General features: G+C 37.3%; 3 protein-coding genes and 1 pseudogene across 5 annotated transcripts; 2 read left to right on the top strand and 2 right to left on the bottom strand.

The window, feature by feature from the left end:
- Nucleotides 1–15763: 15763 nt before the first annotated feature.
- Nucleotides 15764–22215, bottom strand: LOC127643796 (tumor susceptibility gene 101 protein-like). Its single transcript, XM_052126690.1, has 10 exons — nt 22037–22215; nt 21866–21953; nt 20458–20523; nt 19783–19946; nt 19482–19608; nt 19287–19347; nt 18914–19011; nt 18502–18704; nt 17765–17989; nt 15764–17674 (listed from the first exon to the last, which is right to left on the bottom strand). Exons 1-10 carry the CDS (start codon nt 22079–22081, stop codon nt 17585–17587), a joined length of 1167 nt encoding a protein of 388 aa, XP_051982650.1. The 5' UTR covers nt 22082–22215; the 3' UTR covers nt 15764–17584.
- A 1389-nt stretch (nt 22216–23604) lies between these two features.
- Nucleotides 23605–30647, bottom strand: LOC127643805 (GTPase HRas-like). The gene is made up of 6 exons (XM_052126702.1): nt 30400–30647; nt 28487–28620; nt 27961–28139; nt 26204–26363; nt 25863–25986; nt 23605–25639 (listed from the first exon to the last, which is right to left on the bottom strand). Exons 2-5 carry the CDS (start codon nt 28595–28597, stop codon nt 25867–25869), a joined length of 570 nt encoding a protein of 189 aa, XP_051982662.1. The 5' UTR covers nt 28598–28620; nt 30400–30647; the 3' UTR covers nt 23605–25639; nt 25863–25866.
- Nucleotides 30648–31353: 706 nt separating this feature from the next.
- On the top strand, nt 31354–57306 carry LOC127643781 (ras association domain-containing protein 7-like). Of its 3 annotated transcripts, none has more exons than XM_052126678.1 (6): nt 31354–31439; nt 50335–50488; nt 50575–51458; nt 53654–53810; nt 54868–54975; nt 55901–57306. In XM_052126678.1, exons 2-6 carry the CDS (start codon nt 50386–50388, stop codon nt 55930–55932), a joined length of 1284 nt encoding a protein of 427 aa, XP_051982638.1. In that variant the 5' UTR covers nt 31354–31439; nt 50335–50385; the 3' UTR covers nt 55933–57306. The 3 variants fall into 3 exon arrangements, with proteins under 3 accessions (XP_051982638.1, XP_051982622.1, XP_051982630.1); XM_052126662.1 differs by lacking the exon at nt 31354–31439 and adding an exon at nt 33167–33363 and having other exon boundaries at nt 50332–50488; XM_052126670.1 differs by lacking the exon at nt 31354–31439 and adding an exon at nt 33167–33363.
- Nucleotides 57307–64447: 7141 nt separating this feature from the next.
- Nucleotides 64448–68064, top strand: LOC127645470 (malignant fibrous histiocytoma-amplified sequence 1 homolog; annotated as a pseudogene).
- Nucleotides 68065–72089: the final 4025 nt, after the last annotated feature.

Here is a 72089-nt window from a genome sequence, read left to right on the forward strand (position 1 = left end):
GCGCGCGTGTGTGTGTGTGTGATGCTCTGCCTGCGCCTGCGTGCGCATAACACAAATCTCATAAAAGACGCCGAAGAGCGCTGACTGATGTTGTGTTTGAATAAGAAATGTCTTAACGTTTATATGCTAGGCTTTATGAGAAAGTCGGAAATATAAACTCTTGTATTCTGATGGCTGCACTGTAATAATTATTATTATTTTCAAATGTCTGAAGATGGTTAATCGTTCTTGGAATTATAGGCCATATATTTTACTTTTTACTTTTAAAATTCTCCCATCATTTGCTCGCCCTCATGCCATCCCAGATGTGTATGACTTTCTTTATCCTGCAGAACACAAATTATGATTTTTTTTTGAAGAATATCTTAGCTCTGTTGGTCCATACAAGTGAATGATGACCAGAACTCAGAAGGTCCATAAATTATATTAAGGCAACTTAAAAGTAATCCATATGACTTCTGTCTTATATACAGCCACAAGGCTGTATATTATTATCTCACCCTCTCTTCTCCCTTTTCTTTATCATTTCCCTTTCAACTCTCTAGTTGAGACTGGGTCTGAGTAAACAAGTGTCAGATACTCCATTAAAATGAATAAGCAAGACCTATGCAGAGCAGTGGATAATTTTTTTTTTTTTATCTGTTCAACCACACCATTTCACTTGAAGCTGATTTCATGATTGTTTTAGTGATTACCCTTATACAACAATAAATCTCAGTCCTAGTAGTCTCTGTCAGTCTGAGAACACTCTGATGTGATTAAACCAGAGGTCAGCTGTGGTTGTGACCATCTGCTTTTATTTTTATCACAGAAGCTAGAGATATAGTGAAAAGGCTGATGAGACTGACCTTTGAATATCTCTCTCAAATAGGCAGACACTTACCACAATGACTGACACAGAGAGAGACTGACATGTCATTGGACTTTGCAGGTTAACCTCAACAACAACAGGGGTTTTACAAGCTGATATTCCAATTCATTAATTGCACCTCCTTCCCCCATTTTATTTAAGCCATTGGCTAAGCTGTAAAAGCTATAACCTGACAGTTAAATCAATCAGCACTCTCTTTTGTCATTCAGCAATGGCTCACACAATATAAAATCTGCTTATATGGTAAAACATTATTTAAACCACTTTTCTTCTGTTGAATCAGAATTATCCAGTCCAATTGTTTGGAAAATATTCTGAAGTTAAAGTTTGATTTAAAGGGAGAGGTGGGAAGATTTATTTAGTCAGCCTAAAACAATGACTGTTCATGCACGGTGCACAAAGAAAATCAAATATATTACAGGAAGAGATGTGTACACTAAATCTCCTCCTCTGTGAATACTGAGTGCCTGATGGAAGTTTGAATAGTTTGGCACTTCTTTCCAAAATAATTAAAAGTATAAAAAATAGGAGCTATTATGAACAATGTTTCAAACAATTTTATGAACTATTATGAATTGTCTTAAGTGATTATGAATTTCAATATTCAGTCAAATATAAAACCTATTAACATCATATTTAAGTCTTAATTCAAAATTAATAATAAGAACATGCCCATCTGCAAAATATAATATTCAGTCAATAGAAGTGAAAGCAATTGCTGCATTGTAGTGGACTCAGGGACTGATGAAACATTCTAAGAAACATATAGCAATTCTTTAACACAGTTTGTGGTTGTTGAAGTGTCACGAGGCATTACGTGGGTTCATTCAAGTAAATAAAAGTCAATACAATTTTTCCCTAATCAGAATCAAAATGTATTTATATAGCTTTATTCAGGGACGTGCACAGACATTTTGAGGGGCAGGGGCTAAAGTGGAAAAAAAGGCAATTCTCATAATTATTTATTAAATAAAAATGTTTTAAATTTTTTTTTAATAATGTCATGGCAAAGGCTGTGAATACTTACGTACATTCGATTTTAAAAAAAGATTTTAAACAAACTTATTTCACGTTGTCATTATGGGGTATTGTTTGTAGAATGTTTAGGAAAATAATGAATTTAATAAATTTTGAAAAAAGGGCACTGTCTCTCGAGGAAGCCGCTTTTGATGTCTATGTGTGCACGTGCCTGGCTTTATTGCCAAGTAAGCTTAAATATACAAGGAATTTGTCTTGCTGACAGAAGCTTCCAGTGTGCAAATACAAAGACAGAGATAATAATAATAATAAAAAAAATTATAGAAATAAAAAGGGAAAAGAATACACCACACACAAATTTGAAGTTAGAAGTTTACATACACTTAGGCTGAATTCATTCAAACTAATTTAACTACTCCACAGATTTCATATTAGCAAACTATAGTTTTGGAAAGTCCGTTAGGACATCTACTTTGTGCATGACATGAGTAATTGTTCCAACAATTGTTTACAGACAGATTGTTTCACTTTTAGTTTACAATTCCAGTGGGTCAGAGGTTTACATACACCACGTTAACTGTGCATTTAAGCAGCTTGGAAAATTCCAGAACATGATGTCAAACCTTTAGAAAATTAGATCTGATTGGCTAATTGGAATCAATTGGAGATGTACCTCTGGAGGTATTTTAAGGCCTACCTTCAAACTCAGTGCCTCTTTGCTTGACATCATGGGAAATCAAAATAAATCAGCCAAAATTCCTCCGAAAATAAAAATGTGGACTACCACAAGTCTGGTTCATCCTTGGGAGCAATTTCCAAATGCCTGAAGGTACCACGTTCAACTGTAAAACAATAGTATGCAAGTATAAACACCATTGGACCCCGCAGCATCATACCGCTCAGGAAGGAGACGCATTCGGTCTTCTAAAGATGAACATAGTTTGGTGTAAAAAAAGTGCAAATCAATCCCAGAACAACAGCAAAGGACCTTGTGAAGATGCTGGTGGAAACAGGTAGACAAGTATCTATATCCACAGAAAAATGAGTCCTATGTCGACATAACCTGAAAGGCTGCTCAGCAAGGAAGAAGCCACTGCTCCAAAACCGGGGGGGCAAATATCTTATTTTTTTGGAGAAATGTCCTCTGGTCTGATGAAACAAAAATTGAACAGTTTAAACAATCATGACCATCATTATGTTTGGAGGAAAAAGGGTGAGGCTTGCAAGCCAAAGAACACCATCCCAAACATGAAGCATGGGGGGTGGCAGCATCATGTTGTGGGGTGCTTTGCTGCAGCAGGGACTGGTGCACTTAACAAAATAGATGTCATCATGAGGAAGGAAAATTATGTGGATGTATTGAAGCAACATCTCAAGACATCAGCCAGGAAGTTGAAGCTTGCTCGCCAATGGGTCTTCCAAATGGACAAATGACCCAAAGCATACCTCCAAAGTTGTAGAAATATGGCTGAAGGACAACAAAGTCAAGGTATTGGAGTGGCCATCACAAAGCCCCGACCTCAATCCGATAGAAAATTTGTGGGCAGAACTGAAGTATACATCAGTTCCGTCTGGAGGAATGGTCAAAATTCCAGCAACTTGTGAGAAGCATGTGGAAGGCTACCAAAAACATTTGACCCAAGTTATACAATTTAAAGACAATGCTAACAAATACTTAAAGTGTTATGTAAACTTCTGACCCACTGGGAATGTGATGAAAGAAATAAAAGCTGACATAAATTATTCACTGTACTATTATTCTGACATTTCACATTCTTAAAATAGCGATCCTAACTGACCTTACACAAGGAATGTTTTATACGATTAAATGTCAGGAATTATGAGTTTTAATGTATTTGGCTAAGGTGTATGTAAACTTCTGACTTCAACTGTGTGTGTGTCTGTTATATACAGAGGCAAGGAAATGTATGGCAGAAGAGGTAGGGCATGTTGGATAAATATATATAGACTAAGCTATGTGTATTGCACATAATTACTACTCAATTGGGCAGTTTTAACGATTCATGAGATGAATAGCCTGAGGAAGAAAAAAAAACAAAAAAAAACACCCGTTCCTGTGCCTGACGGTTCTGGTGCTCAGTGCACTGTAACGCCTGCCAGAAGGCAACAGTTCAAAAAGGTATTGGGCTGGGTGAGTAATCCTCTCAGCAGTCCACACTCTCTTTTGTATACTTCTGATGTCCAATTTCATAGCTGAACCAAACAAGACAGATATTGATCATAGGACAGTGCATAGGACAGACTCAATGACTGCGGAGTAGAACTGTAACAGCAGCACCTGTGGTAGGTTGAACTTCATCAGGTGGTGAAGGAAGTACAACATCTTCTGAGCCTTTTTCCACAATGGAATCATTGTTGGTATCCCACTTCAGGTCCTGAGAGATGGTAGTGCCCAGGAACTTGAATGACTCCACTGCTGCTACAGTGCCGTTTAGAATGGTGAGCACTGTCAATGTTGGGGTGTTCAGATGGTGTAATTTTGTCTGGAAAATAGCTGGGATGATGCTGGGTGTTGAAAGCTGAACTGATGTCCACAAAAAGGATCCTTGTATATGTCCCTGGTCTGTCCAGATGTTACATTATATGATGCAATCCCATGTTGACTGCATCATTCACAGACCTGTTTGCTCAATTAGCAAACTGAAGGGGATCTAGAAAGGGACCAGTGATGTCCTTCAGGTGGGCCAACACCAGCCTCTCAAATGACTTAATGACCATTCAGCTTCAAAAACACTCCAATCAGTGCAGTCAAAGCAGGCTTATAGTTCCAGCTCTGCTTCATTAGTCCATCCTTCTACAGTCTTTACTACAGGTTTAGCAGATTTTATTTTCTGCCTGTAGGTTGGAAGATGATGAACCAGACGGTGATCAGAGAGTCCCAAAGCTGCTCTAGGGACAGAGTGTTATGCATCCTTTAATGTTGTGTAGCAATGATTCAGTGTATTTCTGTCTCTGGTTGGGCATGTAATGTGCTGTTTGTATATGGGCAGTTCACGTGTGAGATTTGCCTTATTATTATTTTTATTCATGGAGATTTTAACAAGTGAGTCTGGGTATTGTTGTTCCCTGTCTGATCTGCTCAGCCAGCTGTTGCAGAGCTGCATTCATGCACGCATGTGGAGGAATATAAATACTCACCAGAATAAAAGAGAAAAACTCCTGTGGTTTGATAAAGAGCACTTCCAAATTAGGACAGCATATCTTCTTTAACATAGTGTTATGTTCTGTAAGGAATTCCCTGGGCTGCAATACTATTCCAATCCACTAAGGAACACTGTGTAGGATAAATATAGCCTGTCTGCAAGAAAGCGAGAGTTGAAGAGCTCGAAGTAGTGTGATGGAGTGAATAAATGTGCAGATGATGTTAACTGGTAGTCTTCTACTTTTATTCATTTGAATGAAGTAAAACTCTGCTTCCGTGCCCATGCTTACATCCTTTCTTCTAATGGTAAGAGAGCCTGCCATACAATTCACTACATGGAAGCAAATCTTCCAAAATGACTTGCTAGTCACAGAAGCATGTGGCGACACATGGCCTGATAACTACAGGCAGTTATTTTACATTGCCTTGGAACGGAGGGCCAGATACTTTTCTATACTCTGCCAAATGGAGGTACGGCTCTTGAAGCTCACTTTATGCCCAAAGTTAATGCTGTTGTGACTCTACATAAATTCAGACAGCGAGCATAGTGCTCTGAAGAAACCATAAACCAGTACTTAACGGAGTCATTTCAACTAGCTGTTGATTGTCAGTTCGGAGGAATGGAGGACGAAATGCTGCAGAACCAATTAATTGAACAAGCAACCTTTATAATTTATCTTTTTACTGAGCTTAGAGGTGCTACAATGTAGCAGCTACATTGTTCTCTCAAACTGATTTGCAAAGTACAAATCACCAACTTCCCTTACACGAGGGGAGTCAAAACCTGACCGAATTCATCACTCATGATGGGTTATTCAGATTTACGAGGTTCAACTTTTCAAAAAAATTATGAAAACTGTATTTGTGGGCTTACCAGGAGTACACAATTATTTGGATGACTCATTGTGTATGGACAGGATAAAACTGATACCAATTTACATGCAGTTCTGAGCCGACTCACTAACATTGGCAGAATTTGCTATTCTACATGTTCAGTTTCAGACCAGAGTAGGATTCGTTATCTAGGCCATGACATTTCAAAAGACGTACAGCACCCTAACCCTGATTCAGTTGAAGCCATTTCAAATGCTCCTGCCCCAACTGAAATGCCTGCACTATGGTCTTTCTTAGGCCTTGAATCTTGTTTTAGCAAGTTTATTCCAAATAATGCAATGGCTGTAGGACCGGACCCCACTGCCAGCTACTGTGAAGATTAATGTGTCACAGAATGTGTCATTCACATGGACTGAAGCAGCTAATGCAAGTTTTCAAATGTTGAAACCGCTATTAGTCCACAGCCCAGTCTTGGCTCTGTTTGACCCTTCCTTACCTATGTACATGCTCACTGATGCTTCGGATTATGGCATTGGAGACCAGACAGAACGTCCAATAGCATTTGCCTCTCGTAAATTGAAACCAACCGAAAGAAAATACATTACAGTTAAGAAAGCAGCATTAGGTTGTGTCTGGACAGTAACTTACATCTCCATAAGAAGGTTTAGCTTAAGAACTGACCATCAAGTGCTGCCTACAATACTGTCCACTAGATGAATGAACAGAGCAGGAATGAGAATAGCTTGTTGGTCAGCCAGACTTCTTTGTTTCAAATACAATCTGGAGCACAAACCAGGAAAATCAAACTTTGTTGCGGATTGTTTACCACATTTGCCACAGCCCATTTCTGGTGCTGACCATGAAGATGAACCAGGGATTATTACAGAGATCTCAACGGACCTTTCAAGATCCATTCCTGTTAAGGAACTCTTCGAGACCAGTGAATCTTACCCAGAAGGGTCCAAGCTACATGCTCAAATCAGGCAGGGATGGCCTAAAATATATTAAAAAAATTATTAGTGCATTATGGGCTTACATTCAGGCGAGACTTGAGTTAGCTGTAGATAACATGTATATCATGAGAGGTCAGAGACTAGTCATGCCAGTTGCTTTGTGCCCCAAGTTTGTTCACCTGTACATGAAGGGCACCAGGGAATGGCAAGGACCAAACAATGGTTAAGAGAACTTTACTGGTGGCCATGTATGGACTCTGATGTGCATTTGACTATTTCATTTTGTACTGCCTGCCAGTCCTGTGATAAAACTGCCCGAATTCGCCCTGCTGCATTACAGCCAGTGGATTTGCCAGATGGTCCATTTCAGAAAATCGTAACAGACACTGTGGGACCTTTTGAGGAAGCCACATATGATTGCTGCTTTGCCATCACAATGGTGGATTATTATAGCAAGTGGCCTGAGGTTGCATTCACCTCAAATGTTACAGCAGACACGGTAACAAAGTTCCTAGCATCTGTGTTTGTGAGAGAAGGAAACCCACTTCCTTTAGTCAGAGATAATGGTCCTCAGATGACTTCTACATCGTTTGCTGATTTCCTTGCTGAAAGAGGAATAAAACTCATTCGTTCAAGTGTTTAATGGCCCCAAGCGAATGGTGCTGTGGAACAAAACAATGGAATCATGTTTTGAAGAACTGTATCCAAGTAGCTGAAACACAGCAAAATCCTTAAAAAAAAAAAAAAAGAAAGAGTCACGTATTTCCTCCAGAGATACAGAGCTACGCATTTACCTACCTTTAGCTACCCAGGAGTTTGACCATGCCGTTGAAAGGGAGGAAAATGTGTTCAACGTTGAACAACACACGTGCCTTGTGAGAATGTGAAAAATATGTTTATAAAAAAACTCAGACCAAGCATTATGTGTTGAGTGATGGTAAGAGGTGGAATGCAGCCCACTTGTCTCTTGTTCCAGAGAACACCCAAATTGCATTGGAGGAGGTTCAGGTAAGCTCAGGAACTGAGAGTCTTTAGGAGTACACAGGCTAGACAGCCTCCTGTGTGGAAAAGACTGTTACAAAGTGAAAAACTTTCAGGCATTAGTATTATAACAAACATGGTTGAAGTATGCTTGTTTAAAATGTTATTGTGTTAAATTCTTGTTATTGAGTGTACTGCATAGGACTGGTTATGTTGATATACACCTGAAAGTACATGCTGTGAAAGTACATATATAATGATGTCATTGAAGTTATACTTCATCATTAGGTTGACGCAGAGTTAAACTGAATGATTCTTTCACTATGAGTTGAACTCTTTAAAGTAAGAGGGGAATGTTATGTTCAGTAAGGTATTCCCTGGGCTGCAATACTATTCCAATCCGCTGGGGAACACTGTGCCTGTCTGCAAGAGAATGAGAGCTGAAGTGATCAATGGAGTGAATAAACCTGCAGATGATGTTTAACCGAGAGCCATCTATATTTTTTCATTTTAATGGGGTTAAACATTACTGTACACCAACTTTCATTGATGTAAAAGCATGTTGTTTTCCCGTTAACTCTGCAATGTGATCCGCTCTGAACCGCTGAAAACCCTGCAGATGTAACGCACTGTCCGGAATGACTTCACTAAGCCAGGTTTCTGTGAGGCACAAGGCAGCAGAGTTTAAAAAAATCCTTGCTTGTGCGGGTGAGGAGATGTAGTTCGTCCATTTTGTTAGGAAGAGAGTGGAGATTCGCTAGATGAATACTTGGCAACGCTGTTCGAAATCGTCTGAGCTTGACCAGCTTCCCTTGCCTGCATCTCATAGCGTGCTTCAACAACACCGCTGCGCCTCCTACTAAAATGTAAAGCAAAATGTCTGAATAGTACAAAACTGGGAAAAGATTGTCTGGTATGTGCTGCCGAATGTTCAGCAGTTCGTCCCTGGTAAAAACTGATTGGAATAAAATTGTTAAACACTGGACAAACAAAAACAAAGAATGAGAACTCCACACCGAGGCTGCCATGAGGCGACATCTTGTAGAATGAAAAACATTTAAAAAATGTTGTCATATTTGAATGAACTTATTGAACTCTCAACCAATTGGGTGTTCTTACAATGAATTGTTGATGTATATTTGTAAGTGTTGGCTGTGTATATATTTCCATGTAAAACATTATCATACAGCCCAAGAACAAGGGTGACTAATGATAAATTAGCTCTGCTCTGAAAAGGGAACAGATTTTGTAGTTCTTCAAATTCATCACCGTGCCAATTTGAAAAATATTATAGAGGAATGGGCAACATACATTAGAAACCATACAGAGAGCAAAAAAAAAAAGCAATTTTCTCTCTCTCTTTCACCTTCATCTTTCTTTCATTCACCTTCCCCTTGGTGGGCTTGGATGAAGCCATGGATGATGATTAACCTTTAGCTCAGTAAAAGTGCCGTTCACCATAAGTCCTGTTGTTTTTGAAAAACAAAGTTCTTATGTAGAGAAATGTGATTGTATAAGACTAAAATACTTTTCTTTCTCTCTTAAAAAGTGTTAGTCACCTAAAAATTCTGGTTTTATTTGCTCACCTTCATGTTGTCCCAAATTTTCTTTTTCTTTATACTGCATTTCTTTTTGTGTTCTGTATAAACACAAAAGAACATTTTAAGCAGTATGTTAGGGAATGACACTTTCATTGTATGGAAAAAAAATTTGTGATTCAAAATTAAATGGTGACTGAAGTAACATTCTGCCAAACATTGCCTTTTGTGCTCCAGAGAAGAAAGCCAAGTTTGGAACAACATAGAGGTGAGTAAATAATTACAGAAAAAGGCAGAACATTTTTGGATTAACAGTCTCTTCAAGGGGGAGAAAGAGATTTGTTAATATTAGGATTTGTATTCAATGGGTGCTTCTCAATCGGAAGGCTGCAGACTAGTTAGGCTGGATATCTCGGCTGCCACTTCATCAAGCCTAGCTTCAGCCTCAGAAGGACTGGTCTAGGAAGGACACAGCCTAACTAGGCTGCAGCCGTCTGATTGAAAAGCACCCAATGCATCTCTGGACCTTTGCAGTTGCAGCGGAGTGTGATGATCCAATGCTGTGCTCCTGAGTTAGGGAGCAGAGGTAATGGCAACAACGACGCTGTTATTCGATTCTTGTTTAATTTAGCCACACAAAAAAATAGCATGTTGAGGAAATATTTGATTTTCAAATACTATGTCAAAGCAATGTTCCAATTAATAGAAACACATTGTTGTTTGTATTTGCCAGAGGATTTATGACTCACCACTGTTGACAATTCCGATAGGGGGAAAGGTAGCAAACAATACTGTTTCCCTGCTTAAAAAAAAAAAAAAAAAAAACACTTCCATGCTGGTCTAGGCTGGATGATGCTGGATAGTGCTGGTTTGGTGCTGGCCTAGCTGGTCGTTTTATCAGCAAAACTTAGCTGCTGGTTAAGCTGACCAGCATGGTCTTTCTGAAGAAGCTGGTTAAAATTGTTGGTAGCAACTTTAGAATAAGGTTCTATTTGTTAACATTAACAGCATTAGTTAATGAGTAAGGAACAATAGTTTTACAGCATTTATTAATATTAGTTCATGTTAAAACATACAAATTATTTTTAAAATGTAGAACAATTATTAACATTAGTTAATTAGTTCTATATGAACTAACATGAACAATTGTATTTGTATTAACTAACATCAAACAAACATAAACAAATGCTTTAAAATATATGTTGTTAATTGTTTATTTATGATACCTAATGCATTGGCATACATTAACGAATGGAACCTTTTTGTAAAGTGTTTCCAAATAATTTAAAAGACTGGTGCCGAGACCAGCACACCAGTATCACATATTGGGGCTCCAGCACCCAAAACACAACATAATATAAAGGTGACCAGCAATGCTGGTATGTGCAATATTCAGAAATTGCTTTTGGGTGGGCCTTAATAAAATTGGATGGGCCGTTTTCACCCCATTGTTTTTTCCAAAGTTTTCCTTAAAAACGAATTGTCCGAAAAGATGCATTCATACAGTTCTTTTCACGCTTTCAGAAATCAGAGTATATGCTTTAAGTATTTATAAGTATACATTTTAGGTCAAAGAATCCTCTCCAATATTCTGGGTGGTCTGGGCCAACCACGGCCCACCCTTGGCTACGCCACCTGGCAATATCCAAAGCTCTAGTGACTAGTTTATCACTGAACATTTGCAAACCCTGTTCAAAGCTAAGTCTTTTCCATTTCACCAGCATATTCAGGCTTAATGCCTAGTTAAGTTAATCATCATCTAAATATAAACTTTTTTTTTTTTTTTTTACCATTTTACCAGCCTTTTCTATATGTGTTGTTTAGACTATTTCAATTTGTGGGTAGAAATGTGCTAAACTTACATTGATTAAAAGCTATCATACTTACAGGTATCACATGGTTGCCAGGCAGCAGCACATGAATCTATGCCAAGATACATCTCTCCAATTCAAAATCAAAGAACATGAGAATCTTTTCAGCAGCTCATTAAGTTACCACCATGTTATGTAGGCTTAGGAGAGAATAAATATATACAGCTCATCCTTAATTATAATGAGAGAGAGATGTTTCTTGGGTAAATAATTACTACATAAGGCACAAATTGTTAGCAATTAGGAGGAGACTCTGGTGCAAGCAGAGATAATTTAGTCTGCACTGCCTTAATAATTGCACCATGGCTAACACATAATGCTGTGTTGCAATTGTAGTCCCTTCGAATCAATGCAGTTACATTAACCCAAGCTCTCTAGTTAACCCCTGACTTAAAGGAACCACTCGGGTGTGATCTAATGATGCCCCCCCCCCCAAAAGCATGGACATTGGTTTGATGTTTATTTGTAGACTTACTTTGTTTGCAGCAATTATTGGATAAAGTGTTGCTCAAGATCCTTTTCAAATGAAACTTCCAAAAGAAAATCCTATTTGATGTACATCTCATTTTAAGTGCATCACATTCCGCTATTAGACTGCAATAAAATTCAAACTGAATACCAAACACCTTCTGGCCACCAGTTTGGGCAGATTTCACTGGTTCTCCAAGCTAACTATCTAAATTGGATTCTGTTATTACACCCAGTCTTGAGTTTGGAAGCTGGATTTCAAATCCTGAAACCCTCTCTCTGCACCAAATGGCAGAATATCTAGAATATTATGCAACTTGAACTGGCCAAGAGAGGAAGTCTTACTGACATGTAAAGTGAGCATTCACAGATGGTTTTGTCATTACGCGCTCACAGTCTACTAAGAAGGACTTCAAAGGATGAATCGATGCCACCTCCAACTTTAAGACATGGGATACTTCATGTGCCACTGCCTGCTTGGATTTAGGATGGACCTCACCAAAATGGCCTGCCAGTTGAACTGCGATGCACTTCACTGATCTCTGCTTGTATTATCTTTGTCTATTGATTGACTACACTAAGAAATAAATAGACTATCAATTAATTGTCAACAAAAGCCTACATTAGCCAAATAGCAAACCAAATGCATCTACGTGAAATTCTTCAGTTAATCCAGGATGGACTTTAAAGACATTATCATTAATCTTAGTTCTTATAAAATCTTGTTTAAACTTTGACCCTTCATACTTAAGTTTTCTTGGTTTAAACCTTGACTTGCACAACACATAAAAAACTAATACTGCCATTATATTCATGCTGTTTAGCTAGAGGGGAACTGGATGTCTGCACCATGCTTTTGCTCTCTGTTCCCATATATCACAAATATGGGATCTTCTGGGAATCCATATTGGTCATTTCAGTCAAACCCTTGTTCCCTGGGTTTTGCCTAGAGAGCTTTCTTAAATTGGGGTCAGCCGGCTGTCAGAGAGCAGGAAACCTATAACATTCACATACACAACATCACCGTGCAGCTGGGTCCAACTACAGTTGCGCCTTCCAAAACGGTCAGAAATCTAGGGGTAACCATTGATGATGGGCTAAATTTCACAGACCACATTTCAAAAACTGCAAGATCATGTAGATTTACACTCTACAATATCAGGAAGATAAGATCCTTCCTCTCTGTACATGCCACACAACTGCTCGTTCAGTCCCTTGTCATAACTAGACTGGACTACTGTAACGCTCTCATTGCAGGCCTTCCTGCATGTGCTATTAGACCCCTGCAAATGATCCAGAATGCAGCAGCACGTCTGGTCTTTAATGAGCCTAAGAGAGCACATGTTACACCACTCTTTGTCTCTCTCCACTGGCTGCCGGTTCATGCACGTATTCAATTCAAGGCCCTGATGCTGGCATATAAAACAGTCACTGGGTCTGCTCCAGCATACCTAAAAACATTTATGCAGAGCTACGTTCCCACCAGAAGCCTGCGGTCGGCTAAGGAACGTCGCCTTGTCGTACCAAAACAAAGAGGCACCAAAACACTTTCCCGGACTTTCAGTTTCATCATACCACGGTGGTGGAATGACCTTCCCAACTCAATCCGGGAAGCTAACTCACTCTCTACCTTCAAAAAACTGCTAAAAACACATCTTTTCCAAAAGCACTTAACCGGTCACTAAAAAAAAAAATATTTTTTTAAAATATTATTTACATTTCTTGTTGCACTTAAATCTGTTTGGTGTACTATTCTGATGATAGTGAAACTTTGTAATATGGCACTTTTTGTACCACTGTCTCCCTAAGATGATTCGCTGATGTTCTTCCTCTTTTGTAAGTCGCTTTGGATAAAAGCGTCTGCCAAATGAATAAATGTAAATAAATGTAGAGCAACTTTCAGCAGACAGACCATCAATGTTTCAGTTTGGTCTTGTCAGAGCTTTGTCAATGACCTGACACCTTCACCAGGGTCCTCTGCCTCACAAGGAAGCCATTGAGGCAATGCCAAGGTGACACATTAAGCCCCTTAAAGGGGTCATGACATGAGAAACCAAATTTGCCTTGATCTTTTGGTATATAAGAGGTCTTTGTATCATTAAAACGTCCTGCAAGTTTAATATTTTAAGACGTCCTCCCCATTCTAAACGAATCATTTATTTAATCAAGCTCAAAATACAGCTCGTTCTGGATTCATGGTTAGAAGTGACGTGTCGGTTAGAAGTGACGTAACAGCGTTTGCATATGACCGCCTCCAGCACAAGATAACTACGCTTTAAGCGCAAGACTACGCTCATTTCAGTATCGCCGTGCGCCTCACAAGTGTTCAGTCGATGGACAGCGAGCTCTGACAGAGACTACTTGTGCACAGGAAAATTACGATGCCACACAGATGTGCTGTTCCTGGCTGTGGTCAAACAAAACCTCTGAATAAGCTGCCGAAAGATCCAGACGTCAGGGAAAAATGGATGCAGTTTATTTTTTGCGGACGACCCAGTCACGGCAGTGTTAACTTAAGCGTTTGTTCTGTACATTTTAAGGATGACTGTTTTGAGAACAAATCTCAATATGATGCTGGCTTTGCCAGAAAACTGTTGCTCAAAGATAAGTCCGTGCCGACTATTCTGGGAACAACGACGACGCAAACTGTAAGTAATCTATTTTAAACTTTAAACTACTTTTTAAAGCGCAATTTCATTCATTATGAATAATCACAGTGTTTTTACTTAGTTTACTTGCATATTGTTCTGGCTGGGGGCGTCAATAATTGATACATAGGCACTGACGTTAGCCAATCATAACAGTGGGCGTTAACACTGAAGTCTTAAATGGAAAACGCCCCCAAAACAGACTGTTTGAATCAGAGGATGAGAAACAGGGTGGGAAAAGGTCATAAATCACTAGATTTTAAAAGTTTTTCTTAAAAAAAAATATATTAATACTATAATTGCACCTAAGGGAACATAATAATGCAATAAAAAAAACCATGTCATGACCCCTTTAAAAGGTATTTATGTGCTTTTTTTTTTAATTAGCTTTTTATCGAGGGTTTATAGGCCTGATCTGAGATACTACATTAAATACATATTACGGTAAATCAAACAAGACTTTTTGGCACCTTTGAGATTAAAGACATTCAGAGTAAATGTAATCTTTTCACTGGACATGAGAAGGTTATCAGTCAGTGCAGTGGCACTACGAGCAATTGAAAAAAAAATTATATGACAAAAATGTGAAATTTAAGCAAGATTTTACCAAGAAATACAATAGAGTGTAAGGTAAGGCAGAGAGGGTTGGGTTTAAAGGCACACAGGTTGTTATGAGGTTACACAGAAGGTTAGTGATTGAGGTTAGCAACTATGACAGGCCCATTAGCTCTAACATCTCTACCTGCAGACACATCACTGAATAGAAGCAATGAGTGAATTAGATTTAATATCACATCCAACCTCCACAAATCTTCTGTCCCCCCAACCCAAATCCAAATAGCACAGGTTCTAGTTACGGTGTGCCGTTTCTTTCTCCCGTGTGCAATAAAACTGATTAGAGTTGAAACAGTTGGCTGGTCCTACCCTCCTTCACATCTGCTGGATTAGAGGCTGAAGCCCATCATCTGTGAAATGACATTTCAGATCGCCAAACAGGGACAGTGCAAGGTGGAAAGTGTATATGTATGTAGTGTAAGAGGGCAAAAGGTAGAAGGGGGCAGAAGATACAATATGCAAGGTCGCACATCACCGGTAAATGGTTCACAAAGTATGTGATAAGCATTTATCAGTCAAGTTGTAACCAGACTTACTGCAATGAAAGATATGAAACAAATGCACTTGTAATGATAGATATGGAAAAAGTAATAAACAATATGCATTAATAAAAATGTGGCAAAAAGTTTTTAAAGTAACTGCAACAACATTTGCGCTCAACGAGACTAAAAATCAATACTAACGGCATTAGGGTAATGCACATATATAAATCTTGAGCCTACATAAAGGCTATTACATTTGTTTCATTTCACATGTTATTATTCAGAATAACAAGTGGTCAAAGTTGGTGTTCAGAGATTTAATGTGCATATGCTTTTGACTTTGACCACTTCGCCTTTTATTTCCACCATAAAAGCAGATGATTGTCCGTTGGCAAGCAAGAATCCAACAAGAACTGAATGCCAATTAAGAATCAAAATATTACAAGTATTGCCACACTTGACTTGACACTTGGCCAAAGACTGCATCATAATTCCTTCTCTCAACAACACACATCCTCAGTGGGATGTGGAATTTAGTGATTTAGAGATTCAGAGGTCAAGTAAAGTATTATTCAGTGTTGCTCACTGCAGTCAAAGGAAAAATCAATTTGCAATATTTGAGTAGTGTTTTTAATAGTCAACTAGCTGGTGCAGAACAATTACTCGATTACTTGTTTACATTCCAAATATAATATATAAACCCAAATATAAATGTGCATATGCATATACTGTATGCTACATATGTTAAAACTTGGTTGTTACAAGAAAGAAGCAATGGCCTTTGGCATAAGTGACATAAAACCTGGCGCAACCCATATTGATGCACCGTATATAAATATATGAGAACACAAAAGAGATTTGAGTGTGTGTGAAGGAGGTTGACTCTTTAACAATTACGAATCTTACATTTTAAAACAATCCTATAGCAAAGGACAAAGATCTACTAATGTAGTCTTACATATTTAGATAATTGAAAAACAAACCAGTCTCAATGTTAATTATCTTGTTTTCATTTCAGATATTTACTTCATAAATACCCACATACCTTTAAGACATACTACGCAATAAATCAGTTATTGCTTGGTTTCACATCATTCATGATTCTAATGAAGTTACAATTCATTTTAAACTATTTTTAACACATTTAGTGATTAAACAATACTTTACATGTTTTGCAATAAAGAGTTTCTTTTCATATTCTGTGGTTTTATATATCATATATTGAACAGATATATAATAGTTCAAGCTAAAGATATCTGCTTAATATTCTCAGCGTTATACATGATTTTTTAACCTGCTGTTTTAATGTTCCTCTGCACACAATTACAAAGTACATTCAAGCAAACTGAATGCTTATCAACCGTAAATAAGAATAATTATGTCAGGCAACACATTTATAAATTACTAGAAGAACTGCAAAAGTGTGTTATGTAATGTAGGGTGACTACAATTTGAACACTATTTAATTTTGAGTTAAAAGATTGATTTACTACCTAAAAATAAAAGTGCTGATTTTAAGACAATTAATCCATACGTATTTGGAGATTAAACAATATAAAAAAGACTAGCATTAAGGCAACACACATTAAATTCCCAAACCTCTTTCCCTTTACCCTATATATGAAAAAGACTATTGGAAGAATACGAGGCACAATTTACAAAAAGTGCAATGATTCCTTTTAGAAGGCTATGCTAATCTCCTTAACTGAGCAAAAATGCCTATTGCAACTGTCTGTCTTGCAACTTTCCTTCCTTTTCCCTCCCTACAAAATGTAAGAATATTAAAAGGTCACTTCATATAGGTTTTTAAGCACATAAAAAAGGTATACTCCATTCACTGGTTGTCAATCACAGTAATGTTATGAATGTACACTGGCGGCCAAAAGTTTTTAATAATGTGCAGATTTTGCTGTTTTGGGAGGAAATTGGTACTTTAATTCACCAAAGAACAAAATCTGTACATTATTCCAAACTTTAGGCCACCATTGTAAATTTCCATCTCACTGTTTCACAGACATGTAAAATTTTGGTCCTGGTAATATTACATTTATAAACACTGTGATTTACTGTAGGTCACTGTCTGGAAAAGGAGGGTTCAAAGCCTACAGTTCTTGGATGAATAAAATGCAGGGTCCTCACCATAAAGTACAAGTGATATCACTGAAAAAGTTATTTGAACAGGTCAGTACAGGTCACAAAGACCTGCTATTTTTCGGGCCTTCTCCATCAAGGCTCGTAACTGGAACTGTTTTCTGGAGAGAAGCCTCACATGCTGCAAACAACCACAAACACACAACAGAATCTTCACTCGTCATGTTCTGGTTTGTGTTTTACAGCTCGGCCAAGATGGCTGTGGACTCACCTTGAGAAAGATGTCCAAGTCAATTACACCTTTGTGTAATGCTTCTCCAAGGTAGAAGATAGTGTCTTCTATGGCATTTTCCTCAGCGTAGAGGTTCATAATCTGCTTATAAAGTGGTGCAGTGGGCACAATCACATCATCAATGTCATTGTCCTCGGACTGGTTCTCCATTTTCTCCAAGGCAACAGTCAGCTCAATGAGCTCAATGTTTCTTTCCACATCAGCCTGCAATACAACAAAATTCGATTTAGTGCAAGTTTTCAGGCAGATACCTTCTTATCAAAGAGCCATTACTAGATTGTAAACAGTAGGATACAAAAGTCTGAGACCACATTGAAAATATGGTATTACTTTTACCATTTAAAAATGCAAAGTCTTGAGCTTGTAGTAAAAAAGTTGATGAAGAAGAAATATTTAGGCTTTTCCACTATTTCCAGGACCCTTATCAAATGCAAGAATATAGAACATTGACAATCCTTGCTTCCATTGAGACACACAAGATGCTCTTTGGAACATTCTCAAATCATGCTTGGATCATCATGTTTTGCACAAACTTGAGAAGAATGCAAATTAGAATAATTTCACTAGCGATCTCAAACTCTTGAACCCTACTGCAAACGAGTTAAAAGCATCAAGTCACTATTAGCAGAGTTATCACCAATATAATGCATGAGAATGTTTCACCCATTTCAATTGTTATAGTACAACTTTAGTAAAATGCATTTTTACTCTTGTACCATCTCAAGGTCTAGTTTGGTCACCATCTTCTCCAGCTTCTGGTGACCTTTCGTCAGGTCCTCCTCTGTCCGTTTCAGTGCATCCAGCTCTGCCTGAGCTCGATCCATCTCTTCTTTCATCCTCCAGCGCAACTTATCACTGACCGCAGACACCAAAGATGCACGGATTGTGTCCTCTCCAATGGTACCGTAAGCGGTGGGACCTGAAACACAGAGATTAATTAAAGTCTCATTGAATGCATGGTCAAAGCAAAATGGTTTTAAAGTATTAAAGCACAGTGCCTTTCTGAAATAAGTTTATGTGCTTATTTTTGTAACTGCTACAAAATGTGGGATCGATTAGTCTCTTTTGACTCTTGATTTCTCAGATTTCATTGTGGACTTAAGTAGCTCATGTAACATGCTTGCTTACACACTGTATTGATAGAAGACACTGGAGCATAAACAGAGGTAGCTGTGGTAGTGGGGTATCCAGAACCTGCTGAAGGATAAGGGTAGCCCTGAAATCCACTGACAAAAAGAGGTAAATACATGATAAAATCAAGTGCATAATGGAGATAAAGTAAACCACTAAATGGGTGTTTGGTTACTCAGTGGTTAGACAAGTGGGAAGGAGGTAACCACAAACAAGTCACTTTCTTTAACCAAAGTCTAGACCAGGGTTGGAGAACAGAGTTGGGAAACACTGCTCTAGACTTCCATTTTGTTTTCCCTCAATTAACTTGCATACTTCTGAAGGAAGGATTGATATTTTACATGCTGACTGGTAAACTGAAAGCACTTACCCTGGATTCGTAGAGTGACTTTGGCTAAATGGCAAGCCTGGTGTATTTGGCATACAAGCAGCTGGAAAAACATTGCACTATATAATTACTGATCATTTCAATAAGTAGTCTAAATAACCATACAAATTGGATGTAAATCAAAACATTTCTTATCTAGCAGATCAATTAAATGGTCTGATACAGTTTTAAACGCACTGTTGGGTGGGCCAGCTGCTGGAAATGCTGGGTAAGATGTCTGAGTGGCGGGCCGTGAGAAGACGGGTGGTTCCTCTCCAAATAACAAAATCATCACCTGGATCAGTACAAGCAAAGCTGACTGGGGCTAAAAAAGAGGAAGACAGCAAACAACATAAAAAAAGAGAGTTTGAATTGACCTGCACATAAACGCATGCATATAAAAACAATCTATTGGAAGTTCAAGCCATATTAAATTAAAAAGACAAATTTTGTGACATGATGAATGAGGACACAAAGAAAAATAACACAAGACACTCACAGGTTTCCATTCATGCAGGTAAGGGAGGTAGACCTTTCCATTAGCATCAACATGTTTCCCTGTTTTGATCATCATGGCACTTGTGGGTTTGACAAAACAGATGGGAGGATTGTAGGGATAGGTGTCGAGAAGCCACAGGCATATGGGAATGTTATACACATTTCCTGCAGATAAGGAAAATATTATATTGGGAAAAGTATCCAACCTGAGGAAACTACTGATCTGGATTCTCTTAGACATGTCTTGGTTGGCTATTTCATGTTAATAGAGCAAATGTAGATAAAATACATAAAACCATAATAGAAACAAAATATTCTCTATAAGATTCTTTAACAGTATTTGTGTATAAAAATTCTAAACGTTTTCCTGTTGACATCGTACAAAACAAGTCCTTCAGAATATTGTCTGTAATAAAACAATGTCTAATTATATTAAAAGCAGAACAGTCCAAAATAATATGTTTCACAGTAAAATTGATGGTACAATTGACTGTAATAGTCACTGTGTTGTATGGGTTTTGAGTTTTAGCAACTCTACTACAGAAATACAACTGAGATTTTGCAAAGGTTATGAAGAGTATATCTGAACAATGAGACATCTGAACAATGAGACAATCAGTTGCAATGGGAGTCTGAGGAGTGGGTAATAATTATTTGGAAGCTTTGCTCTTTATACCTCTGTAGTTTACTGGCACTGTTCCTGCAAGGCTCAGCAGCTCTTTGGTGGAGCCATCATTGAACACTGAAATAAAGAAAGCTAAATTAGTATATATACAGTTGAAGTCAGAAGTTTACATACACCTTAACCAAATACATTTAAACTCAGTTTTTCACAATTCCTGACATTTAATTGTAGAAAACATTCCCGGTCAGTTAGAATCACTAATATATTCAAAAAATATGAAATATTTTACTATAGTAGTACAGAGAATTATTTATTTCAGCTTTAAGATATTTCATCACATTCCCAGTGGGCCAGAAGTTTACATACACTTTGTTAGTATTTGGTAGCATTGCCTTTACATTATTTAACTTGGGACAAAATTTTTGGGTAGCCTTCCACAAGCTTCTCACAAAAAGTTGCTGGAATTTTGGCTCATTCCTCCACAAAGAACTGTTGTAACAGAGTCATGTTTGTAGGCCTCCTTGCTCGCACACACTTTTTCAGTTCTGCCCACAAATTTTCTATCTGATTGAGGTCAGGGTTTTGTGATGCCACTCCAATACCTTGACTTTGTTGTCCTTAAGCCATTTTGCTACAACTTTGGAGGTGTGCTGGGGGTCATTGTCCATTTGGAAGACCTATTTGCGACCAAGCTTTAACTTCCTAGCTGATGTCTTGAGTTGCAGCTTCAACATATCCACATAATGTTCCTTCCTCATGATGCCATCTATTTGTAGAGTGCACCAGTCCCTCCAGCAAAAAGCACCCCCACAGCATGATGCTGCCACCCCCATGCTTCATGGTTGGGATGGTGTTCTTCAGCTTGCAAGATTTTCCTCCAAACATAACAATGGTCATTATGGCCAAACAGTTACAGTTTTGTTACATTAGACCAGAGGACATTTGTCCAAAATATGTGTCCCCATGTGCACTTACAAACTGTAGTCTGGCTTTTTTATGGTGGTTTGGGAGCAGTGGCTGCCAGTGTAGATACTTGTCTGCTGGTTTCCTCCAGCATCTTCACAAGGTCCTTTGCTGTTGTTCTGGGATTGATTTTGACTTTTCACACCAAACTACATTCATCTCTAGAGACAGAATGCGTCTTGTGGTGAGAAGAATAGCATCTCAGAATACTATTCTCACATGCAGGTTGGCACTGTTTTGGCAGCAAGTGGAGGACCCACACAATATTAGGCATGTGGTTTTAATTGGCACGTTAGGGGGACCATCATGTCAAACTTAATACAAACAAACGTTTTCTGGAAAACCAAAAACGTACCTTAAAGCTCTGTTCTGGGAACATTCTGGAAACCAAAACTTAACGTTCCCAAAACGTTCCGGGAACCAAACATTGTTAGTTTGGTATCTAATTATATTGCTTAAGTATCCAAGTAACTATTTTAGTAACTTGAAATCTTACCATAGTTGTCGATCACAGGTTTAAGATCTTTGTACTGAGACGTCACGTTTGTTATGTCGCGTACGGTCAGATCCCTGTATTTATACATCTGTACAAAGAAAATACACGATTACCCATAAAGTGCCAGATTAGCTTTGTAAACAGGTTCTTTGGAATGCAAGTGTTACATACCTTAGACAGCATTTTCCGTAGAGCATTTTCGTTTATAGACGCCATACTTAAAATTATTATGAATGAATTTAAATGTCCAGTTAAATTATTTAGAAGTTGTTTTAGTTTATGTAAACTCGTAAAGATCAAACCTTCTCATCTCTGTTGGAAACAATCACGGCTGGAAAGCTCTAGCTCATTTTCGGTCAGCTGGCTGATGACGCAGTAGTCAGAAGTTTGAAGTGAACGCCCTGGAGATCATTGTTTCATTTAAAATTTTACATCAAATGTATCCTGTTAAAGATACGTTAAGAAGATTTAAAATAAACTTAGAAGAGTCTTGTGTTTTTTGCCAATCTAATAAGGAGACTATTTTTCATTTATTTTATCACTGTATGTACACAAAAATGTTTTGGTCTGATTTGGAAGAATATATAATCACAGAATTGAATGTAAACATCAGAATCAATATTTTTGATGTCATGTTATACTTTGATTTTTGTGGTTTGTCCAAAAAATTAATTTTTGTTATTCAACTGTTTATTATCCTCGGAAAATACCATATTCACAAATGTAAATGGTCTAATTCACAACCTTGTTTTAAGGCATTTCATCTGGACTTTAAATCATATTACAAAACAATAGAGAACATGCAAAACATGAAGGCTACAAGAACATTTCATCTCTTGAAGGAACTGCATAATTTTTAATTTTCCCCTTCTATAATTATATTAATTGATTTGTTATTATCCTCTGGTCTGTACACTGTACATTTATTTTTTGTTGAACAGGTTACAGTATTTGTAATGTTCTCTGTACCTATTGTCCTGTGTATTGTTCCTTAAAAAAAAAAAAAAAAAAAAAAAAGCCCTGGAGATCATTGTCCTTTTTTTCATTCTTGCAAACTTTTTCACATTTAAAAAATTGTTTTTAAATGTACAGATTTGCTCAATACTTGATAGAAGTAGACTACTTTATAAATATGAAAAAAATTGTTAAAAATAAAAATAATAATTACTTTCTTATATGCTATTATGATATCTTTCCTGACCTATGACTTATAAAAGTGTGATATTTATTTTTATTTAATATTTTTATTTGTATCTTTTTTTTTATATGACTGTGAACGTGAATTGTTCAATCTGTGCACTTTTGTACGTTTTATTGTACATTTATATTGTTATAATTGTCTTATAATTTAACAAATTATGTGTGTGTGTGTGTATATATATATATATATATATATATATATATATATATATATATATATATATCAGTATTGTCTTCACATATACTGTACACTATAAACGCAACATATTTAAAGGAAGCAATTATAACAATACCAAACTCAACACAGCGTTTGTAAGTTATTTCTCTGCAGGAACACTATACCACAAGAAATCTCAAAGTGGATTTTGTAAAAACTCCTTAAATTACTTTGTGGCAGCAGTTGGTGTGACATATTCAGAACAGGCTAACATAGGTTATAGAAAGGTTCTATGTAAGGTTTGTTGATAATCTTATATGATGTGTGTCAGTGTTATGAGAAATAGCCATTAAACAACTTGGACAGGCAATATTAATGGAAAACAATTTTCATTAAGTGACATAAATCACATTCTGATACATCCACGTTATTCTGTGGCTACATTGGAGCTCAGATTGCAGAGAAAACCCATCAAAATGTCTGTCCAGACAAGGCATTCAGGAAGAAACTTCTGGAGGTCATACCCATAGCTACTGACGTGTGATTTAAAGGGAGAATCATATTCGACCACAAATGTCCTTGAAGACAATCAATAGACAGTCAGGGAATAAAAAAAACTCCACAGTCATCCTTATCAAGAAAAATTTTGAATAATGAATACTGACTCACATATTCAAGGTAAGGTTTCATACCATATTGTGATTACAGCCATGATGAATGAATGTAGAGACCAACCATCATCTAAATTTTAGCCAGAAAGAGAAGACACCCACAGGTAGTCAAAGATATTTTTGAAGTTTGTCTGATTCACATGAATTAAGAAGTAATACAAAATTAAGCAGTCACAAAAGAAAAAGTCAAGAATGTTGTTCCTCACTGCAATGGCACATGCTGGTGAACATAGCATAAATATATGCTTACATGTCTATAGACAGAATATTTTTTAATTTGTTTACAGTAAGGGTTGCATACAAGTAATAGGGAGTCTAATAGAGGTATGGAGATATTAACCATTGAAAAAAACACACAGTACCCTAATTTCATGCATTTAACAAGAGGGAATCACCACTGAAAGGCATAAGGGAAATAATGCAATTGACAAAATTATACTAGACATGTAATGTTTAAAAGTTTCAAACTTATGTCCTGAGCATTGAAAACGCACAGTGGTAGGCAAGAACATTGGCGGAAGCATTTCATTCAAAGCTTTTATGGTTATAGTTGGTTTGCGCTAGTTTTCCTATAAGTATGGTTATTCTTCAATGGTGCACTCAGTAATTTTGTTATGTCGTCTCAGACTTACACTGACACCATGGGGCATGGATGCATCATCATTTAAACATAATAGTTTTCAGTTACTGATACATTTTTATAAATTCATTATTTACAGTCACCCATGGTTAATTTATCCCAAGAGTGAAAGTATCCAATAACAGGGCTATTATGGAGATTAAGCATGTAGTATTCAGCTGGTCATGTGATTCTAACATGGTGGCCCCCATGATGATGGGATGTAGAATGTAGAATCATACAGCATTTATAAGGTTCCTGATATGACTGTAGTCTTCATCTCACATGAGTGGTCATGAGTTTATATATTTACGTTTCAAAATTACTATTAACTTCTTTAGAAGCAAAACATTTTAAATGAGGAAAAAATGACGCACCTTTAATAAGACCTTCATTAATCTGTCGCTGATCCAGTTATATGCAAACTGTGCACTTGTCCAATAAGTGTAATTTAAAAGCATTACATCTGGATATTTAATCAAGCCATAATTCAAAGACACTGAGGGCCATTCAAAACCAAAATCTAACAAAGAGTAAAGGCGTGTGTATCCTCCATTTAAAACATTATCCTATATGTGCAAATCAAAGACTTATCAGAGGTGTACCTTTAAATCAACATCACAATCTATTGCACCATTACCTGTGCTAAACACACTGCATTTTAAAATATGTCCTCTTTGCAAGAGAACGCTATTAACTATGTACAGTTTATTAGGTTAGACTTCTTTTAAGCACATGGCAATACATTTTTCTCCTAACTGCAGCGATTCTCCTCACCATATGCTAATTTTAGGTCTTTTACCTAACATCCACGGCAATTTGAGAGGTTATTTTCTGAGCTATCACTTCCAGTTATGAGGAGATATTTTGTTTAATGATAATATATTTGTGGCATCTTTTCATCCAGTCCTAGTCAATCCAGTGTTCAGACCATTAAAATGAGGTACAACTTCTTTCATCCCCAGTGAAGGAGAGAGACAGGGCCATCCCTAAGAAGACTGCAGGGGTGCCAGAATAAAGATTTCCCTTTTACACAGTCTGCTCTAACATCCAGCATCTGTGAAGGTGTTGCAGCTTTTGTGGTCTGGCAGGCTGCACTGCTTTAATAGCCATGTGATGCACATTCACTGCAAAAGAAGGAGGGAATTGAGGATATGTGTTATGATTGTAAACATGAGTGGCAGTACACAATAGCCTAATCAGTTACTCGTCTGATGCTTCACTTATGCGTGAATACTTGTAAGTTTAAGCTGTTGTAAATCATATTTAGCAAAATACTAGGTTGCATGGTTAGAATCATAAGCAAAATTAAATTAAATGTTCGCCAGCTTACAGAACAATGGTATTTACCAGATCATGACACCACACAGCGACAATTCATACAGTCTTGACCGTTATCATCTGGCGGGTTCAGTTTCCTCAACTTGTGCTGCCTGATCTCACGGACAAGTGTATAGAAGGCATCTTCCACTCCCTAATCAGAAACATGTACACGGATCATAAGTTAATATCATGCCTGTTTGACATAGCTTCTCCTCAGATCTACTTTCACTCATGGTATGAAATGAAATCAGGGCAAATTTTTGAACTTCACACTTACTAATAGACGGTTTTAATAGTTTTAAAAGAAAATGGCTTAGACTAATAAATAAATATATATATATATATAAAATAGAAGAAAGTGTTCAAACCTGTCTTGTCTTGGCTGAGGTTTCAATGTAGGGTATACCATAGCTACGGGCCAGTTCCTGGGCTTGCCTCGTGTCCACAGTGCGTGTTGGCAGGTCACATTTATTGCCCACAAGCACCATAGGCACATCATCAGAGTCTTTGACCCTCTTAATCTGTTCCCTTTTGAAAGTATTGCAAACAAATGTACATATAATGGCTGCAAATATTGATCATTTCATTACAGTAAATAAGAAACAAAGAAAAGTATTCTTTTTGACCTTATTCACAGTAGCTGTATGTCTGATTTTTGACAGGGACAAAAACTGTGAGGGATAGACTTAAGAGTCTCTTCAATGGGTTGTCCGGTTCTTTAAACTGTTTTTAATCATTCTGCAGACAAATCAGTAGACAAACTCCAGAAAGCACAAACTGTAAAAATAAAAAAAATGTATACAGCTTTATACAGTGCGTGCCACTGAAGAGACTGCAGGCTCTATTTTCATGACCTTGTTAGGTGCAATGACATCTTATCCAGTTTTCATGAGAACGCTAATTCTAAGCGAATTATGCCAGCGCAAAGTGCAAGTGGCCGTGGAGTATTTTCTATCTGTGGGTGTATCTGCACAAACTGTGTGTGTATTATGTGTTGATGAAGTGGCCCAAACCGCACTTTGTTGTTTTCCTGAGAAATTGGTAATTGAGCTAAGACGTTTCAGAACAACGTCTTATCAGAGTGTAAAATCTAAAAATCAGTTCCTGCATTTGCAGTTTGGAGATTCCACCAGCAGGTGGGAATAAAGTCAATGTCCAAACTCTGAAAATTTAGTGGAACATCAAATAATCTCCCTGACGATTGCTGTTTTAGCCATTTTATGAAACAAACTTTTAGATTTTTGTTAAACATTCAAGCCATTCATGGTTAAATATTATTATTACTATGTTTAGGCTATATTTACAATTGTATTAATTATCTAATTCATTTTTATTTTTTATTTTTCCACCTGTTGTTTTAGTCTATTTTAAAGTTACTGTAAAAGGGGCCAATGGAAGGAGTTGAAGGTAAAATGTTTAGATTTGACCACTTCATTATTTTTATTATATTTTAATTCAGTTTGAAGTGTAATTTGAATTTAGAAATATATTTGGTATGTTTTTTCATGGTTTAATAAATTAGACATTTTAAAGCAAATCACTGTGGATACGGATTTGTGTCAGTAGATCAAAAGTACTATTAATAATACTTACATTCTCTATAATTTAATGGAGCCTAAATCCAAGTCCCATTTTCTATGCATAAAAAAGGAGCATGTCACGATCACAGAGATATGCCTGACATTCAACAAGGATGCAATTAATGCACAAAAGAACTTAAGTCCTATTTTAATTCTTCTAATTGCATACAGCCCATTTACAAAACCAACTTCTTATGAATGTGCTGTCTTTGTTTATATCACTGGTGCTTCATAGGGTATGGACTATATAATAGGAAGAAGACAGTGCAATATCTTGGGAAGTTCCTCTGAATTAAATTGCACTTGACCCAGCCCATTAAAACATTAAACACGGAATTTCACCAAACCCACTTGCGACTGCACGAAAATACCAAAACTTCATGGCCATGCCCACTGACTTTCGCATATTATGTATCGAACAACTTGACGCTCTTGAAATAGGGCCCAATAAGTTTATTCCTCACGGACACGTTTTCATTCCTGTTAAAAAATCCAATATGCCACTAATATGAAGAAGGTCTATACATAAGTTCTTATTATCTAACCTGTACTGATGAATGTCTTCAAAAGACTTGGTATTGTTGATGGCAAAGACACAGAGAAAGCCTTCTCCGGTCCTCATGTACTGGTCTCTCATTGCACTGTACTCTTCCTGACCAGCAGTATCCAGAATATCCAACAGACATGTCTCTCCATCAATCACCACCTGTTTCCTGTATGAGTCCTGTGAGCAAGAACAGTGTGTAAAGTCATATCCAATGCAAGATATTGTGCACCCTGTTCCTGCACAATGGATCTTAATATATATATAGAGTGAAATATATAATGTTACTGATGAAAGAAAAGTAAGGCCAATTAAACCACAGTACCCTAATTTTACCCTCAATGACCAAATTTTTATATTTCTCCTGCTAACCCATCAGTACTCAATCATATCACCTGCTCATGGCAAGCAATTTGGAACTACAGAAAAGCACAAGCTGCACAGAGGTTGATAAAACGATTCAAGGTGAGATGGAGGTGTGATAAGTAAATTACAGTAGATGACAGGAGAGGACAGTTTTGACTTACCTCAATGGTTGGGTCATATTCATCAACAAAATGGTTCTGGATGAGCTGGATGGTCAGCGCACTCTTGCCCACACCACCTGCACCTACCACCACTAACTTATATTCCGTCATTCTCACTGCTGCGGAGTCAGAAGCTGTGGGAATGCAAGAAGGAACAAGGAAACTGGTTAAAATAAAGAACTGGGAAAACTGAATGAAAAAGCTTGCCAGACAAATTAAAACAAGCTGACAAGGAAACAGAACTGAAAAAGAGATTATACTTATACTGTACAATTAGGATATAAAAAAGGTGTGTGAGTCAACATCAATTTAAAGTAAACACTTCATTGTTTGCTGCCAACAACACTTCCTGTATTGACGCACTCACCTTGTCTACAGTATTATTTAAGACGGATGAAAATACGTTTGTGTCGTGATATGCACTGGACAGAACGAAAAGCTATTTTGGGCAGGCAGGTGAAACTTGTCTACATAACAGGAGTTTCCCTGTCAAATCCTGACAGTGATCTATTTGTGTTACAATAGTTTCATTGTTTGATGTGTTGCCAGAAGAATCCCTTTCACAATCTGTAGGATTCCATTCCATCCAAACATAACCTGAAATTCTGACAACCAAGACATATTCAATAACATATGGATTCTCCATAGAAGATGCACTTCAAAGAACCTACATTTAAAAGCTAACGTTGTACTTGATTTAACTTTTAGAGCTTCATCCACTTTAGAATCTTAATATTAATCTGAATGTGCTTTAAATTTGTGTATATTTTCTTACATATGGAGCAGATAATATAATAACAATATTTAAAATGTAACCAGATATGCATCCAATAAAGATAGTTTAGTAGATTCAAAATTATTATGGGTTTTCTTAATCTTTATGCACTGTTAAAAAGCCAAGCCGTCAGGTTCAGCTGTGCTGTCTCACTGGTAACTGCATCAAGTATTCCATTTGAAAATGTATTTTTAGCAACTCCACCTGTCATGTAGCCTTACCTGTGAAATCAAATATTTTTCCCTATGTAATACATTTCTAAATTTGTCTTGAAGGTTCATGAGGATACAACTTTGACTGTTTTTAAGCATTGCTTTTGGTGTTTGAATCACGGACAAACATGACAGGCTACAGCTTCTAATTACTGAGCAGAGTCATAAGTGTTTCCAGCAATACACAATGAGATTTCAGTCCATTAGGTCAGCGATCATCTCTGATTAACAACAGAACACTTTGTACCTGGTAGGGTGTCACCCTTTAAGAGTCTGCTTTCAAAACATCTCACAAGGGTTAGGATCAATTGTGTTGTATAAAGGGGATGTTAGCTGTTTGCTGTAAAACCATAATAAAAAATAAAACAATACGGTTTCTTTTCTCTCAGTAAAAATACAACAGACCGCAAAATCACTTTCATTTGTCCTATTATTGCTGGAATACTATGACATCACCTTTATTGATTTCTCAGACGGTGGGCTTTGTAAACAACGTGGTCATTTAGGAATGATCTCTGCTGGCCTTACAGTAGGCTACAATGGTAAGCAATTACAAGTTTAACCACAGACCCATTAGGGTTCAAAACTGGTAACAGAAAACACCGTTCTATAACTGCTCATAATTCTTCATGCATCAAACATTATATCCAAGCATCAGCAAACCACTGTATGTACAGAGAGGGCTATTTGATACTTTTCACGGCTCGCTACAATGTAACAAACTAGATCAGATGAATGGAATTCGGGCGCGCGCAGTGATTTGACGCATTTGTTTCGTTTCCCATGTTTCACGTTAGTAGTAGTTCTCCGGTTTCGATTTGGTGGTGAAATGATTAATGTTTTGCCGTAATAACAGCAATAACTAAATGTCCCTGATGCAGTTTCCGTAAGACATCCGTCATATGAAACGCGGCTGGACTACTTACAAAACACACGGGGTTGTTCACTCGTCTCGACGACAGAACACCGAACACAAGTCAATAATATGTCGACATCCTTCCCGCTGCTCCTCCCACTGCTCTGCTAAAATACTGTTTTTCGTAATAAAACAGTGCGACGATTTCCCTTTATCTCGCGCGCCACAAATTCACTGAAGCAGATGCGACCAACGCAAACATTGAACAACGAGCTGCCGATGTGCGTCGGCGTGTGTGTGTGAAGAAGGAGAGGGCGCTTATAGCCACAGCACACGCCCAAATCCAGTGTCTCAATAACGCACAACCCCCACGTTCACACTCAGCCTTCACTTTCATTACAGGTGGGCTGTCTAATGCTGCAAAATACGAAAACAATATCTGTCTCTATTTTTCTTTCTTTCAGCTTTAATCATCAATCTGAATCTCAAACTGAGTGAGAACACTTGATACGTGTGTAATATAAAGTGTAATTGATCTGTATTTCAAGTATGACAAGGAATATCTTGTCATATTGCAGGCCTACTTCATTACAATACATATTTTTCTTAGGATTAGTCACTGAGTGTGTTATCATTTGAGAATTCAGTCAAATGTCATGCTCATTTCTCATACGTGGTCTCAAGGCCCACTGAAGTAATTCTGTAAATTGTCCACTAGGGGGCAATCTTTCCTAACTCTTAACGCTTCAGAGTTCCGTGCCCTATTTAACCTCAAATATATTTCTGCTTTAGTTAGAAAGACAGAAAATCTAAAAGAGAAAAGGGGAAATATAATATGCCGTCTTTCCCCTCGTCATTAATCCTTACTCGTCCTGTCTTCTTTCTTTCTGCTGAAAAAGGTAGCCAGAGTGTCACATGGCCTTTTGTTTGTCGACCAGTGTGCCTTTCATTGGCTGATTTGCTTGAGAAAGCATCCGTCGCCAAGGCAACCAAGAGCCGCAGTCCCACTTCACTTGTCTGGTGTGGCCTTGACAAAGTCAGACAGATCCTTTTTTACCCTCTGCTTTTTATAATTTCTCCTCGGTTGTGCGTCTAAAGAGTCAGCAGGAGGTGAGTCAATAGAAAAGATTAGTGTGCTGTTTTTAACATAGATGCATATTTTCTTATAATACTTGTGTGGTGAAAACTGCAGACAAATAACACCTGATGAGGGGTGCTGAAAGATAATGAGAGACATTTTATAATGATCTAACATTTATTTCGTTATTATATTCAATACATTTTACTTTGCTTGTGTGTGTTGATCAATTGAACGATTTAAATGCTACAATTCTATATATATCTTAAATAATTTAAGGTTGGCTTGTTAAGTGCATTGTGATCTGAGCAATTAATCCCCTCATTTGTTTCTTCCTGGTGTGTATCACTTTCAGACTTTATTCCAGCCATGGCTAACAAGTGCAAGATGTTTTATTGTAGATAACGGTTGCTGTAGCCTCAGGAGTGATGTAAGTCTGGCCCTGTCTCTGTTATGTAAATTAAGAGCAAACATGCAGTCATCAAGGTGGTCATGGTGATAGTGAAAGCAAAAAATATAGGCAAATGTATCTCAGCAGGACTTCTTGAATGTCATTTTAGGTCACCTCTAGTCTAGATATGCAGCAAGTTGTCATAATGTGTATACAATATTAAAAACATTTATATGAAAGAAAAATGTAAATTATTAATGTGAGAAATATTATATGAACAAATGTTGCCTTAAGAGATCATGCAGAATTTGAAATTAGAGTTAACCATTTATATATATATATATATATATATATATATATATATATATATATATATATATATATATATATATATTTGCTTTTTATTTGCTTTGTTTTGGGTTCTTAGATTATATTGAGAGTAACTGGTTTCTTATCAAGGTGGTAATATGGGCCAAAGGCATGTAGTTCAACAAGTGTTTAAACATTTTTAAAAGATTGCTATTTGGTACCTCAAACTCTCAAATGAATGTAGTGTGCTGCAATTTTTTTTATTATTATGAAGGATGTTGAGGTTACTTTTGTAAGTGATCTGTCTTGATGATTTTCACCTGGCAGACAATAAAATGGACATAAAAATACTATAGATTTACATTAATGGAGGGATCTAAGCAATATCTAGGGACAAGAACGTCATAGAAATTTTGGCCAGTAAGCATCCACCTAGCAACCACCCACAATCTCCTAGTAATCGCATATCAACATTAAAACCACTCAGAACACATTATCAACCATATAGGAATGTCCTGGCAATGCCCCAACAACACTGTAGCATTGTTATGCCACTCACATGTGACGTAAAAATCTAGTTTAGTATGTGTGCTTAGTGTCTTTACACACTGTACTGTGTGTTGATATCTACTGTTCAGGTAAATATCATGAGGAAAGTTGTTAGGAGGAAGTTATTCAGTTTAGAGAGGAAGCCAAAACAATGTGATCTATGCATAAACTGTTTGTCTCGTAAATACAATAGCAAGCCACAGAAACAAAAAGCATTTTGATTCTCTTCTCTCTTCTCATTTCTACACCTCTGATGCTCAGTCTCAGAAAATGAAGCACTATCTATACTCCTGCTCAAACTAGGCCAGATTCACAAACCACTTTAAGATCTTTTACAGATTCCTGAGAAAAAATACTGACCCAGAGAACAAGAACAAGACAGGAACATAAAGAGGGAGAGATAATATAATGAGAGCACTTATACTGGTATTACCTGTGTAGGGGAGGAGCATAAGATGGCTGTGGTATGTGTCAGCATTGTGGAGAGCGGAAAGAGAGAGTCACTTTCAAGAGACGAAACGAGTAGTGCGCCATTAATCCTGGTCCTATAGCTGCGGAAAAACAACACCTGTTTGGACAACAACATCAGTGTTACATGTTAACTCATTGGTTTTACATGAGAAAAGTTGGAAGACAGAGCTTTTTGAAATTTATTCAACATGGTAACCAAGAAGGAGGACACATAGAAGCACACTTTCAACTCTAAGGTAAATATAGCTTAGTGTGTGACCAGCAGGTTGTCTAGTTAGTCTGCAGACTCGACAGTAAAATCTGTCAAATTTCACATGGGTGTTCCAGCCTGTCTGGAAAGAGAGTAGATTAAACAAGGAAAAGTTGGAATTAGTTTTGTATTATTCCCTTAGAAATATATAAATGGATATTAAAGATAATTCACAGACACCTGAACTTGTTAAATATGTAATCTTTCAGTGTATGAAAGTGTCAATTGTTTTTTTTTATTATTTTATTTAATGAGGTTGCCCGGTTTTGTTGAAGCCTGCTTTAATTCGTGAAAATGAAAAGATGCCAGAAGGTAATTAGTCAGAATGGTTTAGTCCTTATTTAACTGTGTATTATCCATGGCTAATCCAGAGCATGCCTTTAAAGTGCCAATTGGATTATTTGGATTGATGGATACAAGCTTTTGAACTGAGGTGGTTCTCTCAGGGAAGGGGTTGGGTGCTTTCTCTCTGACTCATGTGGTCACTTGTTTGAATGTAGACCTAAAAAATGCCTGTTACTATGCAGGGTTTGTATTCGATTTTTCTATTTGGTCTTAGTGGTATGCATGTATTGCCTATGCACTATGGACAATGTGTTGAATGATTTTTGTAAGTTCTTCAGAGCATTCTGTTGAGTCTCTGCTTCTTTCAAGTTTACCATTAATTTTGTGCAATAGGTCTATTATAAAACCAGGTCAAGCACAAAATATTATATTTCTTTTTATTATTTGAATTTAAAATAAATAAATAGAATTATATAATTATATTATATAATGTTGACAGGTTTTAGTCATACTTTGCAATATGCTCATTTGCCCAGCATGAACAGAGCCACAGTTAGTTTTCTTTGATATTTTGACAATACTCTGATCTGCTGAAAATTGACAGGCAGAACAAGTACTTTATATACCATCCACTGTTTATTAATATTCTTCACCATATTCTTTCTGCAAATAATTTAAGAAATATCTGGTAAAGTCAATGTACATTTAAATTCTGTTGTATTTCACTCAGCTGACAAAATGATGTAACTTTATTTGGATATGCAAAACAATGAAGTCACATCTACTTCTGTTCACAAACTATGTGAGTAAATGTCATGTAAATGAGTCTGGAGGTGAGATTGCTGAATTTTAATAGATTCAGTTCAAACTATGGCTTCTGAAACAAGTTTAAAACATTACTGATGAAATCAGTGTGTGTGTAAAAAAAAAAATTACTGATTTACTTTCCTGTAGCTCAAGGCTACTAATCTTGTTTTCATGGAGAGGTTGTCTCACTCTGAGTATGGTTTGAAAGAGTAAACTCCTCCCAATTTACACAGAGTTTGTGGTTAGTCATAGTTGAAAGTCCATTAGATGAACCGAAGTCTCATCCTTTAGTTTGTGAAAATGAGTGTTGCAACTTACAGCCCAGTACCATAAATAAAAGGGATAATTTAAAGGGACAGTTCACCCAAAATGAAAATTTTGTCATCGTTTACTTACCCTCATGTTGTTCAAAAAACATATTGCTTTCTTTCATCAGGCGAACACGATGTGCTTTGAGTGTGATTTTAACAAATAAATAACAATATTATATAAAATATAAAACATTTTAATATATAATCTACTCAGTGGCGGGCCGTGCATTTAAAGTCTAGGCCTTCAGTGTTTTACATGCAATTAAGAGAAAACAGTTTCACAATGAATAAGCCTTTGGGCATCATACATAATATTGCAGCTAACTAGTAATACCAATTAACATTTTAAAAACACGTCCACACACGAAAGCCAGAACTTGAAATGACACTTAATGCTCAAGCAAGCCTAATTTTAACTGCAGCATGTCTCACGAACAAACATTCAAACATCATAATTTTTCATATGAATCTACCAAGGAGGTCTATAATACCTGGAAAAATCTATCTAATAATATTTGTGATTTAAATGTTGCTTGAAATAAATTTAGTTTCATCAGCATACACGGTTATGCTGCATTCCATTCAAGTTGGATGTGGGATATTCATACTTGACATCTCCGACCATAAATGCATTCCATTCCCCGATATTCGGAACTGCAACGCTCCCGTTAGTTTAACAGGGGTTTGACTCTCATTAGAGATGTCTCCTAGCAACCCAACTGATAAACAATGCTGCTGTTCTAGCATTTGTGCTTCAGGTGTACGATTATCAAAAGAGATTATAATGTTTTATACACCTGTTTCTGCAGGCGTTTGTTAAACAAGCTTTAATAACATGTAATGTGGAAACTAACTCATTTATCGATATTACTTAATAAAGTGAATGTTTATCACTTACATGTGGAGTGTCCACATGTTTTTGTGACATCATGCCCCTGCATCTCAGCGAAATCAGAGTTTCTGCACGAGCCTATATGTTGTAATTCTGACTTCAAGTTGCATTCCATTGCACTTTTCCTTGTAGGAAGTTGTAAAATCCAACTTTCCGAGTTGAATGGAACGCAGCACTACCTTTCAAAACTTGATCCAACACTAAATGCTCCAGCAGATTCATTTACACTTAGAAAACCCTTGATGTTATTATAACAATGCAAAAGGCACATACCAATTTACTTGAAGTGTAAATCAGTCCTCCTTTCATGTTTAATAAATTAAGCAATCACACGGTCATGCAGAACATCTCGTGTTTTTAAATCCATAAGGATCTCTTTCTCAATGGCGATAGCAGCAGTGATGACAGCTGACTGTCAGACAGCTTGATCTTATGCTTTTCGCTTTCAATTACGTACATCTTAAAGCGTGATTGCGTCACTCAAGGCCAGCTAGAAGGCCTCGACCGGTGTTCTGACGATATGTGCTACCCATCGATATGTGCTACTTACTGGTTATGCGCATGTGCAGACTCACAGTTTTGTTCTGCGTTACCACGCCCATAAATCTATGCATCCTTGCTGTGGAGACTTGACGGTGAGCATTGCAATATCTTTAATCCTTTTTTTATTACATAATTTGACATGTGAACGTGTAAATGTTAGCATGCACACCTTATTTTCAGCATAATATAGCAATTAGCTATTTGTGCAACATATACGTGCAAAAAGTGCCAGAGTGTGTGAAATGTGTACAAAGTAGGTAGCAGCACTTGACACGTAAGTAATCAGAATGTGCTAATGTTCATGTAGTGTGATATGGCGTGAGGCTTTAAAATAAATAAATAAATGTACTGTTTTGCCAGATTCAGATTATTTTCATCATTTATTTAGTTTAAAAAAACTGGGAGCATTATTTGATAGGGCACGTTGGTCTATCAAAATATGCAACTCCTGACATCTTAAAGATGCTATTACAGAATATGCTGTTCCTGACATCTTGAAGATGCTATTACAGAATATGCTGCTCCTGACATCTTGAAGATGCTATTACAGAATATGCTGCTCCTGACATCTTGAAGATGCTATTACAGAATATGCTGCTCCTGACATCTTAAAGATGCTATTACAGAATATGCTGCTCCTGACATCTTGAAGATGCTATTACAGAATATGCTGCTCCTGACATCTTGAAGGCATAATTACAAAATATCTCAACATACTCTCCATATTCATAAGGTGCATATGGAGTGAGTAGTGATGTAAAATAAAGTGAATTTGCACTGGGAGCATTATTTGATAGGGCACGTTGGTCTATCAAAATATGCAACTCCTTACATCTTGAAGACATTATTATGTAGTATTGTTTTTTCTAATGACAGTGAACATAAGGTAAATATTCATGTGTCAAAAAATGCTAACTACCATATGAATATTTGTACGGTCAGCCAGCTGAACAAGAATAACTGAAAGTTTCAGTTAGGAAAGGTGTGCTTTGACAGGTCAAAGATGAATATTTTATGATAATTTTTACTTTTCACACAGTTTTAAAAATAAAAACAGTACAGTATACAGTACTCATAACTTATAATTTTATTATAATTGTATTTCATATAATATACAATAATGTCATTTTTACTTGTTATATCAAATGTGATAATTGCTGGTTCAAAATATGCTCCCCATACACTTACCCTGTTTTAAATGAAATAACGATGTCTTAATATTGTGAGATTTACATCATAATGGAAACAGTAGCTAGAGAATTAATCGACATTCTCTGTGATCGATTCGCGCTTGGGTAGCATTTTTCGACAAGGCAGCACAAATCGTCAGAACACCGGGACATATCCTAAAGATCACACCCACCAAGAACAAATAAATAAATCGGATTGGCTGATGAATCGGACAATCTGACTTTAGTTGCTCATTCATTTGCACTGTTGAGGGATTCTGTGGAAATTCTGAAGGCCTGAGGGGGTGGAGCTCAAACTCACATGCTGCTTCGGCATGCGATTTGTGAGACAGTTGTCACACTTGTACGCATCAAAGAATACATTCTGACTAGATACACTTTTCGTTTTTCTCTATTTGTTTGTAGATTAATTAAGAGTGGAAAGCGATAAAAAATACATAGGCAAAAAGGTGATTGAGAATGAAAAGATGAAAAATATTTATTTATTTATTTGGCATGTTAGGCCAGCAGAGAAGGTTTGCTGGCCCTGAGAATTCACCACTGCATCTACTTACTTTCCTGCAACAATAACAACATGCATTCTTCTTATCATACAGATTCACAGGTCAGAGTTTACCAAAGTTGAACTTTTATTTGAAGCAAATTGTGAAGTTTCTTCACATGAGCTTGCATTTCTGGTTTTCCGCATTGTGATTAGTTTGAAGAGGAGTGAATGGAGCGCAAAGTGTAGTGTGACCATGGCTTTCCGTGGTACAGAAAAGGAGATGTTAGGCAGACTGTTACAGACTATGTGTTTTCGCAGTCCTTAAAAGTTTTGCTGGCATTTACATTTGGGATGTTGACCGCATCGTCCAAATGAATTCATCAAAGGTTAAATCAAAACTCAATAACGGTTACAAGTTGTTTTTAGATGTTAATAGATAAAATGGTAATTCGATAAAAACTCATTATTGTTGAGAGTTGTGCGTTAAATCAGAAGACATATTTATTTATTAAAGGAACAACCTACAAATCTCATAAATTGCAAAGAGGGTACAGTTAATACATGTTTGAGGAGAACTTTGTGAAACAGGATGTGTAGTAGTGGAGAGACCCATGTCCTGCTTCATCTGACTTCTAACCCTGTCAAACACACACTTTCATGTTGGTTGTGATGTGTAATTATTCCATTGAAACCGTGACGGTACAGCTCATATTTCAAAGTGTTTCAAAATCCCACCTGTGAGCGACTGCTGTTAGTCATCTTCTTGAAAATTATGTCCACAGACAAAAGTGCTTTCTCATTTAATAACAAAGAGTTTGCATTTAATTGCCTGAACCCACCGAGCTGGTACAAAGTTCAGCATCTTTTGGAAATTACAAAAGATATGGAAAGACAATCCAGACGTTTTCTTTTAAAATTTGTGCAAATTGGAACCCTGTAGTAGCACTAGTTATTACTGTTCTTCCTGATCGCCGCCATGATTTACCCAACTATGACGACTCCGCTTCAAGGATGCAGAAATGTGAAAAGGCTCCATTGTGTGGAAAAAAGGAGCAATGTTTACAATTTAAAAAAAACATTTCTCTTTGTGTTCCATGGAAGAAAGTCATACGGGTTTGGGTTGGAACAAAATGAGAGTTAGTCAAAAAAGACAGAATTTTCATTTCTGGGTTAACCTTCCCTTAAAGACTTTCCCTTTAACCTCTAACTAGTTTTTAATATCATAAAAAGATAGTATGTCTGGATTTTTCCTGTTCATTTATCTTCGTAAATTTGACTGGAATTCTTTATCCGGAAAGGCAAGGTTGATTCACCTGTAATACTGCATACCAAAAGTATCGTATTTTGTTTGGAGATACTATTTACTTTGTGACTTCAATGAACTCATGTGAGAGGGAAGGAGAGAACACTCCTCGTTTTGCACACAATGGGAGTGGATTAGATATGCTGTTGGACGTAAGCAGGCCAGTTTCACCTTTTTTTTTAAAGAAACCCAATGCCTGTGAGACACATCCACAAGTCTGGTTCTAGCTGGTTCACATAACAAATGGAATTCAGTCTGTTTGAAAAACAAAAATTGGTATTTGGCTCTCATGGTCCACTAGGTGAGAATGCCATCTACGTACTGCCCTTTAATGAGGAAGTCTTTGTTTACTCAAGGTGAACTCTCATATGGCGTTTCTGGTCAAAGAGGTGTCCCCTGGTCATGTAGAAGTCTTATGACCACAATGGATCATCTGTCATCATTAGATGGTAGAAGGCCATGAAAACCTGTATTTCTTGTTAACCATATGTTGCTGGGTTGCATGTGCCCTCCTGGGTATTCTGGTCTACCTGGTAGTCCCTTGTTGTTGATGGGGAAACATGAGAAAAGGTAGAAATGTCTCAGGCATATTTGTTTGCAGGATCTATGGCTTCACACACAAAAACACCATATTCAAATTGTGCACCAAACTGACATTTAAAATAAATATTTTGAACTGAACATTATTTATGACACAATCTGAAACAAACATTAATGACATTACTTGTATGGGCACAAACTACCTGCTTGTCTTCATTTGTTTTAAATTATGATAAAGTATAAGCCCCCTGATGCTTATAAATACCCTGATTCTTGTTTCATTACATAATACCATTAGTTAGCATTGATGGGTGTAATCTGATTAAAAGTAATTAGTTACAGTAATCGAACTACTAAGGCTGTTGCTTTAACTTATTTATTCAGTGCAATTAATGATTTAATATAACGTGTTATATTAAATATATAATATATTACATTTGTAATATATTTAATAAAGTGTTAAAAAAATTAACACAATCATTCCTACCATCTGAGTAATTCACGCTTGAAATACCACCTGTCTTCAACAGGGGGCAGTAAACGAAACTCCAGCTGGATGGGCAACGTGCAGCTTTACAGACAACAAACCAAACTCAGGCTTGCTTGACACAAGCCACAGCTTTTATTTTTTTGCTTTTACTGCCTGACAAAGACCTAATTGATCAAAACGTTGTCCTTTCTATTGAATAACATGGGAGCATTTATAGCAGTGTGATGTTCTCTCCTTGGATTATGAATGTTGCTTGACACAAGTGACATCACAAAATGAGAATGCATTCTTGATTTCAATCACAGCTGGAAGGAGCACAATTCAGAATGCAGGGATTACAAGACATGATTTTCTAAGTTCCAAACTATGTTTAACAGCGACTTAAAAGCACTGTATATATGAAGCTACGCAACCAAAGTGAGATGCTCCAGAAGCGTCCATCTGACCATGTCCATGTGTATATCGGACAGAATGACAAATTTAACTGCAAAATGGATTACTATGGACTGTTGGCCAAAGATAGGCTTATGTTCAATATTATGGAAATAAATATATTGATTATAAAGCCACTTTTTGTATTTTCTTATGAATGTTTTACTTATCTGCCACAATAATTTAATGTATTTTAATTATCTGCATTATAATATTCAGTACATATTTTATATTGATGCTTGTGCGGCCCCGCATCCTTCTGCACAGACATTGTGATTTTGCTTCGCTAAAAGCAACAGATAATTTAAATTCATTTAAACTGACTGATCTCAGTTCAGAAGACTCTGGGCTGTCTTTAAAGTGTTAAAATTTTGACTTGTGGAGTCATGTGACAAAACAACATGGCGCAGATCACAGCGGAGTTTGTCTTTGGGAGAAACGCCAATATAACAACATCTGGATGTTATGATCCGGTGAGGCTGCGTGTCTCTTTCTTGTGTGTCTGTGTGATTTGTTTCACTTATGTATTTTCCTTTTTCCGCGTGAGCGTTGTGATTGACGTTCCTATGGTAAACGCTCATTCATTCACCTGATTATTGCCACATGCAGCTTGTTACCCTGTCTATTTATACCCTCTCGTTTCAAGTGCCAGATTGTTCGTTTGTGTAGCGTCTCAGTCTTGCCAGTCAGCTAGCCAGCCAGCCAGTCGTCATTCAGCTAGTCAGTCAGTGAATCAGTCAGTCTTGTCCTATTTGCGCTTTATTTGTTTTCTGCCAGTTTGTTCCAATTTACTGTTACCAGTTGGACTACTACTCTGTGGACTTTCAGTTGGATTTACTTACTTTGGATTGCTTACTCTGTCATCACATTCATCTTCTCTCCGCCTGGGTGTCCCAAGTTAATCTTCACCATCTTCATCCTCCCACATTGCCTCCAGTCACTTGCAACCTGAGCCGGATATCTTCACTGTTTTTATTTCCCTATGCTTATTTTCCTATTCCGTGACACTGGTATGAAACCTAATTACGTTTTTACATTGAAACCTGTTTTAGTCAAATGATTAGTCTCTAGTTTCATCTGATATACGATTTTTAAAATTTGAGCAATTTATCGCAAAACAGCACACTGTTAGTATAGAGTATAGTGGACAATAGCTCTAGTTTTTCATGAGAAATCCTATACTTACTGTGCATTTTCACACTGAGAATGTTTTACTTATTATTTGCTTTCAGAGGATTTACAGTATATTGGGTTGGGATGTCAACACTGGATGATATATTGTATATATGTAGCCTACACAATGTATTTTCAGTTACAAGTATGTCTGAGACAGACTGACAGCACATAGGAGGTTAAGCAATTCACTAAATAGGGAACTAGGGACCATCATTTTCTTTGCAGCCATGTGCATTCACTCCTGAAATCCGACCAAAAGATCAGTTTCAGGCTGCAGATGATGTTTGGACCACTCAACATGTTTGGCAGACATGTGACAGTGGTAATAGGTACATAGATTCTGAATTTATAATGTATAATTTTTTTTTCACAGTGATTGGTGTATGCTGGCCATTACTTTGAATTAGAATTAATTATGCTAATTTCTGATTGGTAAATACTTCACTGGCTATCACTTATTTGTTTGACAGTGCAAAGAGGGAGCATTGAGGTTTTGTGGACAAAGTAGAAGAAAAAAAACATTGTAATATACTGTTATGAAAGACCTCCGCTTGTTTGGGAAGAAGGAAGCGGTAGCCGGGTGCACATCCAAACATACAACATTTATTTTCACACTTTTCAGTGTCTTCTCATTCACACACTGCTTTTCAGCAGCATCACACACCCTAGTGGCTTTTCAGCTCACTGACCATGTTGTCGCTTTGCTTTTAAGCAGCAGCTCTCAACCACACACACACACACAGCTTTGTTGTGTCACTCTCTGTGTCTCTTCCGACCGCAGCTCTGGTTGTGGCTTTATCCCTCATTATATATTAAATTATTGTTATTTTAGGGCCTTTCTCAGCAAACATTATGTATGCAAATAATTGCGATAAATTTGATTAATTAATGAGCATATCACATAATGGATTCAAAATTGTAATTGATTCTAGTAATCAGATTACAGTTACTGACTTTCAGTTAAGTTAATTACTTGTTTGTACAATACATGGGTTATATATTACTAAAATAGTATTATTTATGTAGAATTTAAAAAAATGATATTCATATCTATGTCTATTTGTATTTGTGTGATAGCTAAAGCGCATGTGCCCCCTAAAGAGTCATGTAAGGGAAGAACATGTGGTGCTGAGAGTGACTTGTATGCAGCAACGATCAAGGAAGAAATATAGATATTATTTTGAATTCGTTGAGCAAAAGAAATAAATAAAATTTACGTTTCTGTAAAATGTTTTAGAAAGTAACTTTATTAAAGTAATTTGGTTACTCAATAAAATATACAAAAAGTAATCTGATTACAATTGTTATAGAATTAGTAATCTGTAGTGGACTACTTGTTAATAACCTAAAAACCCAACACTGTGAGTTAGTAAGGTCAGATAGAACTACTGAATCTTTGATGTTCTGCTCATGATACTGGTTTAGGGTTAAGGGTCTTAAATTTCAGGAATGGTATGTCTCAAATTGGGCTGATTTCATGGGTCTCCACACTCAGACTGTTGATATAAGTGTATTTAAAAGACACTGGGAGAACACATGTCTCATACAGACACCAGGCCTGATCTACCGAAGGTCTGAGTTACATGGTGTATGATTACACTCACATAGTCAAATCTGCCATAGAAATAGACTGGAAGCTTTTCCCCAAACAATTGTTGTAATGTTTTTATTAAGGCTATAAAAATGACATATTTTTGTTCTATATTAGTGTTTAAAGCACAAAGGCTATGGGTTTGTCTCATGACATACTGACCTAAAGTCTACTAAAATACCAGTATATTTAAACATACTTTTTGAACTTAAGTTATAAGACTGTATATACAGTGCATCTGTAAAGTATTCACAGCGCTTCACTTTTTCCACATTTTGTTATGTTACAGCCTTATTCCAAAATGGATTAAATTCATAATTTTCCTCAAAATTCTACAAACAATAACCCATAATGACAGCATGAAAGAAGTTTGTTTGAAATCTTTGCAAATTTATTCAAAATAAAAAAATGAAAAAAATCACATGTACATAAGTATTCACAGACATTGCCATGACACTCAAAATTGGAAGTGAAGCGCTGTGAATACTTTATAGATGCAATGTAGCATAATATTCTTTTAAGCATTATACACCACACAGCTTTTTAATTGTATTGCAATGATATGACAATTTCTACACCTTTAGAAATAAACACATCCTTAATGAAAATGTAATGTTTTTCAGTGCAGTACCGTGAATGAAATTTGTTTGGCTGCCGAATCAGGTTGTTGCCCACACATAAACATAATAACAGTTTCAATATTTCAGTTCAACATTCAATTGAGGTTAAATTTGTCAAGATCATTGTGCTGAAATAAGTCAATGATTACAACATTTTAACAGAGGTGTGACTAGATGAAGCCAAAAACATCTCTGTTAGATTATAGTATTATGAAATGGAAACCTCATAACAAACCTGAGCCATGCTCTTTGAATATATTGGAAGACAGTCAATGTATTTGTCTTCCAACTCTATCTTTAATGTCTTATGGTTATTATTGCTATTTTTATCTATCAAAGTTTATACTGCATGCTGAAATTAAAGAAGCTTTGTAGATGTTCATATCAAGCAGACCAATTAATTATCTATCTAGAGTGTCAGGCAGAAGTGTTTTGATTGGGAATATAGTACACACATTCTTTCAGCATGTGAGCACAGTTTCAAGGTTTACAGGAATGTGAGGGCTGGTCAATGATTGCCGCAGGAGTTAAGCATTATGTGCAGGTTGAGGGCATGAAGCACACTCTATAGCACACCTGACTCTAAGCTGTACACCTATGTGTAGCTAATATATATTTTTTTTGAGAAAAATTCAAAGGTCTGCCACTGTTTTATACTGCAGATTAAGAGTCTCCACCTGTCTCAAGCAGCTTTATGTGTTGTCTATAGATCAGATAGTTATAAAGTTTTCAAGAAACACTTGAAATAATGTGATGTTTCAATTGCTATTCATTAATGTGTTGGTTGAAGGGATTTATTGGCTTGTATTTCTGAAATGTACGATGTAAAGCAGACATTATTTTAGAGAGATGACTTCCATACTCCCTTAAACATAAACCTAGTGATATATAATTTAGTCTGTCAAAACTTGAGAACTGAAATGAATTCCCCATGCTTCTTATGTTTCTCATTTTTCCAACTTCCAAGCATGCATACTTCTAGAGAGCTGTGGTGTCAGGTAGAAAGTGACCATACTAGTGTATCTTTTTGAACAGTGTTTTCACACATTTTTGCATTTACACTCACTGGGCACTGCAACGCAGCAGGACTTTTTGATATACAGAAACTATTGTTACTTGTCTAACAACAACAGTAATGCCTTATATACATTATGACATTAATCATTTATTCTATGGAATGTGCCAAGGCATCATGCCCATTCAAATTAAGGGGGCATGTGCCCCATTATATTTGAGCCAAGAGGATTTTAAATTGATTATTTGAACTTCCAAAAACATGTTTTTAACTTTAATAATAAAATGTAATGATTATTGCATATAAAAAGAAGGGTAAGGAGGAGACGAGTTTAATGAAGAACTTAAACCAAATAAGACAAACACACACAAATGACAGACAGCTGCCTGTAAACGCTCTCTCTCTGTTGCACCACCGTCCGCAGTTGGCCTTTATCCCTCTCAGAGGCTTGATTAGCCTGATAAGGGGCTGGGTGTGTAGAATCACGACCCAGCCCCGCCCTCTGCCCTTTCACATTCCTCCCTCGGTCTCTCAGGACAGGGAGCCCCCCTAGCCATGACACCTCTTTCAAATCTACTGAGTTTGCATGGATGTTTTAAAAAGAAATACAAGACACAAAATACAAACCATTTTATATGGTTGATTTTCTTTTAGTAAGTTCATTTAGTTTGTTTTATTATCTATAACTTACACTGAACATGGAAAACTACATTTACAGTAATCACCTCATTCAAGGGAAGGGGACATGTTCACCTTTAGCTCACTCTCTATTGAGCTGAGACACATTTTGCACTACCTCTTATGTCGTGTATGGAAAATATGTGCACAAAAGAAGAGCACAAGAAAGTGATGTAAAACCATCTGAATATGTAAAAATGCAATCGAATGAAACCATTACTGATACAATTACTGATTAAAACAGGTGTTTTATACCGTTTCCTGTGATTTATACTGCTTGATGCAGCAATATGAACTTTGCATAAATGGCGGTGGTGGGTTATGTTTGGTTGACCCTGGTGCATGATGGCCCTGGGCATGTGCCACAGTGTTCTCCAATTTCAGACTTGAAAAGCAGCATTCCTCACATGAATGCCAAAATCTGTGTATAATGTGTATAATGACACAAACTCTCTTGTTGCAGCTATTGGTGAATTCAGTTGCCATGATAAATTTAATTCCAATAATTGTGCATCGTAAAAAAAAAAAATACATTAAATACATTTTAAAATACATATAAAAAAATCAGAATCTGGAAAGATTTATAAGTGTAACCTTGACTATAGTCACTTAAGTTTAAAAATAAAGCATTGTTTTTGTGGAATGGTCTTAAAAATTAAAACAGTTTGATGCTCATATAGAGCACACAAGTTTAGGTTATGCTAACTCATAATATTATGACTAATATAGGACATTTTACATCCAAACCTACGTATCAAAAAATATACTGTATATATATACACTCACCTAAAGGATTATTAGGAACACCATACTAATACTGTGTTTGACCCCCTTTCGCCTTCAGAACTGCCTTAATTCTACGTGGCATTGATTCAACAAGGTGCTGAAAGCATTCTTTAGATATGTTGGCCCATATTGATAGGATAGCATCTTGCAGTTGATGGAGATTTGTGGGATGCACATCCAGGGCACGAAGCTCCCGTTCCACCACATCCCAAAGATGCTCTATTGGGTTGAGATCTGGTGACTGGGGGCCATTTTAGTACAGTGAACTCATTGTCATGTTCAAGAAACCAATTTGAAATGATTCAAGCTTTGTGACATGGTGCATTATCCTGCTGGAAGTAGCCATCAGAGGATGGGTACATGGTGGCCAGAAAGGGACGGACATGGTCAGAAACAATGCTCAGGTAGGCCGTGGCATTTAAACGATGCCCAATTGGCACTAAGGGGCCTAAAGTGTGCCAAGAAAACATCCCCCACACCATTACACCACCACCACCAGCCTGCACAGTGGTAACAAGGCATGATGGATCCATGTTCTCATTCGGTTTACGCCAAATTCTGACTCTACCATCTGAATGTCTCAACAGAAATCGAGACTCATCAGACCAGGCAACATTTTTCCTGTCTTCAACTGTCCAATTTTGATGAGCTCTTGCAAATTGTAGCCTCTTTTTCCTATTTGTAGTGGAGATGAGTGGTACCCGGTGGGGTCTTCTGCTGTTGTAGCCCATCCGCCTCAAGGTTGTGCGTGTTGTGGCTTCACAAATGCTTTGCTGCATACCTCGGTTGTAACGAGTGGTTATTTCAGGCAAAGTTGCTCTTCTATCAGCTTGAATCATTCGGCCCATTCTCCTCTGACCTCTAGCATCAACAAGGCATTTTCAGCCCACAGGACTGCTGCATACTGGATGTTTTTCCTTTTCACACCATTCTTTGTAAACCCTAGAAATGGTTGTGCGTGAAAATCCCAGTAACTGAGCAGATTGTGAAATACTCAGACCGGCCCGTCTGGCACCAACAACCATGCCACGCTCAAAATTGCTTAAATCACCTTTCTTTCCCATTCTGACATTCAGTTTGGAGTTCAGGAGATTGTCTTGACCAGGACCACACCCCTAAATGCATTGAAGCAACTGCCATGTGATTGGTTGATTAGATAATTGCATTAATGAGAAATTTAACAGGTGTTCCTAATAATCCTTTAGGTGAGTGTGTGTATATATATATATATATATTAATTTTGTATATAAAGTTACCGTTACACTGTTAACACTATAAAGTAATTATTAATTAAAACAATCACATGGTGCTTATTAAATATTACTTGAAGTGTCACGTTTTGGAATCATAACGCAAATATATACAGTATGTTCCTTGAACGACTCCCCCACCTCAACTTTTTCACTTGAACATAGATGGCACTAACTCTCATCTCAACACTTTATTGAATGTCTGTGCTTCTCTTAATCTTGATAAATCATCTGAATATCAATCATTTGTGAGATTTATTCCATTTAAACAGTTTTGAGGTTAAATTATCTCATTTTTTTGTCATTGGAAAATAGTGATCTGTGACATTCTCCTCAAAATTGGGGCAGAAGGTCATTTCTGGTGTCATTATTATTCATTTTAATAACTTTTAAATTATGTGGTTATTGTTAAACACTTTCATGCATTAGATGTACATTTCAAATAGCTTCTCTGTTCCTTATAACCTAATAGGTTAATTGAGTGGAATTCAATATTGCTATTATGACATGCCTTCAATTAAAAATATGGGTGTCTTTGTATGTATATATTCATAGGCTTGCACAGTACATAATTCATAGAATAGGTTTACCTTTCAGATGAATCTCTTTGATTTGCCTCTCATTGTTTAGTTATTCAATTATTGATATAATGGTGCTCTTTGGTCCTTTAATATGGTAAAGGCACTAAATGTGATAATATTCTGAATAAGCATGAAATGCGATAAAGGTCCAAAATTATATAATTTTTGGTTCACACAGTACAAGAGAAACACTGTCTGCATTGCTTGCAATTTGCCTGTTTCAGTCACTTTTTTTTTCTTTTTTATGCTGAAAGAAAAGATGAATATGAATATAATTTATTTCATCATTGATGTATCTGTAAAATGACATGACTGTGTCAGATTTCTAGCAAAAAGGAAATACACAAAACTATTTACTTCCCTCAAGTTGTCCCTCATTGTTTTTTCCTCCCAGTAGAATCTCAACACAAAATTTTCTTCAAGAATCCTAACGCTGCTCTACTCTATACAAAAAGTTAATATTGGCCATTGCTGTCAAGGTCCAAAGAGAGAATAAAAATCATTATAAAAATACCATAAAAGTAGTCCATAAACACATAGCTGTTCTACAGCCACAGAAAGCTTGGAATATAGTGCACTTGTCATATGGACTACTGTTATGATGTCTTTACACTGAACTTTTAATAGGGCTTTATAGTATTTGTCCTTTATGAAGCTTGACTGCTCCTGCTCACTATAAACATTTATTTTATAGAATAGAGCTGCTTAAAATATCTATTTTTATGTTCCAAGAAAAAACTCAGCATATGGGTTTTGAACATTATAAGGGTGACTTAATGAGTGAGTAAAAGTACATTTTCCATTTTTATGTGAACTACTCCTTTAACTGGTAGCTCGTTTTTGAGCACATATATATAATTTTCTAAGACAACGACAAGAAACTAGCTGAAAACAGCTCCATTAATGTTTTCACATTCACAATTATGAATGACATACAAATCACATCCTGTACATGACATATTTCAATTCAAAACGGTGACTAGTTTGCACCCTTGGAAATCAGTGTCAGTCGGTACAGCAATTAAATCATAAAACAGTGGTAAAATTTAGCATATTTAGTTAGATACATCTCACATGACACAAACACTCTTAACATGAAATTTTGCTGATGTGCGGCACAAGAATAATCCACAAGGTTCCCGCATAGCATCTTAAACTTGAGTCTCGCCTTCATCGATTTGCTTGGCAAATCGATCTCAAATGATATTGACGAGCAGTGTCTGACTACTGAGTGCGATAAAAAAAGTACACTTATTTAAACCATTATGTTATTCCTGCAACAACTTTATGACAATTAAACAGTGGTGCATAATGGACTGCAACAGAACAGCAACAAGGATATCAGTTATTGGGGGACACTTAGTTTGAAATGATGGAGACTCGGCATCATTACAATGCTTTATACAGTATTTATTTACCAAGAGTTTTGTAGCCATATTCTACAGATTAAGGATTTTGTATTTCACCAGATTAGGTTTTTGTTATTATTCACAAGATATGAAGTTAGAGACATGTCTGTGCTAACGGTGCATGTTTCCATATAGTCACATCTTACTTTGCATATCCTCACTTCAGTTTAGAAACAACCAAATTTGCATTGAAGTGAGGGTGAAAATATGGATGAATATTGTCAATCAGTGACTGTCACCTCTAGAGGCCACTTTTATACTGTAGAAACAAAGTTGTACAATGTGTAGAATCCTCCTACACTGGCCACAGAGGAACAAAAAAGAAATAATAATAATTAAAAAAAAATATGCTTGATCATTTACACCTATATTCAGAATGCCATCTTTACATTGTTTTTTTTTTTTTATATTTTCTCTCTTTACCAAGAATACATTAATTATGCCAACATTATGTTCTTAAAATATCAAATTTAATTTACCTATAGAATTCCAACTAAGTGATTTCCAAAATCCAACTAATCTTGTAAATGCATTTAAGTAAATTACTCTTCATTGCATGTAATCTCTTTAGCAGAGTACTGCCATGTACAGTAGAGACACTCCTCGCTGACTTTCGCACAGAGTTATGGAGCTGAAGGTGTGGGTGGATGGTATTCCACGTGTAGTTTGTGGTCTATCTGAAGAGACATCTTGTCAGGATGTAGTCATCGCTCTAGCCCAGGCAATAGGTGAGTTATAAGGTATGATTATTCTCTCTTGCTCTTGGATTAGAGTACATTCATACTTTAATGTTTGTTCTTAATGTGCTGTCCAGGGCAAACTGGTCGCTATGTGCTCATCCAGAAACTAAGGGATAAGGAACGGCAGCTTGTGGCTAATGAACGGCCACTGGAGTCCCTGGCTAATCTGGGCCAGTTGGGTAATGAAGTGCAATTTATTCTACGCCGTACTGGCCCCACGAGCAGTGAAGGCAAAGACCAAGGTCGAGTCCCCCCCTTATGCAGGCCTCCAGATCCAGAGCCCCCGAAACACAGAGAGCCAAAAAAGGCTCTCACTTTTAATCTGGGGCCCTCCACCTCACCCCGAACCCATTTAAAACATTTTGAAAAATCACCCAGAGACTCTCAAGTGCCGAGGGTCTCCCCATCTTCTTCATCTTCCCTTGCCCAAGCTGGTTCATCCAAAGAGGCAATTTATCAGCAGATTCTTCGACAACAAGAGCAGCTTCAGGCTATGCAGGCACAGCTAGAGACTCTAGAGGGGGAGCTTGGTGTTTGGGAGCGGGCTCCACCACCAACTTTTTCCCCGGACATCCTTGAGGAAATGGACTACCTACAGAAGGCTTTGATGCAGAACGAGGAAGAATTGGGCCATGAACATTACTGGATAAGTGAATTTCACTCTGAAGTTCAGAGAGAAAAAGACATTTTTAAGAAAAGAAATGAACTCCATTCAGCCCTTGATAAACAAAATCGAAGGCTACGTGACACAGGCAACCAATCGGAGCAGCTGGAGCATGATGTTCAGCTGCTTATTGAGAGCAAGAGAAATGGTTTGCATCAAGCCATGCCCAGTGTTGAAGAGTCTGTACTCATAGTGAAGGGACAACTGGACAACCAGCAGTTACAAGGGGCTGATCTGCATGCATCGGTTGAAGAGACAGAAAAGGTTTTAAGGCTGGCAGATGAGCAACTGCAGGTCAGCATTTCTGAATTAAATATAAAAAATGTTACTTATCAGATACTGTATTGTCTAGTTAAATGTGAAGTCTGTCATTTCTGCACCACTAAGTGTCACCAAACGGAATTGCAAAAAAAAAAAACACACACACACACACACACACACACACACACACACACACACACTTCTTTCAAAGAAGATTCCCAAACACTCCCAAAATCTATTGGTTGAAAAAACATACATTTATAATTAATCACTGCATCCTTAGATGTGAAGAAAGTACTGTAACATAGAAAAATTACATGACATTTTAGTTTCAAGGAATTTATTTCCAGAATAGGAACACACTTGCTGAAGAAAAATCAACCTTCTCATATCATGAGATAATGTTGTGGTTAATTACGGGCTCAATGAATAAGCAAATACCAGAGTCCCCACGTCATGTGTCCTGCACTTGCCAGAGTAGCAACCAATCCAAAAATGCAAACTAGTCATTTCAATTCTCTTTTGTAAAACCTCTTTATTAGTTGTTGCCTCACACTGGTTAACTGATGTTTAATTACAGTTACACAAAAGGACATTGTATACTCATCATGACTAACTGAACCTCAGGGCAGCATACACACTACTTCACTATTGCTTCATTTGTTGCCTCACGCCCATCTTCAAGGGCAGAACAATAATCCATTCGTCCTTTAGGTTGTTGTCATTACCAACAATACTGTAGTCGCATGCTTAAAATAAAAATGGGTGAGTTTATAGACAAAAGGACAGGTTATGTTTGATGGAAGGGTATATCAAGACCAGTGTTGGTTAAGTTATTAAAAAATAAAATAAAAAAGAAAAGAAATTCACTACAAATTTCTAATGATTTTTTTTTTTATTGTAATCTCAACCAATTCTGTATGACAAACCTGTATGACTAATTACCTAATCAAAGAAGTAATCAAGTTACTAATTACTTCTATTTTAAGTTACTTTTTAAAACACTGCACTGAATTAATATTTTTTCTTCTCAATGAATTCAAAATAAGGTAACGTCTATAGTTCCTCATTCATTGTTGTACCCAAGTCATTATCTATTAGATATGTTAGATATGGCAAAATTAGTATTGCAAGTATACAATTTCAGAACTCAGCCGTTCTCTGCAGCACTTTTCATGTGGAGATTAAACTTCAAAGCTGTGCTTTTTTGGTGCGTTGACGCCCTGGTGTGAACCATATAAATGTGGCTTCACGGTTGCTGTAACAAAGTGGATAGCCACAGCCTGTCGGCTGATTAATATTGTGGAGGATGAGGATTTAACAGATTTAATGCCTATTGCAATGAATACGCAACCTATGTGTACTAGTTCTTTTGATTATAGTTATCCTCTCACTTAGACTTTGGGAAACGTTTAATGTTATTTTAATTGGTGCTATTTTAGTGTATTTATTTCTTTATAATGTGGAAGGCTTTGTTTAGAAAATTAACAAACATAATTGTTTACAAATTGTTTTGTTTTCTTCCCTAAGTAGGAACTAAATGCAATTTAACAGGAAAATTATTATATATAGTAACATTTTAGCACTTTCAAAATCTGTGATTAATTGTGATTAACTATGAAAAATAATGTGATTAATCACAATTAAATATTTTAATAGACTGATGGCACTAATTCTACATAAATTATATCATTTTAGAAATGTGTAACCCAAGTTATGTACTTAAAAGTAATTATTTGAACGTCAGTAACTGCAATCTAAACAATGTTACACTACTTTTAACCTAAAAAAATGTATTACATTACAGTAGCTAATTTATTTGTAATCATATTTTACCCAACACTGATCAAGACAAATCGTATTTAGCAATGCAAAGACAGTATATTTATGTTATTTAAGCTTGTTTGCATGGTTAGTGATGGAACCATGCAACAATGGTTGCCTTGTGAAAAAAGTCTGGGATAGAAAATATGTTCAAAAGAGCTTAACAGCATAACTAATATTCAACCATTAATATTCAAGAACTACAGAGCTTGTGGTATTAACATAAGAAAAATGCGACTCAAGAAGCTTTGCCATCAAACAACATTGTGGAGGTTGTTAAGTCTGTGTGGGCATTTCATTACAAAAAAGGGAACTATTGGACAAAAGAACATTGACGTTTGAAATGCACTGCTTCTACTTTTTCCTCCAACTCAACTTTAAATCTCTTTAATGTTCCCCTGTAGGCTAAGAGCAAGGAGCTGGATGATCTGAACAAGGAGTTACGCCAGTGTAACCTGCAGCAATTCATCAAGAAAACAGGAGTCACCCCAGCACAATTCAGTCAGCAAACAGATGAGATTGATTTTGCTCTCCTCAAGCCTGATGGACAGAGTGATGAAGGTGTGTGAAATTAAAAGCTGTTTGCCAAAACTACTAATATTTTATGGGCTAATTTGTTTTCATAAATGCCTTCCAAAGGGAAAAGAGACTACTTGGTAGCTAGAAGATATTGTTCATTAACAAATTAAACTTAAATGCATTTACATTTACTCACTCTCATCCAAATCTGTATGACTTTGTTTCTTCAGTAGAACACAAAAGATGCAGAATGGCAGCATTAGCCACCAATACATTTCACTACACCTTTTTCTCCGTGCAATGAAAGTAAATGGTGACTGAGGCTGTCGTTCTGCCTAAAATTTTAAAGTTCATCCGAAAATTTTAATTATCTCTTTATTTACTCACCCTCATGCCATCCCATATGTGTATGACTTTCTTTCTTCGTCTGAACACAAACAAACATTTTTAGAGGAATATTTCAGCTCTGTAGTTCCTCACAATGCAAGTGAATGGGTACCAATTGTTTTAATCTCCAAAAAGCACATAATAGTAATCCAGTTGACTTCAGTGGTTAATTCTATATCTTTAGAAGCAACATGATAAGTGTGGGGGAGAAACAGATCAATATTATGTCCTTTTTACTATAAATGATCCTCTTTGGCCAGTAAGTGGTGATATGGATGAAGAATGTGAATCACCAAAACACAAGAAGAAGAATGTGAAAGTGGAGATTGATTGTAAAAAAGGATCTATTTCTCACCCACACCTATGATATTTCATCGGAAGACATGGATTTAACCACTGGAGTCTTATGGATTACTTTAATGCTGCTTCATGTGCTTTTGGAGCTTCAACATTTTAATGCCAATGCACTTGCATTGTGAGGACCTACAGAGCTGTATTATTCTTCTAAAAATCTATGTTTGAGTTCAACAGAAAAAAAGAAAGTCATACACATCCGGGATGGCATGAGGGTGAATAAATGATGAGAGAATTTTTGGGTGATCCCTTTAAGTAAGAATTTCATATGGGTCTCTTTAAGAAAAAAAAGACTGACTAAATAGCTGACAAGAATGACATTGGCGAAGCTTAACAGTAAGTCTCTTGTCTATGATAGATTCAAATTCCTCCATCTTGGAGTTCAACTCTCGCACCACTGCCAAGCAAATTCTGGGGAACCCACGCAGCCTCCAGAACCCACTCCTCTCCAGCCTTCATCCAGAGGGTGTGTATGTGTGACACACTGCTTGCATGCTGCTGCCCTCTGCTGGCCTAAGACCTCTGCTTGTCCACCTCTACCTCTTCCTGCTTCCAAGAATGCACTCTCATGCACACATCCTATCCTCTCTGGTGGCTCTTTGTATGAACAAATGTTCTGTAAAATATGCTGTCATGGGCATTTTTGAACCTGACAATTCAACTGCACTGTCAATAAGACAGACTATTGAGAACAATACATATTTATTCATTTGAATTTTTTAAGCAAAAGAAAACAAAATGGCATGCTTACAAGTCTTTGTCTTCTGATGTTTCTTATAATTAGCAAAGCTTACTGTTAACAGTGACTATCAAGCTATCACAAAAAATATTCTTCCTTTTAAGCTGAAACCTGCACTGCCTTAAGATTCTCTTGCAAACTTTGGGAAATCATGGGCCATCACTGTGTTTTGCTCCAAGTATTTTAAAGGACTGGTTCGACCTGAAATTAAAATTATTAACTCACCCTCATGTTGTTCCAAACACTTAGGCTAATAGTTTTTCATCGGTGGAGCACAAAAGTACAAGTTTTAGAAAAATCTTTACTTGTATTCAAGTATTCTGAAGCCATACATTAGCTTCGTGTGAGCAACAGACACCAGGCTTGTGTCTAGTCTGCATTTGCATCAAGATTAAAAAATGGTGTGCCCACTTCATTGCCAACAAATGTATATTTGTTCTGTGGAGTAACAGAAAAAAAAAATAACAGCAAACAGGTTTGGAACGATGTGAGAATGAGTATTAACTATGGATTTTTTTTTTGTGTGTGCTTTTTCCATGCTCTTATAAAAATGTATCTCTCTTCTTTATATCTGTGATGTAAAACATTAATCCAACAACAGTCGCTCCATGAAACCCCGAACCTCATTCCATTGTCTGTGTGTGTCTTGCAGTCTTGTCATCAAGAGAGACATCGTGGCATTAAAGTCTGGAGTATAAAGGAATTATTCACTGTTCACTTTATATTATAATATTGTCTATATAATATTGTCTGTATATGTTAATTATATTGTCTTTTGTACTCTTTGAAATGCATTTGTGACCTAACAATAAGGCTATGTAAACACAGTGCTGGCTTTGTAATTATAAAACAGATGAAGATTTTTTAATGTATTTTAACAATCCACACATTGTATATTTCTTTTACCTAAGACATACAAAAATAAAAATAAATTGTTATAAGTTATTGTTATAAGGCTATTATCCCCACTGCAAAGCATTATGTCACAATCATACCCAATTACAAGTTATACACACATATTTTACAATACACAAACACATTTATAATTTAGCCACAATATGAAAAGCTTTTTTGAAACCGGTATTACATATATTTATTTAATTAATTGTATTTTTATAAAAATAATAAAACATTTTATTTTTAGTTATGAAAATGTATTTATGCGTCATTTACACACGATTGTGAGCAATATGGTCTGAAACCTAACATGTTACTGTGGTAAAACTCAAGACAAGCACATCAGTAAATATTACATATTATTACACGGTTCTCTGGAAAACTTCAATATGGTCAAACATTTGTCTATGATGACCACCAAACTCTAGGACTGACTGTTGTCCCAAGGAACCCATTTTGGACAAAGCTTCATGCCTCTCTTATCACTCCACCACCTCCTTCTTCTCACATAATACATCATTTAAAATCAAATGTATATGTCATGTCCATTGGTTTATTTATTTGGTATTTAGTTGAGTAATAAACATGATTGTACAGTGCACAATAATGTAATGTACAGTAATTATTCAGAGTAGAGCTTGTACATGTGACAGTCACTTGAATAACATGCACTGTCTAAAGCCATGTAAAAGTCCCAGATCACAACTTAATGTATCATCTGATTTTGTTTCTATGTTTTTGTTTATTTATTAGATATTTTAGTTTTTTTCTGTTTCGTCAGCTGGACGATCAACACCAATTTAAACAACAGTATACAACCCATTACAGCCTTGTTTTTATTCCTGTCATAATTTATTTTAAGTGTCTTTTCGACCAACTCCTTTTATAACAACAGTGGTTTTCAACTTGTGAACCCCAACCAAGTGGATTATTGTCCTTTGTAAATAACCATTAAAATACAATATATAAGTCAAAACTAATTCATATAATTTAAATATTAGATATAAAATATTTGAAATGTCTATATTCTAGGTGTATTAGGCTTTTTGACCATTGTAACATTATAATTTTTTTTAAAACATTCTTGTTAGGCAGAAGCTTTTGTGGTTGATGGCAGGTGCAGCTATCGAGTCAGGTGTCACTCACAACCGAATAAACTCAGTGCGGATTAAGTTGGTTTGTGTTGTTTGGGGCCCCCTATTTCTAAAGAACTGCTGTCTATGGGCACTTCGCTCAAATTGCGCTGAAACAGCCCAAAAAGTGCTGTTTGTGGGGTTGGAACACCCTGTTTTCCACAGATTATAGGAGAGTGGGGCTTCTTTAAATTTCCACCAAATCATTGCATCAGGAAAAACTCATAAATGATGATATTTAACGGGTCACTGTCATTGTTATTGCGTCTGCTCTACACACAGTTGACCCGCAGCAGTGCATGGACTACTGTTTGTGAAAGGATAAATGAATAAAAATAATGTCATACTGATGTGACAGTTTTTATATGGAATATGATCATATTGAAGTAAGAATATTATTATTTATTGTAAGTGGATAAATAATTAAGCAGCACAGACACATATTGAATGTCTAGTGGTAGATTTTATTTGTATATATCACATTTCTTAGGCTTTAGAAATGTGTTAAACATGTGAGGATGCGTGCTCATCAACCTGTTACATGTCAGACATGATTATACAGGCTCATTCAACCAAGTTTAAATGTGTTTTGCTGATATTTCAGAAAATAACCCATATCATTTCTTCACTGTAAACCATACTGTAGATAAACCATTTAAAATAACTTTTATTAACATTAAAAGACATTATTACATTCTATTATGCTTAAAAGACTATTAAAACTGCAGCGCTGCCTTTTTCCACCATTGAAATATGCTGGGTATAGGGTTGCACCAGCTGTGCGTAAATTATCACGTAAGTTAGGAAGTAAAGTTCACACTAAGGGCTTAGTAACTACTAGTTAGTTGGTGCTTAATTTGGTTGCACCAGCTGTTCTTATGGCAAGACTTAACTAAAGGTCGTAAGCTCCTCGTAAAGTAATGCGTAGTCACATAATATGACGTTTACCTGTACTGATACAATAAGCAGCCTTAATATTTATACACAGAAGTGATAAAAATCCATGAACTTCAATTTGATCTTGTTATGGTTGATGTTCAAACCTTGTTTGCTCACATAAATGTCAGCTGTAATCAATTCCCCATTAAAATATGATACGTAATAAAAGTAGATTTGTTAAATAATATATTTGCCCTGTGTAAATAACAATATTATAGGAACTGTATCTAAAATAAATGAGGGGTGATAAATAAATACTAATACATCATGCTGGAAAAACAGACATTTATTCATTTTAATATTATGTAGGCCTATAAATATTGGAATGTGTTGAAACTTGACACCGGGCAACGCATCCTGAAAACTGCACTGTCAGATCGGTTGCATGCTGAAGAGCCACTTTTTTTTTTTCTCTCCTGTAAATGTCAACATCATTGTGTATGTCGAAATGATTGATGCCTGTCACGCAAAACATGAGCTCATTGATATAATAAAATATCAGTCTGCTTTTTTATTCCATGTGTTACACTTGGTCGGAGGCTTCCTTAAATATTTTGTTTATACGTAGGTTTATGTCCTACCTAAATTTAATGATGCAACGCTCAAATATTCATTAGTGCGTAAATTGTGACATGGTACTTTTCCACTGCACGTCATGGTTCGACTCGACTCAACTCAGCTCTACTCGCTTTACTTTTCTGAGCTTTCTTTTCCACTGCTGTTTGGTGCCACCTCATCATGGGTGGGATTATAGGCTGGTCGTCATAGTTGCGCCACCTCTACTGCCGTGACATCATCTTAAACACGACACAAAACAATAAACTACAGTTGGGGCTCGTTTGGAAGGATATGTCCTCCTGATGTCGCATTTGTCGGCTGCATATGTCATCGAGGCTGTCTCGATTAATTTTTTATTGGGAATTCAAAAAAGGTTAACAATTGTATAAATGCAAGTGTATATACATAAAAGGCATTAACATAGATAAAAAATAAGAAAAAGAAAGACAAAAACAACAGCCTCGATGACGTATGCGGCCATTGCCATTGCTCGCTGGTCTAGATAGCGCCCATTTGGTTGAACCACTTCCACTTTTCCTTGGTAGTTCTATAATCACTTTTAAGATTTTTTTTTACTTTTTCCTACACTGTTGGTAGGTCCGGTGGAAGCCGTGTGCGGCCAACAGCTGAGACACTACCTGAAAGACTTTTTCGTTTTGCATTGTTTCGTTCGTCGCAAACGAGAGGAACATCTGCACCTCGTTTATTGAATACGGCGTGGTTTTCCGCACACCAATTTTTTTTTACGATTTGAAACTTGCGTGAACAAATGATACTGCTATCGCTGTAGCTAACTTTAATACTAGCGGGTTGATGTCCCGTGCCGCAAATCCAGTGACAAGAGTCAGGGCCGGCCCTGACCAATTTTGTGCCCTAGGCAAGATTTTAGCTGGTGCACTTGCATCACAGCCAATTCCACCACTGATCATTGTGTACAAACTATCATACTTTTTCGAGTACGTTAGCCAGCTTCTTTTGATTTTTTTCACCATTGACTAAGACTCTGTCTCATGCTGACAGCTACCGTCTTTTTGTTTAAAAAACGTGAAACTGTTTTATATTTGATATAAGAACAATTTCTGTTCTTACCTTATCATTTAAAACAGATGGCTAGTCAGCAGGGCCTATTGGGGCTGTAATGTGCTAAAGAAGAGGGGACAGGTGCAGTGGATGCTGCATCACTGGGCTGTGCTAAAGTAGAGGGGACAGGAGCAGTTGATGCTGCATCACTGGGCTGTGCTAAGGTAGAGGGGACAGGAGCAGTTGATGCTGCATCACTGGGCTGTGCTAAGGTAGAGGGGACAGGAGCAGTTGATGCTGCATCACTGGGCTGTGCTAAGATAGAGGGGACAGGAGCAGTTGATGCTGCATCACTGGGCTGTGCTAAGGTAGAGGGGACAGGAGCAGTTGATTCTGCATCACTGGGCTGTGCTAAGGTAGAGGGGACAGGAGAAGTTGATGCTGCATCACTGGGCTGTGCTAAGATAGAGGGGACAGGAGCAGTTGATTCTGCATCACTGGGCTGTGCTAAGGTAGAGGGGACAAGAGCAGTTGATGCTGCATCCCTGGGCTGTGCTAAGGTAGAGGGGACAGGAGCAGTTGATTCTGTATCACTGGGCTGTGCTAAGATAGAGGGGACAGGAGCAGTTGATGCTGCATCACTGGGCTGTGCTAAGGTAGAGGGGACAAGAGCAGTTGATGCTGCATCCCTGGGCTGTGCTAAGGTAGAGGGGACAGAAGCAATTGATGCTGCATCACTGGGCTATGCTAAGGTAGAGGGGACAGGAGCAGTTGATTCTGCATCACTGGGCTGTGCTAAGGTAGAGGGGACAGGTGCAGTTGATGCTGCATCACTGGGTTGTGCTAAGGTAGAGGGGACAGGATCAGTTGATGCTGCATCACTGGGCTGTGCTAAGGTAGAGGGGACAGGATCAGTTGATGCTGCATCACTGGGCTGTGCTAAGGTAGAGGGGACAGGAGCAGTTGATGCTGCATCACTGGGCTGTGCTAAGATAGAGGGGACAGGAGCAGTTGATGCTGCATCACTGGGCTGTGCTAAGATAGAGGGGACAGGAGCAGTTGATGCTGCATCAATGGGCTGTGCTAAGGTAGAGGGGACAGGAGCAGTTGATGCTGCATCACTGGGCTGTGCTAAGATAGAGGGGACAGGAGCAGTTGATGCTGAATCAATGGGCTGTGCTAAGGTAGAGGGGATAGGAGCAGTTGATGCTGCATCACTGGGCTGTGCTAAGATAGAGGGACAGGAGCAGTTGATGCTGAATCAATGGGCTGTGCTAAGGTAGAGGGGATAGGAGCAGTTGATGCTGCATCACTGGGCTGTGCTAAGATAGAGGGGACAGGAGCAGTTGATGCTGAATCAATGGGCTGTGCTAAGGTAGAGGGGATAGGAGCAGTTGATGCTGCATCACTGGGCTGTGCTAAGGTAGAGGGGACAGGAGCAGTTGATGCTGCATCCCTGGGCTGTGCTAAGATAGAGGGGACAGGAGCAGTTGATTCTGCATCACTGGGCCGTGCTAAGATAGAGGGGACAGGAGCAGTTGATTCTGCATCACTGCATCAATAATGAAAATGCAGTGGCTTACAACTATTAATTACAAAAAGATGGGAAAAAAAGGAAAAGCATTTTAATTTAATTTTACAATTTCGCAAAATTATTTATGTTATAGGTTAGGTTATTCCCCAAACAACACCTGAAATGTCTTTCCAACAATCCCTAAAGGCAGGTTCACTGTTCACACAGACACACATACATCTTCGGTTAACATAATGAATTTAAGGTAAAAGTAACTGACATTAACTCTAGCTAGCTATTTAAAGTAGCAAATGTTACTAGTATCCTCCAAAGTAAGCTAGCTAGTAGTAACGCTGATCCAAGGGTAACTAATATGCAATTATATAAACTATCATTTCACATTACCTCTGTTCTTATCCCATTTGTTTTCCTCTCCTCATCTTCATTTTATTCCCTAGGCACCAGAGGGCATTGTTGTTTTTGACATGTTTGAAGAAGGCTACTGATGCTAATTTATCTTGTTCAGTGACAGTGTCACTTCCGATAACTGAACTCGCCCATCCCCCATGATCAGGTAGTCTAACTATGAGGCAATAGCTGCAGCAGGCTGGGGTGACGCTGTTGTCGTTTTTTTTTTTTATATTTCAACTTAATATTATTAAAATAGTATTAGCATAAAAAAAAAACACTCATTTGGGTTGACTGCTCATTTGAGCGTGCAAAATACAGTGTTTGAGACTAATAGCAGCAGATTCAATCAGATGTAGTTATGTACTTGTGTTTGTGCTAGAAAAATATCCAAGAAAAAAAATATTTGTGAGAAAATATTCTACAAGTGTGCAACTCTTATTGGATGAATTCACATACTGATTAGCAGATGAGCAAAATGTGGGTGTGTAAATGTGTTTTGCACCATATACACAGCAGCAACTGTAGCAAAAATGTGAGCACCTGCTATGAAGAATTTGAGAAGGTGTAACTGTTGTTTTGTGTTAGAGAAAAAAAATCTACAAGTTTGAAACTCTTAAAACATTGTTTTCTGTGACTTCAAATTTACATATACACATGTGTGGCTGATCTCTACAACTACAAATTCCACTGTCACAGGCGCTCAATTGATTTGCACCAAAAATATATTCATAGCTGAACCAGCGTCAAGCGCTGACAAACATCACACAATGTTCAGAATCAGAGAGATAGAGAAAAAGTAACGACTAGACTACAATAGGAGTAGTGGTGGCATAGTGGGCTAAAACACATAACTGTTAATCAGAAGGTTGCAGGTTCGATCCCCACAGCCACCACCTTTGTGTCCTTGAGCAAGGCACTTAACTCCAGGTTGCTCCGGGGGGATTGTCCCTGTAATAAGGGCTCTGTAAGTTGCTTTGGATAAAAGCGTCTGCCAAATGCATAAATGTAAATGTAAAATGGAGTGTATACATACACTCACTCAAGTTTCACATGGCCAGATGATGGCAGTGGCATCTTGCTTTCAGAGGACCTTTTTGTATGTCCATTTTGAGTCATGTGATAGAAACTGGAAAATCATCTAGGTTATGATGGAGGGAATGAGATGTTGTGTCGAAGAAGCAACACCCCTGTCTCTCTTGAGTGCCGAATATGCCTCTGATCTATGAAAAAAGGCCAATGAGAAGTTGGCAGACAGTATTTGCATACCCCGCCCCCAGACATATGGGTATAAAAGCAGGGAAATATGTGCCGCGGAACCATGCTCGTCTCGGGACTCGAGTCTGAAGCCAGTGCTGAAGCGATCAACCACAGCGGTGTGACCACGGCAGAGGATGCCATATGCCCCAGGAGCCTCTGGAAAGGTTTTTAAAGGGACCGCTGTTCCCGGCCTGACTGTGCACGCTTGTTGGTAAGACGTGCTGACATTGAGACTGAGTCTAACTCCATGCCGAGAAAAGAGATGCTCTGAACCGGAGTGAGCTTGCTCTTTTCCCAGTTGACCTGAAGTCCCAAACGGCTGAGGTGCCTGAGTACCTGGTCTCTGTGAGTGGTCCGAGGGGGCATACCCGGCGGAGCTGCACCCGCTGCCATCCCCAGATTGCCTCCATCGCCAGCCGCATCGTCCTCAATCCCATGGGAAAAAGCAGCAATGCGGGGGGCGGCTGGAGTGGCATGCTTTCTGTTGAAAGCGAGCCGCGACCGCAACGTTGCCATGGTCATGCTCTCGCAGTGAGAACATGAACAATCCACAAATGCTGCCTTGGTGATCGCAGCCCAGACACACGAGACAACGCATGTGGCCGTCTGAAGCGGAGAGTACTCTACCACATCCAGGAACTACGCAGGGGCGGAAAGGCATCTTTATAAGACGCGTCCTGAAAAGGACGCTCAACGCTGCTGTGTAATGCTCTTTTAGAGGAAAATACTCTTTTATAGAGAAAATCACTGTTTTAAATAAACTCTTTTTAGTTTTTGCCTGTTGAAGCGCCCAGGGGTAAACTGCACTGCCGTGCAGAGAAGGAGAAAAGCCACTGAAGTGCGCCGTAGATCCAACAGCAGGCAAAGCGTCAGAGGAACAGGAACAGGTGTGTGACTCGCAGCTGACTGCATGCACGACCATTGGCTCCGAAGAAAATTTCTGAATGAACTCGATGTATTTCCCCGCTTTTATACCCGTATGTACGGGGGCGGGGTATGCAAATACAGTCTGCCGGCTTCTCATTGGCCTTTTTGTCATACATCAGAGGCATATTCGGCACTCAAGAGAGACCCCTAGTGTCGCTTCTTTGACACAACGTCGAAGTGAGCGACAGACAGAGAAATACTGCTTCAGTTGCCAGAAAAACTTTGTACTAACAAAGGAATGTGAACACCATGTATTATAATTTTGGTGTGTCGTGTCTTTGCTGTGTCCTTTTTAAAGACTATCTCAGGTTTTACAGTATCGTCATAGTGGATATAATATTTGTTTGAATCTGTACGTTTGGCTCAGTCACATTGAATTATGATTGCAACAAACAACTGAACCCAAATGAATTGTGTGCGTGTGTGTGTACAATTTAATCATTTCATTTACTTCAGTCTATAGTATTAAAAAATTAAATAAAAAAATGTTTTTAGGGCTGAATGTTTACATTGTTTTTCTCTATAGGCAGAAAAAATGACAAAAATGACTTTGCTGAAAAGAAACTTAAAGGTAAAGAGAGATAAAGAAGCAGTCAAGGTTGACCTACAACGCAATAGACTCAAACAAATCACTGGTATCTCTCAAATGTCAAACCTGACAGAGCTCAACTTAAGCAGGAATGAGATGACTGATTTTCCCTTGGAGATTCAGGAACTACGCAAATTGGTGAAACTTTATATGAATCAGAACAGTTTGAAAACCATTCCAAAAAATGTTTTTCCATCCTTGAAAAGACTACAGTTCCTAAAGTTGAGCACTAATCGGCTTGGAAATCTACCCAAAAACATAAACATGTGCCAGAATCTCACCTATTAGAACCTCTCCAACAACTGCCTGTGGAATCTGGAACCTCTTGTGGGTCTTTCTTGCCTTAAAGAACTCTATGTGGAGAGGAACCAATTATCTGAGCTACCGAATATGCTCTTTCAGAACAATTACTTAACTCAGTTAAAAGCCAATGGCAACCCTCTTAGAAAGCCTCCTGAGGAGGTCTGTGCTGGGGGATTGAGAGATATCCAGATTTACTTTACAATGCTAGAGGAAAACTCTTTAGACGTTTATACTGTAAAGACCATGTTTCTGGAGTCTTCCATAGCGGGGAAATCCACTCTGTGCCGCAGTCTAAAGAGTTGCCCTGTATCAGCGGTGGAGGCTGATCGTACTGTAGGAATTGAAATCACTTATGTTGAAAGTGATGGTGTCCATTTTTTATTTTGGGACTTTGCTGGACAAGAGGAATACTATATCACACACCATGTATTTATAACAGCTCAAGCCTTTGTCATACTTGTCATTGATCTTGCCAGGTATGCACTGAATGCATTTATACATAGCCTACTGTTTTTATTTAATTTTTTTTTTTTAGCTACAGGCATTTTTAGTACCAATGACTTGCTCATGCTAAATCATACAACATACATAGTACTCTCTGCAATACCCATCTAGGGATGACATCCGTCCTGTAAAATACAGGATCGTCTCATTTCTAAAGATGAAAAGTCACAGGGGGCCTGGGTAGCACAGCGAGTATTGAGGCTGACTACCACACCTGGAGTCACGAGTTTGAATCCAGGGTGTGCTGAGTGACTCCAGCCAGGTCTCCTAAGCAACCAAATTGGCCCGGTTGCAAGGGAGGGTAGAGTCACATGGGGTAACCTCCTCGTGGTCGCTATAATATGGTACGCTCTTGGTGGGGCGTGTGGCGAGTTGTGCTTGGATGCTGTGGTGGATGGTGTGAAGCCTCCACATGTCTCAGCGGTAACGCACTCAACAAGCCATGTGATAATGCGCGTGTTGACGGTCTCAGATGCTGAGGCTACCGAGATACATCCTCCGCCACCTGGATTGAGTCACAACACTACCACAAGTATTAAGAGTGCATTGAGAATTGGGCATTCCAGATTGTGTCCTCTACAAGATGCGATTTGTCCCATAATTTAAGATAGTCAGATGGCGTCACAGCGAAATCGTTCAAGATTGTTAATTTAATCTTGATATTTGTTGTAAATGTTGCCTTATGCAAGTAAGGGACCGTCTAAAAAGTCCACACATTGTGCTAAAATTTCCTAATACTGTTGCGGGTGTGATAAGGGATCATCTGATGTCCACACAAAAAACAACTGCCATGTCAACAACTCCAAAAACAACCCCCACAACAACTTTAGAGTGTTGCTTGCTAAAGCGTCAATTTTAGGCCAGAAATGTACTTTTACTCAAATACGTGTATGCAAATTATAGACTTATGCCAATGCGCGGCCCAGATTAACATGCTTAATATGTATTTTTGTGTTACTTGCCTGTCACAAACTACAGAATCCAAGGGGGTGATAGAGTTATATCCAGAAGTCTGTGCCATTAAACTGTGTGTGTTAGTATTCATGTAAGTTGCTATAAATATACTTACTTTAACTTGCATGCTCAGCAATATTCTCTTTAAACAATTGCTCCACATGACAGCAGTTGGCTTGAAAAAGAAAACTCACATAGGCGTGGGAATGGCTATGTCCACTATAGCACTCCTTATGTGGCAACATTGAGAATTCAATGCATACTTTTTTGTTTTATGAATTGCGGTCTGATGGTTTTGGAACACAAAAAAAAACATTTGCATAGCTAGAAGCTACTGCATTTACATACTTGTATAGAGTGTGTTTCTGCCTTTATTATTGCTCCTACTTAGTGTTAGGGATTTCAACAAACCCTATGTGCTATTACATTGCTAAGACTTACTCCACTTACTTTTCACAAAAAAAAATAGACAAAAATATCCATATACTTGCTTTAAAGGAGTGACTTAAGCCATATCTAGGGACCAGAATGTTATAAAAGACTTCTGGGTCTGCTATATGCTTAACACCATATGCAACCACCCTCAATGCTCTAACAAACACCCAGAACACCCTAGCAACTGCATAGCAATGTTTAAAAAAAAAAAAAACCTAGAACATTTTTGCAATGGCGTAGCTGGTCCTGGCAAACACCCCAAATATTATAGCATTTTGATGAAGAGTCTTGCACAAGCTGCTTCTTTCAGAAAATTTAAATATATTGTATTATTATTATTATTTTATTTATTTAGTTACCAGATTAAGGATCCCCAATCTTTCAAGGAGAAAGTAGGCTTCTGGATCAAAAATATTCAGCTTAAGACACCAGACTCAGTGGTCCTTTTGGTGGGACTCATGTTGACCAGTGCACCAATGAGACTGAAGTGAAAGAAAAGAAAAAAAACATCGTCACTCAAGAGGTCCTCCTGTATGAACTGCAGAATAGACATGGTGCACTGGACCATGAAAAATTGAAGTTAATTCTTCAGTATCTTCACCAAATTGGGGTTATTATATGGTTCAAGTAAATCAAAGAATTGTCGGACTCTTTGTTTGTTAAGCCATCATTCCTCATCTCATTATTTAAGGTTATTTGTTTTAACAAAAAAAACTGCAACCCTAAAACTACCCTCAAATAGACAAATACTAATCAGTGTTTAATTTAGCAATACAAACAAAATCCTTAATCTCCTGTATTCTCTCATAGACCATTGTGAGGGATGATGTAGTTGAGGACTGAATGCTATTTCCCCTGTACTGCTGAAGTCAGAAAATGCACTTTCAAAACACAAGAAGAGCTGGATCAGAGACAATGAAGACAGAGCAACTTTGAGCAATGAGAATTCATGAGAATGAGAATTCATTAAGGAGATGGTTGGAACCAAAAAGAGGGAAGGAAATATCCTTTTGTTGCTGAAACACTTTGACCTTTGTTTGCCATGCAAACATAACAGTGCTCTCAATCCAAAAGCTAATGAATTCCATTCAGAGAAAAACTTTATGGCCTCAGATCCCATTGTGTATGAGCCAGCTGCTTGGCTGTTCCCAAGTTACCTGACAAACAATGAGCTAGTACAGCAAAATTGGGGAGAAGACAATCTAGAGGACCTTAACATTCATGTATATTTCCTACCTGAGATACCACATGGCTTCTTACACAGGTAAATGCTGTGTCTCTTCCAGACAACAAATTCATAATACAAAAGCTACAATGTTTTTTAATGTGTTGTCACCCTTCTAATTTTCCTTTACAGGTCCATACAATGCAAGTGAATATTGTATCAAAAATGTTCAGCTCCAAAAGCACAAAATTATGCTAGCGATAAAAAGTGTGAGAGATAAACAGATAAATATTTAAGTTTATACTATAAATCTCCACTTACCCTTTTAAATGTTTCTTTTTGGCAATTCGTTTTGGCAAAACTGTGTGCATATCGCCACCTACTGGGCAGTGAGGAGATTACAGTAAAGTAGGACTTTAAAGGGTAACTAAACCCTAAACCAACTTTTTTTAGTTAATGATCTGTAAGCATGGGGCTTTATTAGTACTGGTCATTGATTCAAGTAATTTTTTTGACATTTGTGTATTTAGTGTTTTAATTCTACAATATATGGTGTAAAAACGTCTGAGTGCTGCCTTCTTCAGGTTGAACGGTGGCTACTGCAGTTGAATTTTCCTATTGGCTGTTGCGGTACTTCGTGATGTAAGCGGTGACAGCTGACGTAAGCAGGTTCCAGCTCACCACGCCAGATTCATGTACATGTCATCTTGCGACCGTGTGAGGAATAATAATAACATAGAGTCTGACAGCAGCTGTCACTTAATCCGTCACTACGAGTCTCAGGTGCCCCCACCCACTCAGCCCCGCACTCGGTTCGTTCCCTCTATCCCCGCCGGGGTCTGCCCACTTTTCCTGCATTTTCAAATATTTCTAGTGGGTGGAGTCAGACTCTGAGCAGGTGTTTAGTTACCCTTTAAATATTGATCTGTTTCTCACCCACATCTATCATATCACTTCTGAAGACATGAATTCAACCACCACCAGGTCTTTTGAATTACTTTTATGCTGACTTTCTGTATTTTTGAGCTTCAAAATTGTGTTACTCATTCACTTGAATTGTATGGACCTGCAGAGAAAAAGACAATTAATCTTTTAAAAATCTTTGTTTGTGTTCAGCAGAAGAAAGTAAGTCATACATATCTGAGATGGCACAAAAGTGAGGAAATGATGAGAGAATTTTTTACTATACCTTTAAGAGGCCTTGGCAAAATGTATTCCCCAACATTTTAAATTGTCGAAATTAACTTTTTTTTTATATTTTTATCATTTACTGTGGTATAGTATGCAACAAAGAGGTATTTAATTCAAATAATCACATACTCTGCTTCAAACAGTTGTCTTTATAATGCCATAAAAGTTTTTACTTTTTACTAGTTTTTACTTTTTACTAACGAATTAAATAGTTTTCGAATAGTTCTTCCTCAAAGGTGCTCATTGTATCAGCCTGGTAATTTCAAAACCAATCTTTGTTATGGTAAACTGATTAAAACCTGTGCACCACTGTCTCATAAGAGTTGCATTGCAGCCAGCCAATCAGAATGGATTCTGCTGCAATATGCATCATGCTTGCTGCCATGCTCTGTGGGTATTCAATGGGCATGCTGTCTAACGTTAAGCGCTGAACGAATTTAAATCTCCTTCAAACTTGCTTGTGTTAATGGTTTAGTGTTTAGTAAGTACAGCTACCAAAACATTAAGGAGTATAAACTAATAAATCCCATACTAATTCACATATTCACAATCATACCCATAACACATTTTTATAGAATGCATAACTTTATTACTAATATATTCAGATTTATTATAGCCATTTCAAAAACAACACAAATAATAACACACACACACACACACACACACACACACACACACACACATATATATATATATATAGCCTATTAGGAACATATTGCATGGTGTTTCATTCGCTGCTGAACGCATTTTGCACGTGCAATTCTAATCTTGCGGTCCGATTCTAAGCACTATATTGCGAAGGATGGCACAGACCATCGTATTTGACAGACCCTTTCGGGACTGAACAGCATCACTTTGATCCAAACACCTGGATCATCTCTTAAACATGCAGAACGTGAACATGATGACTGCGCTTCTGGATATACATTTACATTTATGCATTTGGCAGACGCTTTTATCCAAAGCGACATACAGTAGTGCACTTATTACAGGGACAATCCTCCTGGAGCAACCTGAAGTTAACTGCCTTGCTCAAGGACACATTGGTGGTGGCTGAGGGAAGCGAACCGGCAACCTGCTGCTTACCATTTATGTGCTTTAGACCACTACGTTGTTCACAAATTTGTAGATATTTATATCTCTTTGAAATAAATACATTTTACTGCCTACTTTTATTTGGCGATAATAGCACAATCTAAATTGTGCCAGGGATTTTTGTGAATAAAGCACATTCGACAATGTGTCTAATTTACATATAAAGAAGGTGCGTTTGCGCGGAAAGGAATGACACTGACTTCGTTTATAAACTCAAGACGCAGCGCAGTTTCAATGCTGATTGCGCCTGCGTGGTTAGTGAATATGATGCAGGTTTTTGTGCTGAAATACCGTGCAACTGTGTAGTGAATCTGCCCCTCAGTGTTTCTGTGTCAATGCTCACCATCTTTAAGCTTGTCCTATAAGTCAAGCTTCAAATACTCAGACCACAGGGCAAACAGAGTAATTTCTAGTGTTTTCCAGAGCCATATAGAGAGAGAGTTGCGACAACTCCAATGACTCCAATGGAACGTTTTTTTACAGCAATGGCGGCTCGTGGAGCCTCTCAATAGTTCCCGGAAGTAGCAGCAAACACATGCCGCGCCGTAGAACAAACCGTTTGCAACGCACTTTTAAAAGGTGAGACGTTTAAAGAATAATATTATCTTATTCTGTATATTATCAGTACATCTAAATAAAAATAACTTGTAAATTAAAACCTTTATAGTTGAGTATTACTCATTAAATTAGGAGATAAGGGATGTTATCGGATAACTAACAGATTAGGCAAGGATTGGAGCTGGATAAAGTTAGTAACGAACACTCTATTAATTGTAAAATCTGTTCTCTTGATTCAGTTTCATTCATCATTTAAAAAAAAAAAAAAAAAAAGTAATATCGTAATATATTATTACAATTTAAAATAACTGTTTTCTATTTCAGTGTATTTTAAAATGTAATTTACTCCTGTGATGCCAAGCTGAATTTTCAGCCTCATTACTTTTGAACGGCAGTTTATATACGAGTATGCTTAAGTTGTTTTAAAGCTGAATATATTGTGTATATGAATAAGTATTGTAAGAATTATACATTAGATATATAATATTTATAATACATAAATAATTATATTACTATATATAGAATTGTAAGAATTGTAAACAATAAGCTTCATTTCACTAAATTTTACATTTACATAACTGCTGCTAATAGTTCATTGACCCATTGTGTGGTGTAGAGCCCGAAGCCATTTGTTTTGAGAATAATGGCTGGCTGATGAAGTTATTGGCTGGCTAGCCGATGAAGTTATTGGCTGGCTAGCCGGCTCAGCCAAAACCAAAATGGCTGCTGCAGCGCCGCCAAATTTTTCATAGCTGCAAATGGCTGAAGCTGCCACTTCATGTCTACAGATATCTATGTTATACTGATTTACTAGATCTCAATATTTCCAAGCAATGCATGGCTTACACTATATTTCTACAAAATGCAATACAATGTAATAAAGAAAACACCAGATTTTACTTTCACAACGTATGTACATATTTGCTATAGTGCTAGGCGCATTCAATAGCCACTGTAACGTTAGTGAATAATGTCCCTGATGCTGTGTAAGAATGCACACTTGTCAAACTTCACGGAGTAACGTTATGCATATATTTATGACATGTACAGTAATTCGCTGTTCAGCTTTATAGTTAAGGCGAGACACTACGGGTGAATAGGGTAAAATTTTTAACTAGCAGATATCACCATGAAACTTTCCCAGTTGATTAGTTACATTAAGATGAGAAAAAAATGTATTACAAGTTTTCTTTAATTTAATGTTTAAATATGCAAATTAGGCAATATCTAATTAAATATGTGCTAATTTGCATATATTTAAAAAAAACGAAATCTGAGTATTGGATAAAGCCAGGTTAAAAATATTTTTTTCATTGTGTTCACATATTAGATGGGAAAAAAATTACAGAGGGATTTATGGATATCTACTTTTGTTATCCTGTAAATCAGAAT

The sequence above is a fragment of the Xyrauchen texanus genome, chromosome 1, assembly GCF_025860055.1.
Source record: "Xyrauchen texanus isolate HMW12.3.18 chromosome 1, RBS_HiC_50CHRs, whole genome shotgun sequence".
Lineage (NCBI taxonomy): Eukaryota > Metazoa > Chordata > Actinopteri > Cypriniformes > Catostomidae > Xyrauchen > Xyrauchen texanus.

What these genes read in the sequence shown, in the direction of transcription:
- LOC127643796 (XM_052126690.1), bottom strand. Translation starts at nt 22,081, where the DNA reads ATGGCGTCTATAAACGAAAATGCTCTACGGAAAATGCTGTCTAAG. An exon ending in CCAAACTAGACCTTGAGATG is followed by an intron (nt 17,990 to 18,501) that starts GTACAAGAGTAA and finishes GTTGTATTGCAG; the next exon opens with GCTGATGTGGAAAGAAACAT. An exon ending in ACTTGGACATCTTTCTCAAG is followed by an intron (nt 17,675 to 17,764) that starts GTGAGTCCACAG and finishes GGTTGTTTGCAG; the next exon opens with CATGTGAGGCTTCTCTCCAG.
- LOC127643805 (XM_052126702.1), bottom strand. Translation starts at nt 28,597, where the DNA reads ATGACGGAATATAAGTTAGTGGTGGTAGGTGCAGGTGGTGTGGGCAAG. An exon ending in AATATGACCCAACCATTGAG is followed by an intron (nt 28,140 to 28,486) that starts GTAAGTCAAAAC and finishes TCTTGCTCACAG; the next exon opens with GACTCATACAGGAAACAGGT. An exon ending in CCTCAGCCAAGACAAGACAG is followed by an intron (nt 25,987 to 26,203) that starts GTTTGAACACTT and finishes GTTTCTGATTAG; the next exon opens with GGAGTGGAAGATGCCTTCTA.
- LOC127643781 (XM_052126678.1), top strand. Translation starts at nt 50,386, where the DNA reads ATGGAGCTGAAGGTGTGGGTGGATGGTATTCCACGTGTAGTTTGTGGT. An exon ending in TGGCAGATGAGCAACTGCAG is followed by an intron (nt 51,459 to 53,653) that starts GTCAGCATTTCT and finishes GTTCCCCTGTAG; the next exon opens with GCTAAGAGCAAGGAGCTGGA. An exon ending in CTCCAGCCTTCATCCAGAGG is followed by an intron (nt 54,976 to 55,900) that starts GTGTGTATGTGT and finishes TGTGTCTTGCAG; the next exon opens with TCTTGTCATCAAGAGAGACA.